Source organism: Culex quinquefasciatus, chromosome 2, assembly GCF_015732765.1.
Source record: "Culex quinquefasciatus strain JHB chromosome 2, VPISU_Cqui_1.0_pri_paternal, whole genome shotgun sequence".
NCBI classification, from domain to species: Eukaryota; Metazoa; Arthropoda; class Insecta; order Diptera; family Culicidae; genus Culex; species Culex quinquefasciatus.
In genome coordinates, this window is record NC_051862.1 from 81,708,349 (window position 1) to 81,769,296 (window position 60,948).

The following is a 60,948-nucleotide window of genomic DNA, read 5'->3' on the forward strand; positions in this document are numbered from 1 at the left end:
AATGTTGATTTTCGTAGAGTGTCTCATTGTTCCCCAGCTGTCTCATTGTTCCTGCCAAGTGGGTCTAAAATGAGACAGTTGAATAACTCTGGCTGTAGACGTCAGATCGATCTCATATTTTGGTCAATGTTAGAACACATTAAAAGAAAGATAATGCAACTAAAAGCTAATTAAAACATGCTGATGAAAAAATTAGAAAAATCGTTGAAAGTTGAAAACCAAAAGTGTCTCATTGATGACTACCCTACCCTACCCTAAATAGCATTAGGTATTGCTGAAATTCTCAAGTTATCGCAGTTTGAAAAAAGTCTCTCACCAATTTTCCAGTTTCAATGCGTGACGCGTCGATATACACAATTATGGGATATAATTACGTATTATTGACACAATGAAAAATAAAAAAAATTCTATTTGCGAGTCTTTGGTTCTGAGATCTTCAAACCGCAAAAAAAAAAAAGATTTTTTAAACATGGAGAGCTATAATTGGTTTAACCATTTCTGACATGGGGCAGCACATGACCGAGAGGTTAATGCTGCCGGAAATAAATTAATTAACAACAACATTTCTGCCTTGTTATTTTTTGAAAATGAGGTTTATGCGAAAATCGTAAAAAACGCATTTCTATTGAGCAACCTGAGGGTGACAAGCGGGAATTCCCGGGACGAATTTTCCGTGAAATTAGCCATTTTTGCCCTTCAATTAAATAAAAATCCAATGAGCAACTAATGTGGCTAAAATAACACAGCATCCGATTGTAAAATCGCATGCAAAAGCATGCATATCACCTCTGTGAGAAAAGACACTCAAAAAAAGTTGCAACTTACGGGATTCAAACCCAGAACCAACGGAGAGGGGACTGACGCCTTGGCCCGCTTGGCCATCAATCCGATGACATGTAGAATGACATTTCGGTCAAGTAGGTTATCTATACTGCTAGGCCACATTTTTTTTTATTTAATATTACAATAAATTTCATGAAAGAATGCAAAACATATTTTACACTCGGGGCTTTTGCACGCTGCTGGATTACATTTTTTTTGCTGTGATGTAGACTTCTCTTCTTCAAAGTTATTTCCCAATTTGGAGGCATGTAATTTTGCGATTCTCATAACTCATTTATTGTTCAAGGCCGCGGCAAATATTTTTCAAGGCTTATGTCGTCCTCAGCGTTTTCAAAACTGTTTTATTGGTCGAAAATCCTGTTTCATACGAGTTTTGAGGACGCTGTATCTTCTTTCAAGTAAGCACCATGCTCTTTTCGGAAAAGTTGTAGAGCACTGTCCAGAGCATCAGAATAGTTTTCCGAATTGAATCGCTTTGCGAAAAGTGAGGACTGAACCATTCGTTCCCAAACTTTGGGGTGTTGTTTAGGACCTCAATATAAACTTAAAAATTTCTGTGCTGGAAAATCGTTTTGCCTTCCTCACCTTACTGGGGAAAGGCTATAAAATCACTCGAAAAATGAACTTATTAATTTGGCCTCGTAGACCCACCTTAACGTATACATATCGACTCAGAATCATGTTCTGAGCAAATGTCTGTGTGGATGTGTGTAGGTGAGTGGACAAAAAAATTGTCACTCGATTATCTCAGGACTGGATTAACGGATTTTGACCGTATTAGTCTCATTCGATCCGTCTTGGGGTCCCATAGGTCTCTGTTTAAAATCAGCAAAGTTAGTTAAGTACTTCAATAGTTATGCTAAAAAACGATTTTGGCGTATGTCCGGAAGATTGTAAAAAGGGTGGTTTTTGCAAGAAAACCTATCATGTTATATATTTTCAGAAAGACCTTTACAATGAGCCCAAAACATTGAAAATCTGACAACCCTATCAAAAGTTATTAGCACTTAAGTGTTATTTATACAATTTTTGGAGGCCGGATTTCAGATATTGTGATAAAAACATTCTCTGCATCTTCCATGCGAACTATCGTTGAATAGGTTTTTTATCAGACCTTGCCGATGAGCCAGAAATAGTGAAGGACTGCGAACCCTATCAAAAGCAATGAGTAATAAAGTTGATTTGTTAAACATGTTAAGAGGGAATGTTGCTTTTTTTACTGAATGTATTGACTTTATGGATGTGAGGAAGGCACCAACCACCTAAAGGGATTAAGTAACGTTTTTTACTACGCCCTAATGTAATTTTTGGAATTTTTGGCTATGCCATTTTTTTGCCGCCTGCGATGCTGGTCAAACTCTTGTATTATGGTATTTTCAAATTTTCACTTATCTACAGTTTGTTTAGGTTAATCAACACATACAGCGATGCCTTTTTTGCCTCAATTTATGGTCATTATTTCAATGTAAAAAGAAAACATTAAAATATATGAAACAATTTAATGTCCATCTTAGACAACACCAAACGCCCCGAAACATCCGCTATGCTTAATTGCCCAGTTGCCTCAGATGCGAGCTCCAGGCGGACAACATTTGAAATTCATCCATTACGGATTATTAGCCATCTTGCAAATGTGTCGCCCATAACCATTAATTCCTGTGTGCTGTATGCTACCACCCTTTCGCTAGCTTGAATAACCAACCACCCACACACCATGCGTTATGCTCTAATGTGTGTTATGCTGCAATACTGGCCAGCCAGCAACGCTCCATTTTCCACTCAAATCCTTGCATTGTGTGTAGTTGCTGTTTGTGTGTGCACTTTGGGTTTGAATTTGCTCCAATAAATATGCTTATGCGAACCGGAACACACGTCGTTGCATGGTGCACTTGCTTCTCTATTTATGCGCACTTGAGACCTTTATACGGGATTCGTATACGTAACCATCACCACCATTATTGTGTTACAGTTGGAAAATTGCACAATTGTCTCCTCTCCTGAGTTTATTTACGTGAACAAGATTTACTCAAGTGAAACTGGTTCAGGTTTTAGACAGATCTTTTTTCCTTATTTTATTTAGTATATGGGATAATCTTCACAATTCGTAATCTTGTTATGTACGAAAGCTAATTACTTGATTCCATCCCCCACAATGCATTAATATTCCATGACATAATCGATTCTCTTCCAATTACCGTAAGAACATTGTTTTGCTTCCGTACTTGCACAAATTTATTCAATCGAGATCGGCAAACCAGCATTCATAACGCTAATACCCCCAACCTTTCGCTTTCAGGTTGAATGTCTTATGATTGAAGTCTCAAGATGGTATTATGCAAAAATCAACCCTCGATTTGTATAATACAAAAACCGAAAAAAGAAGAAAAGAAAGTAATGATATTCCTTCCCTTTGATGAATCCTGCCGTGCTGGTTGCGATGCGTTGCCTACGCGAAAGAAGTCCTCCCAGAACTTGACAACTCTCAGTTGATTGTTTTCCGTCTCAAGAGCACATCCTTCTTGCATCAATTGCTGCTGCTGCTAGTTCTACGGCCATGTTGTTGAGGAAATACTTGCTTTCTTCTTCGTCTTCTTGTTTCTTGGCAGACGTTTTATCGAAAAGTCAACCGATAGATCGTAAAAGTGCCACCCCTTTGCCAGACTTTAGGCGAAGAAAGCAGGTTCCTGTGTTTGTTCCTTGCCGACAGGGGCACATGGCCTGGCTGATTCTCGAGATTATTCAAGAAGTTTGCTCTTTAGTTCTTGCACTGATTCTTTCGACGAATAGGTCCTTTGTAACGGAGAAATTCTCAAGGAATGCAAACATCACAATTCTAAGGATTACAAGTTTAAAAAAAAGTAAATGTCTGGAGTTTTTTTTTTGAAAAGGACCAAAAAACCAAATTTTCAGTTTTTACTTTTTGGGTGTTTTTCAATACCCCTGACTCAAGGCGGTTCTAAAAACACCCAAAAAGCAAAAACTAGAAATTTGGTTTATTGGACCTTTTTTAAAAAAAAACTCCAGATGTAAACAGTTGTAGGGATAGGATAGATACACAGAAAAAAATATCATGGTAATTTTACATCTGGGAAGGGGTACATCTTTTATGTCAGAAAAAAGTGTAATTTTACCTCTGGAAATGTGTAATTTTACCACTTTTCTGGTGTAATGTCACTTTTTCAGTCTAAATTGAGGTAAAATAACATCATAAAAGAGGTAATATTCAACCTTCCAAAATTAAAGCTTCCAAATTTACATTATTTTTTTCTGTGTAGGTTAAAAACAACAATCATTTACACAGAAAAAAATAATGTAAATTTGGAAGCTGTAGTTTTGGAAGGTTGAAAATTACCTCTTTTATGATGTAATTTTACCTCAATTTAGACTGAAAAAGTGACATTACACCAGAAAAGTGGTAAAATTACACATTTCCAGAGGTAAAATTACACCTTTTTTCTGACATAAAAGATGTACCCCTTCCCAGATGTAATATTACCATGATTTTTTTTCTGTGTAGAATTAAGTGTTGTTGTTGTTGTTTTTGTTGTTGTATGTTCTCTGAGATTTCTGTCATTCGTTTTTTTTTGTATTTTTTAATCCGGCTGATACTTTTATGGTGCTTTCGGTATGCCCAAAGAAGCCATTTTGAATCATTAATTTGTACATATAAGTTTCCATACAAATCTGACAGCTGTCCATACAAAAAATCAACAATCTGTAACTTTTGAAGGATTTTTTTTGATCGCTTTGGTGTCTTTGACAAAGTTGTGCGTATTTATTAGGACGAAAACCCAAACAATCAATATTACGTCCTTTTGAAATGTCAGTCATGATTTAAACAATTGAAAATATTGTTTTCGGAATGATCGGAAAATTTCACGAATGTTCCATATCGGACCATTATTTGCTGATGTATCGACATTAGAAAATAGTGGGTTGTTTGAGTGAGACTTAGAAAACATAAATTTTTCTTTCTTTTAAGGGGTTACATACATGTAAAAAATCTCCAAATTTCAGATCACAGAAAATTTATTAAATCCACTCAAAAGATGATTTTCAATAATTCCTGAAAGTATCATGAAGATATATCATGATTTAAGCAAGAAACAGACGATTTATGTTTGATGTTTTGTCGTGCCCCAAGCGAACTGTCATACTTTCTGAGCGTTATTCTCGAAACACCGAGTTGATTTACGGGTGCCACGTACGACTCCTTCAATTTTTGAACATGTGAAAAAATACATGTTTTTCAATAATTTGCAGCCTGAAACGGTGAGGAGATAGAAATTTGGTGTCAAATGGACTTTTATGTAAAATTGGTCGATCGAATTGATGGCGTACTCAAACACCAAAACCCGATTTAATCCCACCTGGGGTGAGATAGAGCCTTTCTTACTAAAGAATATAACGATGGTACTTCTTTCAATTCATAACATTGACTTTGTTTAGAAGAAGAAGAAAGTCTTATGATGAAAGCAAAGTATTATAAATGATATGATTTCCAAAAGAAACAAAAACGCCATTTTCTCCAAAAGAATATTTTAAATCGTACATATTCTTAATCAAACAAGCGTTTATGACAAACGCGAGCATAGCAAGCTTCACATGCGCCAGTGACAACGCACACCGCGGTAGGCGCAAAGAAAACCCGAGGTATAAGTGAACCGCGTGTGCCGCACGGTGCAGGGAAGATAGCCATTCAGCTTCTACGAATGTGGCAGAGTCAGAGATAGCTATTTTTACAACCGCACTACTACACACTCAATCACGAGTACCTTAGGTAGAAAGCCATTGGCGTCGCCAGCATTGAAAACTTTGAAAACGATATAAACGATGAAAAGCTTAGAAAGCTCCTATTGGAATCAAATGAACCCTGTTAAATAAACTTACGAAATCACGAAAAAATTGAGTCTACTTTTAGGCGATTTTCGGAGCCCACGGAAAACAAATAAATTGTAGCCGGATGAATGTCCTATGTCACAAAAGTTTTTAAATAAACATTGGACAGTTATGCAAAAACAAACAGGGCAAAAGAAACCGAAAAGCTACGATATCTTACATGTTGTAGGAAACATCGGTAGACAAGCTACTACAAACGAGTATAAGTCGAGCCAGCAAATAAATGCGCCAGCATTCTCGCGCCAGCATTCGAAGCTCAACTTGACAACTTGTCGACTTGGCGACGAAGCGTCGGAAATCGATGCAGTGTGATTTTTTGACGATTTTTCCGATTAAAATTCATGCTGAATCGACATATTTACGAAGATGGAAAAGACGTCCTGGCTTAAAGTAAAACCTATACCTTTCTTTAGTAAGAAAGGCAAAAAGTAAATCGGTCTAAAATTGATCGGGATTGCCGATCGATGTCGAATTTGTTTCAGGTGCTCACTCATGGTTTGTACTATGAATGTAGCAAGAAATTTTGAATAAAATCAAAAATGAAAAATGTTGGCGAAGGTCACCAGGTGGGATTTTACCTTTTTTTAGGGATTTTTTTTCTTTTGGTAGGTTAATCAAACGGCTCTAACTCCAGAACCAGATTATGGATCTAGATGAAAATTTGAGAGGTTGTAGAGCTCGAAAATGCAATTTTGAGATAAATAAAAATATGAAAATGATAAAATTGACCATATTTTCATTTGAAAACTGTGTATTTTGTTGAAAAGTCTGGCCGCATCCGAAAACAGATGGATATTTCGAAATTTGCGAGGCAACTCGCCCAGGTTCAGCACACTAGCTTTCATCTGCATTTAGAAGAATCGAAATCGGATATATGGGAGCTGAGAACGGCGCGACACAAAATTTAGCAAAATTTTACCACATACGAACATCACTCGACCTCCACGGAATTTATTTTCTCAAAATTCGAGGGTGTGAGATAGACGAGTTCTGTCAAGGTGAATCGATAGAGCGTCGAAAATCGATGCAGTGTGATTTTTGACGATTTTTCCGATTAAAATTCATGCTGAATCGACATATTTACGAAGATGGAAATGACGTCCTGGCTTAAAGTAAACCTATACCTTTCTTTAGTAAGAAAGGCAAAAAGTAAATCGGTCTAAAAATTTATCGGGATTGCCGATCGATGTCGAATTTGTTTCAGGTGCTCACTCATGGTTTGTACTATGAATGTAGCAAGAAATTTTGAATAAAATCAGAAATGAAAAATGTTGGCGAAGGTCACCAGGTGGGCTTTTACCTTTTTTAGGATTTTTTTCTTTTGGTAGGTTAATCAAACGGCTCTAACTCCAGAACCAGATTATGGATCTGGATGAAAATTTGGGAGGTTGTAGAGCTCGAAAATGCAATTTTTGAGATAAATAAAAATATGAAAATGATAAAAATTGACCATATTTTCATTTGAAAACTGTGTATTTTGTTGAAAAGTCTGGCCGCATCCGAAAACAGATGGATATTTCGAAATTTGCGAGACAACTCGCCCAGGTTCAGCACACTAGCTTTCATCTGCATTTAGAAGAATCGAAATCGGATATATGGGAGCTGAGAACGGCGCGACACAAAATTTAGCAAAATTTTACCACATACGAACATCACTCGACCTCCACGGAATTTATTTTCTCAAAATTCGAGGGTGTGAGATAGACGAGTTCTGTCAAGGTGAATCGATAGAGCGTCGAAAATCGATGCAGTGTGATTTTTGACGATTTTTCCGATTAAAATTCATGCTGAATCGACATATTTACGAAGATGGAAATGACGTCCTGGCTTAAAGTAAAACCTATACCTTTCTTTAGTAAGAAAGGCAAAAAGTAAATCGGTCTAAAAATTGATCGGGATTGCCGATCGATGTCGAATTTGTTTCAGGTGCTCACTCATGGTTTGTACTATGAATGTAGCAAGAAATTTTGAATAAAATCAGAAATGAAAAATGTTGGCGAAGGTCACCAGGTGGGCTTTTACCTTTTTAGGATTTTTTTTTTGGTAGGTTAATCAAACGGCTCTAACTCCAGAACCAGATTATGGATCTAGATGAAAATTTGGGAGGTTGTAGTGCTCGAAAATGCAATTTTTGAGATAAATAAAAATATGAAAATGATAAAAATTGACCATATTTTCATTTGAAAACTGTGTATTTTGTTGAAAAGTCTGGCCGCATCCGAAAACAGATGGATATTTCGAAATTTGCGAGGCAACTCGCCCAGGTTCAGCACACTAGCTTTCATCTGCATTTAGAAGAATCGAAATCGGATATATGGGAGCTGAGAACGGCGCGACACAAAATTTAGCAAAATTTTACCACATACGAACATCACTCGACCTCCACGGAATTTATTTTCTCAAAATTCGAGGGTGTGAAATAGACGAGTTCTGTCAAGGTGAATCGATAGAGCGTCGAAAATCGATGCAGTGTGATTTTTTGACGATTTTTCCGATTAAAATTCATGCTGAATCGACATATTTACGAAGATGGAAATGACGTCCTGGCTTAAAGTAAAACCTATACCTTTCTTTAGTAAGAAAGGCAAAAAAGTGTATTTTATTGAAAATAAAAAATACACTGAACAAGATTAAAAAAATCCGCCATTTTCCGTTACTCAACGGTAAAATTTTATTAGTCAAGGCACGAAATCAAAAAAGGTGCTCATTTTTCGTGTCTAGAAGCAAATCGTGTAACAGGCCATTTTTTTATGGATCTAGACTAAATCGACCCTCCTGAATCCGAATCTGCCTGTTGATTTTCCCGATTCTCGGAACCGAGATATTCAAGATGGCGTCCAATATGACGGCTGAATGGAAAAATCACAATAAAAGGATTTTGTTCAATCAACTACTCAAATTTAACTAAATTGGGGTCGCTGAACTCGAATATGATCCCTAGAATACTCCAAAGTACTCGAATGTGCAATCAAGATGGCGGCCAATATGGCGAAGTTAGAATATTGAAATGTTTATACAGTAACAGGTTATCAACAGGTCAAATTTAACTAATTTGGGGTCGCTGAACTCGAATATGACCCTAGAATACTCCAAAGTACTCAGGAATATGCAATCCAAGATGGCGGCCAAAATGGCGAAGTTAGAATATTGAATTGTTTATACAGAAATGTAACAGGTTATCAACAGGTCAAATTTAACTAATTTGGGTCGCTGAACTCAAATATGATCCCTAGAATACTCTGAAGTACTCAGGAATGTGCAATACAAGATGGCCAATATGGCGAAGTTAGAATATTGGAAATGTTTATACAGAAATGTAACAGGTTATCAACAGGTCAAATTTAACTAATTTAGTCGCTGAACTCTAATATGACCCTCCAAGATGGCGGCCAATATGGCGAAGTTAGAATATTGAAATGTTTATACAGAAATGTAACAGGCTATCAACAGGTCAAATTTAACTAATTTGGGGTCGCTGAACTCAAATATGACCCCTAGAATACTCCAAAGTACTCAGGGAATGTGCAATCCAAGATGGCGGCCAATATGGCGAAGTTAGAATATTGGAAATGTTTATACAGAAATGTAACAGGCAATCAACAGGTTAAATTTAACTTGTTTGGGGTCATATTCGAGTTCAGTGACCCCAAATTAGTTAAATTTGACCTTTTGATTGCCTGTTACATTTCTGTTTAAACATTTCCAATATTCTAACTTCGCCATATTGGCCGCCATCTTGGATTGCATATTCCCTGAGTACTTTGGAGTATTCTAGGGGTCATATTCGAGTTCAGCGACCCCAAATTAGTTAAATTTGACCTGTTTATTGTCTGTTACATTTCTGTATAAACATTTCCAATATTCTAACTTCTTCATATTGGCCGCCATCTTGGATTGCACATTCCCTGAGTACTTTGGAGTATTCTAGGGGTCATATTCGAGTTCAGCGACCCCAAATTAGTTAAATTTTATCTGTTGATGGCCTGATCATTTCTTTATAAACATTTCCAATATTCTAACTTCGCCATATTGGCCGTCATCTTGGATTGCACATTCTCTGAGTACTTCGGAGTATTTTTGGGATCATATTTGAGTTTAGCGACACCAAATTAGTTAAATTTGACCTGTTGATTGCCTGTTACATTTCTGTATAAACATTTCCAATATTCTTACTTCGCCATATTGGCCGCCATCTTGTATTGCACATTCCCTGAATACTTTGGAGTATTCTAGGGATCATATTTGAGTTCAGCGACCCCAAATTAGTTAAATTTGACCTGTTGATAGCCTGTTACATTTCTGTATAAACATTTCCAATATTCTAACTTCGCCATATTGGCCGCCATCTTGGATTGCACATTCCCTGAGTACTTTGGAGTATTCTTGGGGTAATATTCGAGTTCAGCGACCCCAATTTAGTTAAATTTGAGTAGTTGATTGAACTTAAAAATCTTTTTATTGTGATTTTTCCATTCAGCCGCCATATTGGACGCCATCTTGAATATCTCGGTTTCCTTTGAGATTCGAGAAAATCAACAGGCAGATTCGGATTCAGGAGGGTCGATTTAGTCTAGATCCATAAAAAACTGGCCTGTTACACGATTTGCTTCTTGCATCGCTATTTTCGGGTTTTGTGCCTTGACTATATGGAACATATCATTTAGAGGGAAATTTTATTTTGTTTTATTTAAGGGAAATCTACATTAACCTTGGAGGGCCATTAATTCATTTGTATCAAATTTTTCTGCTCTACAATTTGTAGAACTTTGTGATACTCTGAAAAATAACCCTGCGAAGTTAGAAAAACACGAAATTTTAAAATGAAAAATGTTGTTCTTAATGAAAAAAATACCGATACGAAAACGCATGTACTAGTGTACGGAGCCACTTGCTGGGACGGATTGCCGATCGAGGCAAAGACAAAAACAACCCTATTTTCGTTTAAAATTTGTGTTAAACAACTAGTTTTAGCCTTCCACATCTAACTTGGATTTTTAGCTTTATTTGGAACCATTTGGTTGGTTTATTTATCTCCGTTTTCTATCTTGAAGTTACCTCCTAAACCTGATAAAAAGTTGTAAACTAACAGACTCTCGTCACAAATAAACAATCAATTACAGTTGAATAACGAAAAATGGCTGAGTTTGGAAAACTTTTTCAGTGTTATTTGTTTTTTTTTTATGGAAAATACTTTTTTTTTAATTTTGAGTATGCCATCAAATCGGGCGTCCAATTTTACATACATGTCCCTTTGACACAAAATTTCCATCTTCTCACCTTTTCAAGCTGCAAATTATTTAAAAAAAAACATGTATTTTTTTCGCATGTTCAAAAATTTAAGGAGTCGTGCCGCCCCTCCATCACGATATAACAAAAATGGACTTCAGATTCGTGATCAGCGACAAAAGTTACCCCTTAGCACAAAGGTAAATACAAACCTACTTTTCATCGGCACCCGCGGTGTAGGGGTAAGCGTGGTTGCCTCTCACCCAGTCGGCCTGGGTTCGATCCAAGACGGTCCCAGTGGCATTTTTCGAGATGAGATTTGTCTGATCAAGCCTTCCGTCGGACGGGGAAGTAAATGATGGCCCCGGTCTAATCTAAAGGGTTAGGTCGTTAGCTCAGACCAGGTGTAGGAGTCGTCTCCCAAAGGTCGTCAGTTCGAATCCCGGGGTAGATGGAAGCTAAGGTGTAAAAAGAGGTTTGAAATTGCCTCAACAATCAAGCCTTCGGACACCTAGTTTCGAGTAGAAATCTCGCAATCGAGAACGCCAATGCAATGCTGTAGAGTGAATAATTTGTTTTTTTTTTTTTTCATCATAAAAATCACCAAAATATAATAAACCTATATTTTTTTGTAATTTCACAGTAATTGTTTGGCAATTTGATGGTAAAACCAAAAATGCTCTCATCCAACACCTTGAACCGTCGGCAGTGACCAACTTTTATTTATAATGAATGAAGTATAACGCTTTCGAACCTTTTATTTAAACTAAATAATTGTGAAAAAGTATTTTTTAAATCAGTTCCGAACCGCTGGAGAATTTCTTCACATTGTTTTGGTGGGTTGGGCTTTTCAGGATGGTTTTATAAGCCAAAACAGTGTATGCTACAATAAGGGATGGAAACCCGGAGTCAAGATGAAGAAATATTCTAGATTTGTTGTTGCTCACACACACACACCCACAACCACATTTTAGTCGGAACTACTTGGCAGCAACGTTCCGAATCAACGTGCAGGAGCAGCGGAACGGAAGTGGAACCGAATGCTGATGTCATGTCATCCTACGACAGGACAAATATAAGTCTTCTTCCTATACGTTTGCTGGTACTTGTACCAAAGAGTGAGGGGGGGGGGGAGATGGAGGGTGGGGTTAACGAAGGAAACCCATTGCGAATATTCCAATCAAGTCTCGTTTCCACTAGTTATTATGCAGCCTGAATGATCAAACGCACAATCAGCTATGCAAATCGAAGTCTGGGGGGGGTGCTTTGGCAAAAGAAGCAGGAGGAAGTGCAGGAAATGTTCGTATAGGAGTTGTTTACTGCTTTTTCTAATTTGCTGTAATGCTCTGACCTAACGCACAAACAGAATATATCCGATTGAGGTGAACGAAGCAGATGCCATTCACGAGAGCTCGTTTGAGAAATTGCAATATTATGTTGTGCAAAAAGATGTTGTTTTCAAAAGGGGAGTGCTACTCTTTTGTAAAGTTTGGCATGTCAAGAAGAGATTACTGCTAGGATAATGTCCTAAACTAGGAATATTTACCCTGCAGTTGCATCTGCAAAGATGACAACAGTGTTGCGATTTTATTTCACACGTGGGAGGCGATAAAACTACCCTCTACATGATACAGGGCATTGCAGACTAATACGCAAATCTTACCGTTAAAAGACGGTAGTAGAATTCTCCTGCGAGTCCTTAGTATTCGTAACTGCGGACTTGGGTGTAATCTGTTTTGAAATTATATTGCTGAAATTGCCCCAGGCTGATGAGCCTAAGAGCGTAATGATTCAAATTTCTAGTTAATATTTACCAATTCGTCGCAGTCGTGCAAATTTGTCGCACGTGTATTTTTGACCAAATTGAGTTAAGAACGCCATTTTGTGCAGCTCACAATGCTTCACCTTTTGATCTTCACAGATCCCTAAAATTTGATTTCAATCTTGAGATAATGAATAAAAACCTAAAAACGTGCATTTTATCAATTTTCATATGAAAGAAGTTTCAATCTTGTCGTGCTATATTGACACACCTTGAACATAGCTAAGAGTTCGGAAACTGGCCAAAAGGATTTCAGGTTAGCACGAACCCATTTTTTTACTGTTTGATTTTTCTATGAAAGGTCATAGCAATTTTTTATTTCATATTTTTCAACAACGTCAAATAGATAAAAAGATGCGATATTCAAAGTACAAAATTAAAGCATAAAATAAACGTGAAAAACATCCACCCCTCGACTCGGGGCCAAACTTGTGACACAGTCTACCTCGAAGAATGGACAAGATAAACTGTTTCCAATTAAGAATTTAATTAGAAGATTCTAAACTTGGATATCAAGTTCAGGAAAACTTTAATTTCCAAACACAGACAAAGACACACACACATACATACCACAGACAATCTGGGGGAGCAAACACAATTGGAAAGTTAGTTTAAGTTGCCACTATTCTCCCCCTCTAGTGTTTTTGGATTTGTCGCACACCAAGTTTTAGCTGTTTATTCAAAAATAAACCAGTGACGGCACAGATTCTTGACGGTTAGTCTTTAGCTGAAAAGTTTCTTAAACGATTTTAAGATTCCAAAACAGCAACAAATTATTACAGACATCAAACCAAAGATCATCTCCCGTAAGCGGAAAGCGACAAAACACTCCACTTTTCGCCGCGTCAATCCAGTGAAAATATTAGATTTAAAAATCCGTGCTCTTCTCCATTCACCGGGGACTTTGTGCTTGTTATTTATTGATACTGAGACTGAGACTCACAAGAGAAACAAAAAACGAAGCACTAAACCACTTAGCAGACTACATGCTGTCGGTGCAACACACAACGTGTCGAGGTAAACCGACTCAAACATATTGAGCAAAAAATATCACTTCCTGTGTTCATCGTACAAACATCGAATCTTCTTCCTTACGGTGTGGAGGCCACACAGACGACTCGCTGCAGTTGCAGGAGTTGAACCGTAACACTCAGGTTTGTAAAATATGACATTCTATTTTATTTTACTGTTTTTTCAAATGTTGAACTTTTTCTAACTATTTTTATTTTATTTTTTCATTTTTTGATATGTTTTAGTGATGTAAAATGCCTGTCGAAAATATTGAAACCTGTACAAAAAATAAATCAAATCAAATGGAATTTGAAATCGAAAAGTACTTCATATTTTTTTGATAAAATGTACCGTTTTCAAATCAAAGCTAAATAAGTTTAGATATTAATTATCGATTTCATTTCGTTTTTTGCATTTAAAAAAAATGCTTGAAAGAAAAGCACCCCTTTAATATTACTATCAAAAACTGAGAAAATTCCCCTAAATTTTCTCTCTGGAACTTAGAAAATCGGGCAATTATTTTCTAAGATTGTGCTTCATAAATTTGAAAATCACAGGATATTTAGAAAAAAAAATCATTTCATCGATTCGAATTATTTGTGAGAAGAGCCTAATTGCCCGTTTTACAAAGTTTCAGAGAGGAAATTGAAGGAAATTTCTTTTCTGAGCTCTTTATCATTATTTTTTCAGGGGTGTTTTTATTTTTTTTTATTTATATTTTTACGTAGTATGCCAACTTTTCAAAAATTTCCAGGGTGTGCAAACAATCTTTGACCGAGTTATGAATTTTTTGAATCAATACTGATTTTTTCGAAAAATCGAAATATTGGTCGCAAAACATTTTTCAACAAAAGTTTTTGATGTAAAATCAAATTTTGAAATTTTGATAAAGTGCACCGTTTTCAAGTTAAGGACATTTTAAGGTAACTTTTTTCAAAATAGTCGCAGTTTTTCATTTTTTTAAATTAGTGCTCATGTTTGCCCACCTTTGAAAAAAATATTTTTGAAAAGCTGAGAAAATTCTCTATATTTTGCTTTTTTGAACTTTGTTGATACGACCCTTTTTTTGCTGAGATATTGCCATGCAAAGGTTTAAAAACATGAAATTGATGATTTCCAAATCACCGTTTTCTAATGTTGATATCTCAGCTAATGGTCCGATTTACAATGTAAAAATATGAAACATTCTTAAAATTTTCCGATCTTTTCGAAAAAATATCTTTATTTATTTAAACCAAGACTAACATTTTAAAACGGCGTTATATTGAATATTTAGCCCTTTTGAAATGTTAATCTTGATTTAAAATTTTTGAAGATATTGTTTTCGAAGAGATCGGAAAATTTCACGAATGTTTCATATTTTAACATTGTAAATCGGACCATTAGTTGCTGAGATATCGACGTTAGAAAATGGTGGGTTGTTTGGGTGAGACTTGGAAATCATCAATTTTCATGTTTTTAAACCTTGGCAATATCTCAGCAACTGAGGGTCGTATCAACAAAGTTCAAAAAAGCAAAATATAGAGAATTTTCTCGGCCTTTCAATTTTTTTTTTCAAAAGTGGGCACTTTATCAAAATTTCACTAGAGTACTTTTTGATTGCAAATTTGATTTAACATCAAAAAATGAAGTTGAAAAATTTATGCGACCAATATTTCGATTTTTTTATCAGTATTGATTAAAAAATTCATAACTCGGTCAAAGATTTTTTGCACAACCTGGAAATTTCTGAAAAGTTGGCATTTATTGTCCTCTAAAATATATCAAAAAATGAAAAAAAAATAAAAATAGTTTTTTTTTTGCAAATCAAGTTTTAGTGACAAAAAGTTAAATAAAAAATCACCAAACATTGTTTTACCGTGTATCTCTTTTTTTCAGTGTAGTCCATATCCATACCTACAACTTTGCCGAAGACACCAAATCGATCAGAAAATTCCTTCAAAAGGTACAGATTTTTTAATTTTCATATATCGTTTTTGTATGGACAGCTGCCAAATTTGTAGGGAAAATTATATTGACAAACTAATGATGCAAAATGGCTTCTTTGGGCATACCAAAGGCATAAAAAAAGTTTCAGTCGGATTTAAAAATACAAAAATTAAAATTCTAAAAAAAAGACCGATTTCGTAGAGAATTGCTCATTGATAAAATGCTGTCAAGAAAAATATAAATAAAAGTGGTGGAGAATGTCAACATCTTTCGTTCTTGGAAAATTCAGATGGCAGTGTTGTTAATTTTTCGAAAAAATCATAATTTTTGAAAGACGTGGAAGAAATAAAAAGATTTTTTTGACTTTGTTGTTAGATGTATGGTAAAAAAAACGTGTTTTAAGGGGATATTCAAATATTCAAAACATTTTGTATTTTTTTAAAGTTTATTTTTTGACATTTGGAAGCATCATTGCTAAGTTATCGTCACTTGACAAATGCGCTTTTTTGCATAAAAAACTTCATTTTTCCTGTTTGCTTTTCTTTTCGAGGCTCAACAACTGTTGCACTAGTCCAACCTTCAATGTATTTTAAGCAAATCTGTAGGAACATGCTTGATCTCTTCGAAAAAAGATTTGCAAAGATGGTCAATCTGGGCCATGGCTCTACAAGTAAAAAAAGTCACGTTTTTAACAACAAATTAATTTTAACTTGAACTGAGCACGGTTTTATATTTTATGTGAAATACTTTTAAAATTTAAATTTAATTTTACATCATAAAATAAATAAAAATCGACATTTTTGTCACGTTTTTCAAAAATTATCTATTTAAAAAATGGCAACACTGCCAAAAGAATTTGAACTATTTGACATATTGTCGAATCAGAGTTTTTAGAAAAATGTTTCAATTCATTTTTATGTAAAAATCAAAAATGGGTATTCTTTTAAAAGTATTTATTTTTTCTGAAAAGTCCAAACCAATATCAACTTTTCCTGAGACACAGGTAAAGATTTTTGAATATTTTAAAACTCTTTTTATATGGACAGCTGCCAAAATTTAATGGAGGCTTGTATGGACGATTCTGGGTTCGATTCCCATCTGCTGCAACCTTCCATCGGATGAGGAAGTAAAATGTCGGTCCCGGCCTTGGTTGTTAGGCCGTTAAGTCATTCCAGGTGTAGGAGTCGTCTCCATGCCATAAGTACAAACAACACACCAAACCAAGCCTACTCCGGTGGAATCGCTGGCGGCGGTTGGACTCGCAATCCAAAGGTCGTCAGTTCAAACACTGGGGTGGTTCCTTGGAGTAGAAAGAGGTTTGGGTGCTCTCCCCATTCAAGCCTTCGGACTCCTAGGTTCGAGCAGAAACTTGCAATAGAGACCACAAAAGACCCGGGGGTCGTTAATGTGGATGGTTTGATTTTTTTTGATGGACGAACTAATGTAGCAAAATGTAGGTATTCTTCGGGCATAGAAGAGATACGCACAAAGTTTCTTTCAAATAGAAAAAACGCGTAAAATGATCATATTCTTGCGAAAATTGTTCTATTAATAAGTTTAAGTTGACAGTGTTTCATAAGTGTCACCCAATTCTTCATTTTTCAACTGACGATATCTCGATCTCGACATTGTCAAAAAATGAAACTCTTGTAGTAAAAAACAATTTAACAGCTTTATTTCCTTCTTTAGTACCCAAAAGTCAACTAAACCAACCCAAATTGATCCGAATTCAGTTTTATTGAGATGTATTGAAGAAACTGAGTGTATAAACGGTTTAATACTAGAAAATATGTTGAATGTGTTCGAAATTTCAATTTGGTAAAATTTAGGATACTGCAAGTAGATTTTTGGTTCTCATCCTTCAAAATATTTTTCCAGCAAAATACCTCATTTTCAAACGTACTTCCACAGTCCTCATCTTCCACGTGATGAACATCGCCGTTTGGCAGCAGCAGTTGATATCGAACCGGGATGACGCGGCGCTGGTGGTGGTGAAAAACCAATCGAGGAACTGACTGCAGCTGCTAATGTGACATCAGACACAATTTCTCGAAGCCAAGAAAAGGGATGGAACTGAAATCGAACCCTGGGCCACGTCACAAAGAACAAGAGGGAGGACTTCGGTTTTCTGCTGATGCCACCAGAGCTCAGACACAGAAAAAAATGAAAGATATGAAGCGTCGTTGAGAACGATTGCAGACAGCCTGGACAGACGATGATTTTGTGCCGTCCAAGTTTAGCAGCAAGAGTAAATAGTCATTTCCAGGGTCCTGATGAAACGGCGGAGGGCAGACACTGGCTATTTGTCTGGAAAGAGGTTAGGTTAAGTTTGGGTTGAGGTTTGCTTTCTGGTTTTTTTTTTCTTTCCCACACAAGTGTCATTTGGGCCAAACTTACCTTCCGGGAAATCAATCAGGTCGAGGCGGGTTTTTCACCGTCTCTGTTCGATTTTGGGCAGTCTGTTTGAGTTTATAAAGGATGGCAAACGTTGGCCGGAAATGGCAGAAAAAATCAGAAGGCAATCAAAGGCTGATGGAGGGATTTGATAGGGGGTGTTGCAGTTTGTGTTAAAGTTGTTGGTTTTAAATTGGAACTGTTTTTTTGTGGAAACTAAAATTTAACGGAGATGATTTTAGAAATAATCGAATTAAGAGTCCTCATTCGATTCTAAACAAAAGTGCAACGTCATGCAAAATACTATGATGTAATTAAACTTTGTACTGACCAAATCAGGTTTCCCATGTTTGCAGAACAACATGATCAACGCCCAATAATCCTAACCAAATTGCTCAATCAAGTTCAAATTTATATAATGTACGATCCTGTACATCATGGCAACAAATGCATATTTGAGTGCAATATCTAAATCGTGATTTGCTGAAATAAGCCGGTTCACTTCAACATCATCATAATCATTATTATGCGGTTGAAGTTGAAGCCCCCCTTGAATTTCCCAACCCGCCCTCGGTTCCAGTGGCCCTCGTCTACGCAACTGACCAAGCCCTAATTACAATTGACCATAAACAAATGTTCATTTGTACGCCAGATTGCATCGCCTGGTCCTGGTTCTGGCGCACATGCACGGATGCAACACCTCGTATTAATTTAATAGAGAATGCATTATTTTCGCCCGTTCGCGCACGCATTGTCCGTGACTCGGAGTGTTCACCTCTTCACATTACATCCAGGCTTGTTCACACACTCACTTGCGTGTGCCCCTTTTGTGAGCAAAGCTCTCGTGAATCATTAGAATGAAAGCTGCTGGTGGTTGTTCAAAATTTGGTGAACAAAAGTTCTGGAGCTTGGGCTTTGTTCTGGATTTGAATTGTAGTGCAATGCTTAGTACGTTTCGATCCAATCATAATTTTTGGGTGCAGTGAATGTAATTAATCCTTTCTGAGAATTTATAACAAAGAAATAATCAGATTTTTTTCAATCATGCATTTCCTCAAAATTATGTTGCTGTAACATTGAACTGTAGCAATTGCAAGAAATACTTCAATCTATAAATTTCGTTAAACAATGCAAGTGAAGTTTTTTTAATCTCAAAAACAATTCTCAATTGCTGACATTTTAATTTTACACTTTAAAATTCTATTAATCTATTTGTGTAGTTAACCAGATTTTCGCAACATTTTCACGGTGTTTGAAAAATATCGGAAATGTGGTCATAAAATATCAAAACACTTATTTTAAAAGCTACAGTCATCCCTCATATTCGGAACAGTTTACAGATCTGCCAATGTTCAACAAATCATAGAAAATCGATAATTGAACATAATTATTTGCTTTTTCCTTCATGCTTTTCTTGCGATCTTTCGATTGATGTATAAGCAGGCTGTACATTTTTAAGTGTTATATCAAATTTTTAAAGAAAAACATCACCTCCGTGTACGCACGAGAGCAAGCAGCAGTGAAGTGCTCAGTGCTCCATCGTTTTTTCGATTTTTTTCGCCGTAGTTTACCGTGATTAGCCGCGTTTGCTCCTGCAGCATGCCAAAGGCCGGCCGTGGCCGTGGCAGTTCGAGTGCGGCCTCGAAAACCCCGCGAAGTTCGTCTACCGGCCGTGTGCAAAAAGGTAAACAAACCAACGCCGTGTCGGCCGCCATCGCGCAGGGAAGCGTAGGCGCTGAAGGCATCGACAAAAAGTTACTACATCCCGGATATGTCCCAAGATCACCAGTGCGAACCCGTTCCGGTACTTCCGGTGCCACAACCAGTGGCACATCAACATCCGCCAACATCCCCATCAGGAACGAGTTCCAGATGCTGAGCGACGACGAAGAAAATAACAACTCTGACGGTAGCAGCACTACCGACGACGACGACGACGATGATGGTCGTGCACGGAAAAAAGTGCCGACGTCAAAAAAGAACAACTCTCCAGCGGAACGTAGACCACCTCCAATTTTTGTTTTGGACACGTTGGCGGACGATGTTGACGAGTTGCTGGAAGGCCTCGGATATTGTCTGAAAATCGGTAAGTCGGCAGTGCAAGTGATCACACTGAACAGAAAAGATTTCGACCTGGTGCTTGAAGAACTGAAGCGTAGCAACTTCAACTTCTACACATACGACCCAGAGAAGCCCCCTGTTAAGGTCGTCTTGCAGGGTTACCAAGACCGTCCGATCGCCGACCTGAAGCGACACCTCTCGAACGCCGGAATAAAGCCACGGGAGATAAAAGTGCTCTCGCGAAAGACAACAGTCACAGGTACACACACCCTGTACCTGTTGTACTTCGAACGCGGCACCCTCAAGATCCAAGATCTGCGGCGGACTAAGACACTGGACGGTTTTTGGGTAAACTGGCGGTTTTACACCAAGAACCCGACGGACGTAGCGCAATGCCACCGTTGCCAGAAATTCGGTCACGGCTCGCGGAACTGCAACCTCCGGCCCCGCTGCGTAAAGTGCGGTAAGTCACACCTCTCGGAGGCGTGCGCACTGCCACGAAAGGCGGACTTGGGGGAAAATGCAGAACAAACTAAGCCGCGCGTAAAGTGCGCGAACTGTGACGGCAAACATACCGGTAACTACCGCGGATGCGTCGCGCGCAAGGCTTACCTCGAGGAGCAGGAAAAGAGGAAGAAGAAAGCAGCAGCAGGTGGTATTTTGCTCCACTATTAACTCGACGATCCAAAATGTCAGTGCGTCTTTCGATCATTATTTATCATTATTTTAATTCTTTCGATTCATTATTTAGGCTTTTCACCATAAAAAATAAAACCTTATTCGAAAAAAATATACACAATTTACCCGACGCCGTGCCTTCCGATCAACGATGATATAGGAAGGGCTTTGAAAATCACAAAACAATTTATTAAGATTACAATAGCACAAAAAAACACCAATTACTCAACAAAAATGACGCTCAAGACACAAATAATTCAGTAAGGCAAGAGCGTGGCCTCGCCGCCCGCAATCGACTGAAGTAGGAAACACAATTAACACCCTGTTGCTTTGGAACACAATTACTACGACAAACTCAACTGGCGGCGTGCCCTCCGATCAACGATGATGAAGGAAGGACTGATATTATCATTGCTAGCAAGAAATAGCACACATAAAAACACGACAAAAGGCACACACAAAAAAATCACTTTTCACTACGAATATTTTTTACGACCACGCGCTCCCTTTACAAATTATGCACTCATCTCATACGAACAGCGACACAAAAGCACACAAAAAAATTAACCTGAATAATCACGACTTCGCGTCCCCACTTCCAGCGCACCAATGATGCTATTATTCGTTTATCACAATCACTCTAAAAATAACCCTGCAAAGTTTAAAAAAACACGTAATTTTATAATGATTTTTTTTATTCAAAATGAAAAAATGACCCTTCTAGGTTATTGTAGATTCGAAAAAATGCATAAAAAAATTCCATTAAAATTACATGTTAAAAACTTTTCTACAGTTGAGTAACGGAAAATGGCAGAGTTTTCAAAACTTTTGTTGTGTTTTTTTTGATTAAAAAATACTTTTTACGGAATTTTGAGTACGCAATCAAGTCGGGCGTCCAATTTTACAAAGAAGTCCTTTTGACACCAAATTACCATCTCATCACCCTTTCAGGCTGCAAGTTATTGGAGAACTTGTCTTTTTCGCATGTTCAAAATAGAAGGGGTCGTACCGCCCCTCCGTCACTACATATCGAAAAACGGACCTCAGATTCGTGATCAGGGACAAAAGTTACCCCGTAGGGCAAGGTTTCAAGCAAATCGAAGAGGGGTCGGGGCAGCTACTGTGTGGGTTGGCGGAGAATGACCCATACAGATTTTGAAAGAAATACAAGCAGGAAAGCAGTATTTTCTGTGTATTGACCAAGTATTGTCAAATTTTCAGTTTTGTGCTTTCTTGTGACAACGATGACGACGTTTAGCTAAACACAACAAACCTGTAAGGTCTTCGACATTTTTTTTAGTAAAAAGTATAACAAAATACTTTTAACTTTAAAAAAAATAACAAAAGCCAGGATCCATTCGGATCTTTTGCACCCTTCGACAAAGTTGTAGGAAATCTCATACTTGGGCAATTTTGGGCGAGACCTACGCCACATACTGTCAAAATCCTGAAGCGATTTCCCCATATACCATAGGTATAAACTTTATCGATAATTATTTTAGTTTGTAAGGGATTTCTATTTTTATCTTATGAATTAGAATTTAAGATTAGTTGAAGAAAGTTTAAACATTTTTGTTCAAGATAACATTGTCAATGTATGAATGAATGAATATTAAACAAAACTCATCTCTTTCAAAATTACTGCTTACAAAACTTCATGTCACCATGAAAGGGCAAAAACCAAAAACTTTTCCCAGCCCATCAACTGTCGACTGTTGCTGATTAAGTAATCACCTTACGTCGCACCTTAATCCACACCCTCTCTTCATCCTCATAGGCGGCTCACAAAAACTGTGAAAAAGGAAACATTTTCTTCGCCTTAATTGATAAAACTTTTCCCCCAAGCAAGCATTCGTTTTCGTCGCGTTTTTCTCACACTCACGACCACACCGGCTGCAGAAAACAACGGGAGCAAAATTAAGCACGTTTTTTTGCACGAATTGTGTGCCACACGGATATTGTGATATCTCTTTTGCTTGAATTGTACGCGACAACTCTTTCACCAAGACAGGGAGAAGGATCTACGTGACAGAAAACCATAAAGTTTGTTGCGCGCCGACAGTAACTGTGCAAGATTATGTCACTGTTTTTTAAGAGTGCTTTTTGTGTTTTTTTGAAATTGTTTTACGGTGTGAAAAAATGGTTCAGAAATTTGCAGAAAGGTGAAACTCACAATTTTGTCGACTTAGATCTCTTCGTATACTTGGTTGAAATGGAACAACAAACTAATGTGGCCATTTTTCCCAATGGAGAAAGAAAAATCTTATGAAAAAAAAGTTGGCAAAACTTCTTTCACACAGAGGAAGCTTGTAGCGTGGCGATAAATCGCACGTGGAAAGTACCGCATGCTAATGACATGCAAATCGCACACTTTATTGCAAACTATATAGAGCAGTAAAGCGACGGCGACAACGTTTAGCCTAGAACTTGAAAATTGAGCATTTAGAGAGGAAAGAGTTGGTGTGGGGGAAGGCTCGTATTTTTCCTGAACTCCCGTGCGATGATAGTTTTGCGGGGGATTACCCATTTGCTGCTGATGCTGCTTGAAAACTGTTTTCTTCGGAAATGGAAAACATAAATTTAAGTTAACGACCAAACGACAACTGCGCGCGCGAGAATTGAGGGGACCAAACGAGTCAGTTTGACGCCACGTGTCTAATTCGTAGTTTTACCTGAAATTATCATAAATTATACGTAAAACTGAACTGTTCACAGAAAGCTCTTAGACCCACCTTCATGTATACGGTATACCTATCAAATCAGAATGCGCAAAGTAAGGACTAAACCACACAGAAAAAAATCATAGTAATATTACATCTGGGAAGGGGTACATCTTTTATGTCAGAAAAAAGGTGTAATTTTACCTCTGGAAATGTGTAATTTTACCACTTTTCTGGTGAAATGTCACTTTTTCAGTCTAAATTGAGGTAAAATTACATCTTAAAAGAGGTAATATTCAACCTTCAATAATTACAGCTTCCAAATTTACATTATTTTTTTCTGTGCGGGCCTGCCCAACGTACGGCCCGCGGGCCGGAACCGGCCCGTGAAGCCATTTCATCCGGCCCGCGACGGTCTTAAAAAAAAGTTCTATGACCGGCCCCTAAGGCTGTTCATATAAATAAATTGAGTGTCTAAATAACAGACTAAGTTTGAGATCAAAATTTTACACCAATAACAATAATTTAATTAGAAGCATTTTGTTTCCTTTTTGATTTGCTTTTGCTATAAAATGTTGCTAATTCAACGTATTATTCGGATTTTATCTTTGTATATTTTTTTAAATGTTTTTTTGTTTCATATTCAAATATTCTCTATGTTTGAATTTAATTCTCATGATTTCTTTATTGATAGTTTCAGCATCAATTATTAAACTAAAAAAATGTGCAAGAAAACAAAATTATCCATTTCGCAAAAAAGTTAAATATATGAAAACACATGGATTTAATTATCAGTTTTTACTGTGTTTACTGTTTGTATGTTTACTATACTTTTTTGAGGAACTTGATTATAATAGTTTTTTTATAAATCAGTAAGCAAAAAATAATTTAAAGATGTTTGAAGAATAACGAATTGGAAACTATTAAACATAAATTGCACACTTTTTAATTGTTTTGTGTGTTTAAAATAATTTAAAATATTTTGTATAATATTTGAGTAAAGGTCATAACAATGCAAATTGTGTTTTTTTTCGTAATGAAGATTTGAATCCAAATTTCGATTCATTAAATTTTATCATGCCTCGTTGATTTATTTTAATTGTTGCGTTAAGGAAATTATGCTTAAAAAAAGCTTGCCAATGAAATTTGAACTTTTTTAACTAAATGATATCAGGGTATTTGATTGGAATCGACAAACACAATTACAATACTATTTTAAACAAAATAAAATTAAAATAAATTTAATTAATTGAAATTTTCTTTTTTTCCCAATTTAAATTCACGATATATTAATCATATTTGCAACACAAGTGAATTTTTTTGTTTATTTCAATAGAACCTTATGAAAATAATTTTATAAAATGATTTACTTTTTCCAGTTTTATCAAACATAAGATCCGGCCCGCAGAGTCAAAAGGTTGGGCACCCCTGGACTAAACCAATCATTCCCAAACTTTGGGGAGTTGTTTAGGATTCCAAAAAGAACTGAAAAATTGGTCAACTTTATTTTTTTCCATACAACCAATCTTTTTTTAATGTATTTTAGACAATTTCGTCATTGAGGAAACAAAAAATGACAATATTCTAACAGTTTTGTCCATAAAAGCGTCCAATCAGTTGCATTTTTCAAAAGCTGTTTTATCTCAATCATTAAAATCCTGTTATGTTTCAATAAGAGTGATTTAAAAAATATTTGTGGCGTAAAATTGGGTCGTATAATTAAGTTTAGTTTGCTTATTTGATTACACACAACTATAATGTTTATTTTATTACACTTCGTACGACCACAAAGGTTTTAAAATGGATTCTTAAAAAATACTTCTCGGCCTTTTAAGGCAGAAATAATTATATTTGTCCAGAAGTTTAACCATCATGATACAATTTTGAATGCATTTACCTGCGTATTTATATTATTATTTTGCATGTTTGGGCTCGTTTGAAAACAGTCTTTTTTATAAAATTCATTGTACAGTACAACCTCAAGTTTTTTTTATTCGCTAGAATAAAAAAAATGACAATACAGTCTAAACTCGATTATCCGAAGCCTCGATTATCCGAAGTATCGACTATTCGAAGTTCGATTGCCCAAAAGTGTGTGACTTCGGATAATCGAATCACGAAAAAAAAATTTTATTTTCTTACTTTTAACATCAATCTCGAGTTCTGCGACCCCATTTTAGTCAAATTGGAATATTTAATTGCCTATTAAATTACAAAGTGCATTTTTTCAATATTTTATCACTGCCATTTTGGGCACCATCTTTAATTTCAAAATTCTCATTCGCTTTAGAGTAGTTTTGGGGTCATACTTATACTCTACATGAAAAAAAAATCAACGAAAAAAACATTATTTCGATCATCGGAATTTTCGATTTTCAAATTGAAATTTTGCCCTCGATTTTAATCAGAGTCGAGGGATATATATTTCTAAAAATATTTTTAACGGCCTAACACAAAAATAACGTGATCAGACATAGATTTTAAGTGTGTTTTTTACTGTTGTACATTAAATTTAACATTTGAAGCCTATTGAAATCAAAACAACGATAAATCGTAAGTGTTGTATAAAATAAAACGTTACTTAATCCACCATTAGGTGGTTGGTGCCTTCCTCACATTTTGAGTGTAATGCTAGGTAATATCTGAGATCCGGCCCATAAATAACACTTAAGTGCTTATAATTTTTGATAGGGTCGTCAGATCTCCAATCTACTGAACTCATTGAAAAGGTCTTTTGATTACCTATCCAACGACAGGTCGCATGATAGATCCGGACAACGTTTTCATCGAAATATATGAGATCCGGCCTCTAAAAAGTTCATAAATAACACTTAAGTGCTTATAACTTTTGATAGGGTTGTCAGAACTTCAATCTTTTGAACTCGTTGAAAAGGTCTTTCGAATACCATCCCACCACACACACAGACATTTGCTTAAAATTTGATTCTGAGTCGATATGTACACACTAAATCAGGAATTCGTTACTCGGTATTTTTTTTACTGAGATTGCTCAGTAAAAGTCATATTTTACTGAGCTATCAGTAGTTTTTGTCAAAATTACCATGCTACAGTAAAATAATTACTGAAGTTCAGCATAAATTACCAAACTACGGTATTTCATTCTGCTGATTAACTCAGTAAACTCATGTGTTCGGTTATTTTCAACAGCTCGGTAATTGAAGTACTGATTGCTCAGTAAATTTTGTTGAATTTTACTGGGAACTCAGTAAATATTACTGAGCTCTACTGTTGAAACTTAGCTGTCATTTAATGTGTTTTGCTGACGCTTAGAAAACGGTTAAAAATGATCGGTGTGATGAAAATTTGCTTAAATAGTTATAAAAACAACACATTTATGAAAAACTTTAGCTATTATTATAGAGGTAAGGTTATTTTCATTTTAAAACAAATTGATGTTCTGATTAAATATAAACTTTCTTTCAGGCAAGATAGAATGCAGAGATATTTTTCAGACGATATGATTCTGTTAAAAAGTAATGTTTATTAAGAATCTGGCTCCGGACCAACTTCAAAACTATTATTTTTGATCTCTGAAACATGCGTGCTTTTAAATTTGTGGAATGTTCGTTAATTTTATTATAAATAAATGTTTTTTGTTATTCTAACCTTCAAAAACAATATGAACAAAAAAAGGAAAAGGCATTACTGTAAGCTCGGTAATTGATCCGAAATTAAACTGAGTACCCGTTAAAATTTTACCGAGCTCCTCGGTACAGATTAACCGGAGCTGTCAAAATCAAGTTTACTGAGCACTCAGTGAATCTAATTTTTACCGGGTTGGCTACCGAGCGCTCGGCTGTTGAGATTTCGGTAAAAATTTTACCGAGTACGGTAAAAAATCTAAGTGTGTTTACATGAAGGTGGGTCTAGGAGGTCAAATTAAGAATTTCGTTTTTCGAGTGATTTTATAGCCTTTCCTCTGTAAGGTGAGGAAGGCAAAAAGAATGACAAAAAATCCTTATCCTCTACAGCCTAAACTCTTTTTATTTTTCCGTGTTTGTCCCACCAGCACGTCAAAACACATTGTTTTATTTTTTTTATGAAAACCGCCTACATATGTACTAAAGGTGGTTAGTTTAAAATGCTTTTCTTCGTAATGGCGCTTTCGTCCATAGTCAAATCATGAAAATTATTGGTTTTGCTTGTAAATTTCTGTTATAAAACAAGGCAAAAGGTTTGGAAACAAATAAAAATGCTGGTAGTAGCTGAAACAGTGATGTTAGTGATAAAATTGAGTTTTCGTAAGTGCATCTCCAGCGCTGGTGGCAAACATGTGTGCACCCGACGTCAACCCCATCGCGGCACCTGTCGCGGTAGCAATTTTGCTCTCAGTTCTTCGGGATTTCACTTTGCTACCCGGTATTCAGCCTCTTTGCTACCGCATCAAATGGAATTATGCACGGAAAAATTGAATCAAGCACGGAAAAAAATCAGAAAAATTTAAAAACAAATACAAAATTTAAAAAAAATTAAAAAATTAAAAAGATAAAAAAATATAAAAAAAATAAAAATTTCAAAAAAAATTAAAAAACATTAAAAATAAAAAAAAATAAAAAATAAAAAAACCAAAAACAAAAAAAAATTTAAAAAAAAAAACAAAATTCAAAAAAAAATAAAAAATTACAGTAAAAACAACTATTGAAACGTAAAAAAAAGGTTTTTTTTAAATAAGGCCGCTGCAAATAATTTTTCAATTTTATGTCCCTCGACTCTGACCAAAGTCGAGGGGAAGGGAGTTCAAACATGCTAAATATGATTATAAACCGCAGAAAAATGCATTTTAGCTGGTTTCCAGTTAATAAAACGTTAATTTTCATTAAAATTTTGAAGCTTTCGAAAAAATAATTTTTTGCCCCCTGATTATTCAGGCCGATTTTAAAGGGGAGGGGGCATAAACTTTGAGAAAAATATTTGCAACGGTCTTAGAACAAAAAAAAATAAAAAGAGTCTAGAAGTCTGCAACAAATTAAAACAGATAGAAAATCTATCAATTTGATTCAACTTTAAATTTTAGAGTTTTCGATTTTTTTGTATTTTAAAATATTGGTCCTTCTTTATTACCCGTCAGGTACCGACACATATTTTTCTTCTATGAACTTGAGAAAAAAAATTGGTACCTGCTTTGCTACACGCGGTGGGAGACTCGGGGGCAAACTCGGGAGAAAATTTGGTTGGAATCAAATCGGGTAGCAAATTGTTGAACTTTTGACATATTCGAAAAATGAAATTCTTTAAAGTTTTCAATAGGATTAAAAAGTTTTATATTTATAAAATGCCTAGAATGCTTTGATTCATGCCTAGAAATGCTAAACATTTGTTTAGCATTTCTAGGCATGAATCAAAGCATAATTATTGATTTTAAAGGTAAACGAGAGCAAAAAATAATAAAATACCCATGTTTGCATCCCGCGGTGGGCGTGTTTAGGTGGCAAATTTGCTACCCTAGCGGTGGGGATGACGGAGTGTTTTCAAGGTGGCAAATTTGATCTCGGTATTCATAAGACGGGTGCAAATTTGATTTGCACCCAAACGCTGCAGATGCCCTAAGGGAATGTTGAAAATACGCCATATTTATTAAGTTAAAAATGGCTGTATCTGTATTGCATGAAATTTACCTAGCACATATAACTCTAGCATAAGTTTCAAAAAATCTGAGATTTCACCTAAATTCTTTTTTTTAAACGTGCCCAATCGTGCTAAAATCAATGATAAATGCAGGAAATAGTATGTGTTTTCACTAGATTGCACTTCTAGAGTTTTTTTAAAGGTCATATAAGCTATTTTGTTTTGTATGTTTATGGTATAAACAAAACTGGGCATCGGCATACGAGAGAATAAAGAGCACGATTCGGTAGTAAAAGGGTACTGTATGCGGACTGAGAGGATAAATCCCGAAATTACCGAGAGTACTTTACTCATGGGTTCATCTTCAAAAAAAGTTAACCTATCAAAAAAAAAGTACCAGTACCGAGACTCGAACCCAAGACCTTCGGCATATTGAACCGTGCCTATGCCGTATGGGCCAACATGGTTCGGTGACTAAGTGGCGGTCATGTGTCCATATAAACCACTCAGTAGGATGAACTGTTCCAATGAACGAATGAACACGCAAGAGGACTATACTCTCGCAAAATAGCACTTTCCTCCCGTTTCTTTTCGTGACACTGAGGAAAAAGAATGTAAGATTTTCATAAGACTACATCTTATCTGCTGCCTGACTTGAGTAACCACTAGCCTCTCGCGATTTTCATAGACAATCTTATGACCGTCACTATAAATTCATATGGTTATAACTAAACTTTATTTATGTATTTGGTCCACTGTTGATAGACTATGGACTTCATAAGAAATTCTTATGGAACTCATCTGTAATTTTTCAATGGTTTTCGCGTATGATGCTAGTGTGAAATTTTTTGACATTTCAAGATGGCGAAAGGACGGATCGAGCAGACAATTTTAAACGCTCGCTACTCCAAATCGCCCCGTAGTTCGTTCCGGCAACTACTTCACAAAGCTGCCGCCGCCGCTATGAGTTTTACCGCGACCTCCAAGACACAGGTAAGTTCTGTGGCGGGTGTTTCGTGGGTTTTGGTTCGAAGTTGAATATTTTGTTTTGGTATTTTAGGTAATATCAATGGCCGTTGGTTACGCCGGCGGCCCTCCCCAGCATCCTCCAGAAGGATCCGGAGAATAGCATCGGTGAGGACAGTTCCGAGCAGCGGTCGAAGGTTTAAGTTTGATTGACGCGGTCATGCCGTAGGTGGTGGCCATCCGGCAGAACATGCCGAATCACCAGCAAAAGACGATTAAACCGGAGGCTGCGTAAACCAACGGGACGACGAGCAGCGGAAGGAAATGAAGTTATATTACGATAATTTAAAAATATATACGTTTAAAATAAAAAAAAATGTTTTCATTCAATTAAAAATAAGAAAAAATGGGTATAAAAAACAATGTTTATCAATATAATCTCCATGAGCATTGCCATATATTCTGTACACAATTCCATCTATGAATGTCATAAGATAACTCAATGGAAATCTTAATTGACGGCTTTGTCAAATTTCCCCTCCCAGCCATAAGAATATCTTATGACATCCGAATAAAATCCTGATGTCGAAAGGTCATAAGACGTTCTTATGGATTTTGCCAGTACTTTTTTCTGAGTGGAGGACTATCCCCTTGTTTTTTGACTGTGGGTGTAGAGCAATTCTCTACGAAATCGGTCTTTTTTTTAATTTTAATTTTTGTATTTTTTAATCCGACTGAAACTTTTTTGACTTTGATTGCCTTCGGTATGCACAAAGAAGCCATTTTGCATCATTAATTTGTCCATATAATTTTCCATGTAAATTTGGCAGCCGTCCATACAAAAACGATGTATGAAAATTCAAAAATCTGTATCTTTTGAAGGATTTTTTTAATCGATTTGGTGTCTTGAGCAAAGTTTTAGGTATGGATAAGGACTACACGAAAAAAAAAATTATTTAACTTTTTGTTACTAAAACTTGATTTGCAAAAAAACACTATTTTTATTTTTTTTTATTTTTTGATATTAAATATTACGCCATTTAAAATGTTAGTCTTGGTTTTAAAATTATTATATTATAAAGAAACTATTTTTTCGAAAAGATCGTAAAATTTCACGAATATTTCATATTTTAACATTGTTAATCGGATCATTATGTGCTGAGATATCGACATTAGAAAACGGTGGGTTGTTTGGGTGAGACTCAGAAAACATCAATTTTCCTGTTTTTAAACACTTTTGCCATGCATATCTCAGCAACTAAGGGTCGTATTAACAAAGTTCAAAATCGCAAAATATAGAGAATTTTCTCAGCTTTTCTTACTCCTTAAATCTTACGAATTTTACGCTGTCCGCGAAACTGTGATAATTCACTAACCCTACTTATAAAGTTACTGTTCATAATACGACAACCGTTTTTATCACTACAACGCTGAGTAGGTACTTAAAGCAATTGTCCAAGATTTAAGCGCAAAACCATTAAATCCGTTCGTGTATGTTTGTTGGTAATAAATAGTAATATGATTAAACGGTACACTCAGTTTCAAAATATATCACTACATTTGACTTGAATTGGGCTAAAAATAAAAATTAGCATTTAAACAGATATTTTTTAGAGATTTGGTTTCAATACCAGAAAACCAAATACCAGACTGCAATGCAAAACTGATCCCCTAAATAAAATACTAAGCTCCACAACGTACATTTCAATCCAGTCACTTGATAACGAACTGCTCCGTCCAAATTGGCCCCCGTGGGACCTGCCACACCAGCCGGCTCTGTGTAGTGTTTCGGTTTATTCCGGTTACGTCCACCGCAGACTGTTGGTCGCCGCCGACGTTTATAAAAGGCTCAACTCCTGACAACAGCAGTTCCAATCGATTCGCCAGTTCGCAACGACTTGAGCACGATTAGTGTGCAGTGCACTTGGGCTGTTTATGCTGAAAACAAATCCAGTACTGACCCTTTGGACGGTGGCTTCGCGAATGAATAGTAATTTCGCGAATGCAGTTCGCGCGCGGCCAATTAAACTGCCTCAATTAGACAATCGGTGAAACTGCATTTCGCGGAACAAACGTCCCGTTTGCGTTGCAGTACCGTAGCAGCAGTTGGGAAGATCGTTCAAACCGTTCTAGTACAAGTGTTTATGGAGTGTCGTATTAAGCTGATTCCAGAAATTCTTAAAACTGTGTAAAACTTGTAAAATATGAAAATTGGTTGACATCAAAATGAAGATCAGGCTACTCATCTCGGCGTTGATGTTGGCTTTGCTGAATTTTGCAAATGCCGGTGGTCCTCGGTGTGTGGCAAAATTTGACTACGGAATTGGCGTGGGGCTGCTCAAGGAAACGTTTACCAACCGGTTGTACTGTGCGTACTTGGGCATTCCTTATGCCCAGCCACCGCTGGGGGAGCTAAGGTTTGAAGTATGTTGGATATCAACAAAAAATAATACAAGCAAAAAAAGAAGAATAATTCACAAATTTCACTAGATTTTCATTTTAATTTGGTAAAACAAAATAGGTATGTGAATATTAAAAAATCTATATGTTGAGAATGGATTTTCTTATCGATTTGAGGTCTTTGTTAAAGTTGTAGGATATGATTAGGACTTTAATGAAAAAATAGGCATACGGAAAAAATAATATTTTTCTATTTAAAAGATGAAATCCCAAAATAAGTAATTTTTCATTTTCGAAATAAAAATAAAATATACTCTTTCACGCTGCGTTTAAGTTGTTGCGTTGTAAGGGAGGTGCAACATCTAGCATTTCTAGATTTTTTAAACTTATCATAAAAATAAATATAAATTTGCAATCGAAAATGAAACTACATTTTTTTTTGGTGAAGTACTCCATATTCAAGTTAAAGGCATTTTGAAGGCATTTTTAAAAATTATCTATATTTTTCAATTAAAAACAACTTTATAAAGGACAAGCATTCCTACAAAAAATGTTTTTTTAAAGCTGAAAAAGTTTTCTAACAACTTAACAAAAACTCAAAATACTTTTGAATTAAAACAAACATGTTTAAAATAATAATTCTTTTCATAAATTTTCCAACAAATTCAAAATATCAAGCAAAACAATATAAATGGGCCAAAGCCAAAGTGTAAACAAAGAGACTGTTCTGCTCGTTCCTAACGTAAACATCCACTAACATTAGCAGGACAGACTGTTTGATTACACTGCGGCTTTGTCCCATTTGCATTGTTTTGCTTGATATGTTTACATGGCAGCTGAGGGATTGTTTGCAACAGATTTGCTATCTCTTTCTAGCATAATTAATTTGCCAGGCGACTTTTAGCTGGTATTTTTTTACTGACCGCTCGATATGTTGCAAACATATTTTGGAGGGCTTTTAAAGCTCGAGCTCGATCATTGTTTGCACTGTGACCAAAATTTCGTCATTTTTGGGTTAATTATTTTTTTTTTTCAATGGAACTTGAAAGTCTTATTACACGCAGAAAAATAAGGCTTATTTGAATCAACAAAACGTTTTGTTGATTCGAAAATCAAGGTTTTTGTTGAATCAACGCTAAACGTCAAAGCAACTTTTTCAAAACAACAATAGATTTTTGTGGAATTGAGAAAATCAAGATTTGTTTCAACGCAAAATCGGCGTTGATTATATTCAACAAAAATTTTGTTGAATCAAACCAAACTGATTCTACAAAATATTTTTCTGCGTGTATAAAATCAGGGAAAGGCATTTTAAATCATTTTGAAGTGATATCAATTGCACTAAAATTACATTTATTTATTTTTTTTTGCTCCTTTATTTTTCGAACCTTTTTTAGGGAGGAGGGGGGCGGGAGACAAAAACTTCGAAAAATATTTGCAACAGCCTAAACAAAGAACACATAATTTAAGTAAAAACCATGGTGACCACTCACATTCCATTTTCAAGTTCCCGACTTTTCCAGAACCTAAAATAAAAGGCATTTCTTACCGGACAATGATTTCAAATCAAAGACAGTTTTAAAAAGTCAATCGAGAAATTAAAGAGAGAGAGATGTGAGCCGGTAAAATCGAGTGAAACTTTCGCAGCTGTCATGGTAAACTTCACAGCAGCTTGACAGAAACTTTAACTCCATGTTGCACTTTTAATTTCTCGATATTAACCATTGAACAACATTTCTAAATAAATTAAATAAATCAAACAAGAAACTCAACAAGACATATTTAAAAGTTACTTAAAAATAGAAGCAATGATTATTTTGATTCAGAAAGAAAACATAAATTATCGGTCTTTAAGAAATACCTCAAAACGTAACAATACATATAATTTCAACGATAATTTGAAAAAAAATGCTGGAAATAAAAAGGGATGGTAAAGAGGAAAAAATTATAAATTTTATACTTCATCTTGTATTTTTTTAAAATAACGCTTTTAACGTAGTTACAGTTATCATTTTAAAGAATTTCAAAATATCTAGTTTATCTTTTTCAATTTTTTTCCCCCTTTCTTATTTCGTAAATTTCGGTATTAAATTTAATCGATAAGTACTAATAACACTACTCGACAAAACAAAACTTGTGTCAAGGGATTGACGATATCTCATCGGTTCCTCAGAGAAAAGGCATCCCCGAATCCGATGCAATCGACAGAATTTGATTTTATGTCCACGCGGACTGACGAGAAGCTGGTAAATTTTTAACATAAAAAATCGAACAATTTAAAAAAACTTGCGTCTCCTCCCAACTATATGAGCCATCTACAAAAATATGGAGGCGCCTGGTGCATAGCCATTTCCTTTAAGCACAACGGAAACAACCAATACAAATGTATAAAAAAGTTGTCAAGTTCGGGGTCCACAGCTAGCATTTTTGTACGATTATAAAAATAAATATTAAAAGTTTAAAATTAAAATATTTGAAAACATTTTTTTAAATATATTTGTTTACTAAAATTTTATGTTTCTCAAAGGTCTATGGGTACTTCGGGATGTCCATGGTAATCCAAGGACTCCCTAGAGTTAAGATCTATGAGTCTACCGCCGTAACAAGCAAGAGGTCGTCGGATTTTGACCCCGGATTATGTGCGTATAGCATCAGTGGATATGGTAGACTACTATATGAATGTAATGGGATGTACATGGTCATCCAAGGACTCCTGGAGTTAAGATCTACGAGTCTACCGCCGTAACAAGCAAGAGGTCGTCGGATTTTGACCCCGGATCATGTGCGTATAGCACCAGTGGATATGGTAGACTACTATATGAATGTAATGGGATGTCCATGGTCATCCAAGGACTCCCTGGAGTTAAGATCTACGAGTCTACCGCCGTAACAAGCAAGAGGTCGTCGGATTTTGACCCCGGATCATGTGAGTATAGCATCAGTGGATATGGTAGACTACTATATGAATGTAATGGGATGTATATGGTCATCCAAGGACTCCCTGGAGTTAAGATCTACGAGTCTACCGCCGTAACAAGCAAGAGGTCGTCGGATTTTGACCCCGGATTATGTGCGTATAGCATCAGTGGATATGGTAGACTACTATATGAATGTAATGGGATGTACATGGTCATCCAAGGACTCCCTGGAGTTAAGATCTACGAGTCTACCGCCGTAACAAGCAAGAGGTCGTCGGATTTTGACCCCGGATCATGTGCGTATAGCACCAGTGGATATGGTAGACTACTATATGAATGTAATGGGATGTCCATGGTCATCCAAGGACTCCCTGGAGTTAAGATCTACGAGTCTACCGCCGTAACAAGCAAGAGGTCGTCGGATTTTGACCCCGGATCATGTGAGTATAGCATCAGTGGATATGGTAGACTACTATATGAATGTAATGGGATGTATATGGTCATCCAAGGACTCCCTGGAGTTAAGATCTACGAGTCTACCGCCGTAACAAGCAAGAGGTCGTCGGATTTTGACCCCGGATCATGTGAGTATAGCATCAGTGGATATGGTAGACTACTATATGAATGTAATGGGATGTATATGGTCATCCAAGGACTCCCTGGAGTTAAGATCTACGAGTCTACCGCCGTAACAAGCAAGAGGTCGTCGGATTTTGACCCCGGATTATGTGCGTATAGCATCAGTGGATATGGTAGACTACTATATGAATGTAATGGGATGTACATGGTCATCCAAGGACTCCCTGGAGTTAAGATCTACGAGTCTACCGCCGTAACAAGCAAGAGGTCGTCGGATTTTGACCCCGGATCATGTGAGTATAGCATCAGTGGATATGGTAGACTACTATATGAATGTAATGGGATGTATATGGTCATCCAAGGACTCCCTGGAGTTAAGATCTACGAGTCTACCGCCGTAACAAGCAAGAGGTCGTCGGATTTTGACCCCGGATCATGTGCGTATAGCACCAGTGGATATGGTAGACTACTATATGAATGTAATGGGATGTCCATGGTCATCCAAGGACTCCCTGGAGTTAAGATCTACGAGTCTACCGCCGTAACAAGCAAGAGGTCGTCGGATTTTGACCCCGGATCATGTGAGTATAGCATCAGTGGATATGGTAGACTACTATATGAATGTAATGGGATGTATATGGTCATCCAAGGACTCCCTGGAGTTAAGATCTACGAGTCTACCGCCGTAACAAGCAAGAGGTCGTCGGATTTTGACCCCGGATTATGTGCGTATAGCATCAGTGGATATGGTAGACTACTATATGAATGTAATGGGATGTACATGGTCATCCAAGGACTCCCTGGAGTTAAGATCTACGAGTCTACCGCCGTAACAAGCAAGAGGTCGTCGGATTTTGACCCCGGATCATGTGCGTATAGCACCAGTGGATATGGTAGACTACTATATGAATGTAATGGGATGTCCATGGTCATCCAAGGACTCCCTGGAGTTAAGATCTACGAGTCTACCGCCGTAACAAACAAGAGGTCATCGGCTTTTGACCCCGGATCATGTGCGTATAGCATCAGTGGATATGGTAGACTACTATATAAATGTGTTGGGCTCCTGGAGTTAAGATCTACGAGTCTACCGCCGTAACAAAAAAGAGGTCGCCGTTTGGCTAAAGTGGTAAGCAAGGACTTTTGTTCATCGTTCAAACTTAAATATTTCGATAACTTTACATCGATTGTAGATCTTAACTCCAGAGAGTCCTTGGATGACCTTGTACATCCCATTACATTCATATAGTAGTCTACCATATCCACTGATGCTATACGCACATGATCCGGCGTCAAAATCCGACGACCTCTTGCTTGTTACGGCGGTAGACTCGTAGATCTTAACTCCAGGGAGTCCTTGGATGACCATGGACATCCCATTACATTCATATAGTAGTCTACCATATCCACTGGTGCTATACGCACATGATCCGGGGTCAAAATCCGACGACCTCTTGCTTGTTACGGCGGTAGACTCGTAGATCTTAACTCCAGGGAGTCCTTGGATGACCATGGACATCCCATTACATTCATATAGTAGTCTACCATATCCACTGGTGCTATACGCACATGATCCGGGGTCAAAATCCGACGACCTCTTGCTTGTTACGGCGGTAGACTCGTAGATCTTAACTCCAGGGAGTCCTTGGATGACCATGTACATCCCATTACATTCATATAGTAGTCTATCATATCCACTGATGCTATACTCACATGATCCGGGGTCAAAATCCGACGACCTCTTGCTTGTTACGGCGGTAGACTCGTAGATCTTAACTCCAGGGAGTCCTTGGATGACCATGGACATCCCATTACATTCATATAGTAGTCTACCATATCCACTGATGCTATACGCACATAATCCGGGGTCAAAATCCGACGACCTCTTGCTTTACGGCGGTAGACTCGTAGATCTTAACTCCAGGGAGTCCTTGGATGACCATGGACATCCCATTACATTCATATAGTAGTCTACCATATCCACTGGTGCTATACGCACATGATCCGGGGTCAAAATCCGACGACCTCTTGCTTGTTACGGCGGTAGACTCGTAGATCTTAACTCCAGGGAGTCCTTGGATGACCATGGACATCCCATTACATTCATATAGTAGTCTACCATATCCACTGGTGCTATACGCACATGATCCGGGGTCAAAATCCGACGACCTCTTGCTTGTTACGGCGGTAGACTCGTAGATCTTAACTCCAGGGAGTCCTTGGATGACCATGGACATCCCATTACATTCATATAGTAGTCTACCATATCCACTGATGCTATACGCACATAATCCGGGGTCAAAATCCGACGACCTCTTGCTTGTTACGGCGGTAGACTCGTAGATCTTAACTCCAGGGAGTCCTTGGATGACCATGTACATCCCATTACATTCATATAGTAGTCTACCATATCCACTGATGCTATACGCACATAATCCGGGGTCAAAATCCGACGACCTCTTGCTTGTTACGGCGGTAGACTCATAGATCTTAACTCTAGGGAGTCCTTGGATTTCCATGGACATCCCGAAGTACCCATAGACCTTTGAGAAACATAAAATTTTAGTAAACAAATATATTTAAAAAAAATGTTTTTCAAATATTTTAATTTTAAACTTTTAATATTTATTTTTATAATCGTACAAAAAATGCTAGCTGTGGACCCCCGAACTTGACAACTTTTTTATACATTTGTATTGGTTGTTTCCGTTGTGCTTAAAGGAAATGGCTATGCACCAGGCGCCTCCATATTTTTGTAGATGGCTCATATAGTTGGGAGGAGACGCAAGTTTTTTTAAATTGTTCGATTTTTTATGTTAAAAAATTTACCAGCTTCTCGTCAGTCCGCGTGGACATAAAATCAAATTCTGTCGATTGCATCGGATTCGGGGATGCCTTTTCTCTGAGGAACCGATGAGATATCGTCAATCCCTTGACACAAGTTTTGTTTTGTCGAGTAGTGTAATCGATTTATCAGAATGTCAGTATTTCAATGTTTTGATGATTTTATCAAAAATCCAGTATTTTTTCAAATCCATGTTATACCATTCAATGTTTGAAGATACAAATTGTTTAAACATATTTGTAATACCCTTAAAAAATATCTTGAATTTAATTTTTGAAAACTTCATTAGTTTAACTGATTTTGCTGACCTACAAAAATGAAAAAAATGTCTGCGCAGGCTCAACTCGAGGGGAAGCTTAAGGTTTGGGGTCCCCAGAATCACGTGCATTTTGATTTTTTTTTTAAATAGTTCGTCTGGGCCGAATGGTTTTTCTCTCAAAGACATACTTATGGGAAATTTGACGAGCTTTCAGGTAAAACTATTTACTAGACTGAAAAATCAAGTTTGTCATAAAGAAATTGCCGAAAAACTAAAAAAATCCTATTTTTTCAACATTTTTTATTTTTAAAACCGCTGTATATTCACAAGGATTAGAAAGAGGACAATGGTCAATATGGAACCTTCATTGTAAAATTGTCTGGGTAATCGATTCCCATTATCGGTTTTTCAAAATTTTGACGTTAAGACCACTTTTCAAAAAAACAGTTTAAGTAGTTTAAATATTTTTTGTATTTTTTTAGGAGGGACATAGCATCCGGGACCGTGGTGTAGGGGTAAGCGTGATTGCCTCTCACCCAGTCGGCCTGGGTTCGATCCCAGACGGTCCCGGTGGCATTTTTCGAGACGAGATTTGTCTGATCACGCCTTCCGTCGGAAGGGAAGTAAATGTTGGTCCCGGACTAACCTAAAAAAGGTTAGGTCGTTAGCTCAGTCCAGGTGTAGGAGTCGTCTCCCTGGGTCCTGCCTCGGTGGAGTCGCTGGTAGGCAGTTGGACTAACAATCCAAAGGTCGTCAGTTCGAATCCCGGGGTGGATGGAAGCTAAGGTGTAAAAAGAGGTTTGCAATTGCCTCAACAATCAAGCCTTCGAACACCTAGTTTCGAGTAGGAATCTCGCAATCGAGAACGCCAAGGCAATGCTGTAGAGCGAATAATTTGATTTTTGTTTTTGATAGCATCCTGCATTTTTCGTGAGTCTTTTTTTAACATCTTAGCCTATTTCCTCAAAAATTTTGAACGAAAAAAATCGTGACATCACCTTAAAATATACCTTTTAAATTTGAAAATTTAAAAATCTCATAGAAGTGGCGTGTATTTTTATTTCAGTGTATTTTTGTAGAAAGACCGTCCAATTTCCTACATGTTTGTCTTGCACTTCTTTTTGATACGATGCAATGGCTTCGAGATACAGAAATTTTTAAATTACAAAATTCAAAAATATTTAAATAACTTACGCCCTTCTCAATTGTTATTTCCGAGTACAATTGGTTCCATATACACAAAAATGGCTTATATAGACCTAGGATAACATGTCTACAAAGTTTCATTGAAATCGGAGAGGGTGGGGTACAAAAGAACCAGAAATATTCCCGATTTGATGAGGAATTGCTCCTTATCATAATCGTTTAAATTAAGATCTATTTTCAAATTCATTTTCCATAGGGGTGACATTGGGTCTGAGGGGTGAGATTGGGTCATACAAAAAACGCTGAAATTTGTATGACCCAATCTCACCCCTAATGATGGTATTTTGGGTTTATATTATTTACGAACCAATTTTTTAAGCATGTTTGCTTGATTTCCCGATTTCCAGAATTAAGTGGCCACCCTGAAAAACGCTTCTAAAAAATAATTTAAATTATTGAAATCCCACGCAATGTATAAATCATTGAATTGCACAACCCATTCCACCAGGATCCCGTCCCTTTCGTCTTCGACGGATCGGCCACGTTCGACCGGGTGGCCGAGCCGTGCGTTCAGGACCTGAACGGTCGCATCGTTGGCAGCGAGGACTGCCTCGGCCTTAACGTGTACACCACGTACGTCCGCGTCAGCAAGCGGCCCCGCCCCATAATGCCGGTGCTGGTGTGGATCCACGGCGGAAGCTTCACCGAGGGCTCGTCCGAAACCGACATCTACGGGCCGGAGTTTCTGCTGGACGAGGTGAGGATTCCTACTAGCATGAACCACCCTAACCATGAGAAATTGCTCTAATTCTCGGTGTGTTCCATAATTGCAGGATGTTATCGTGGTTACATTCAATTATCGGCTGGCCTCGTTCGGTTTTCTGGGCGTCGATGATTTAGACATTTCGCCGAATCTGGGCTTGCGGGACCAAACGGATGCCCTTCGGTGGGTCAGTCGTAACATTAGACGATTCGGCGGTGATCCGAGGCGAGTCACGTTGGTTGGGTGGAGTGCGGGTTCGGCGGCAGCCACGTACCACCTCTACTCGGAGGCATCGAAGGGATTGTTCCAGCGGGTAATAGCCATGAGTGGAACGATGAGTCAACCGTGGGCGTACAATTTCAAGGCGGAGTGGTGCAGCAATCAGTATCTCAAGCAAATTGACGCCACAACCAAGGAAGAGCTGAAAGCGCGCCCGGCGAAATTTATGGTCCCGATTGACGGGCTTAAATTTTACTACTTCACAGTCAGCTACGTGTGCTACATGCCGAGCGGAGATCCGATTTATGCTCCCCGAAATGCGTACGAGCTGGCCAGGACGATGGCCCCGGTCAGCGACGTCCCGCTGCTTGTCGGAAGCACCGCGGTTGAGCACCAGAATCTATTCAATCAGCGTCGATTTGATATGGCTCAATCCAATTATCCAAATGACAACGCCACCACGTACGAACGGCTCGTGGACTATCTGGAACGACGCCGGGGTGGGAACCGGACTGCGGCGACCTTCTACCGAAAGCTGGCGAGCTTTGCTGACTTCAGTTACGGCCTGCAGTTCTTTGTGGAGCATGCCTCGCGCCACTTTCGCGCTCCCATCTATCGGTACCAGTTTGCGTTTGATGGCCCGTTCGGGTATGCCAAAAACGTCTACTACAGGTCATCGATTGCACATCGGATGCCCGGCGCCATGCACGGCGATGACCTCGGGTACCTGTTCACGCCGCACAACTACCGGAGCCTCATTACGGAAGGTGAGTGGGGGTCAAGCTTAATCACTACTTTGTTAATAAAACTCGAGTCGCTACAGGCTTCCTATTTTACCCTAATGTGTCAAATTTTTTCCGCCAACTTTGACAGGCCGTCTCAACAACTCGCTCATCCAAAGATCGGTGAAAACGCAACGCCGCATGGTCCGGCTGTGGACCAACTTTATCAAAACCGGGTAAGTCCCCTCTCAACCCCCGCGTCCCAGAAACGGGAGCAGGCCATTAATCAATCATTCATATTTCACACCACGTTCCACGGAATTGCTTTTCACACCTTCGCGGCCAAGCGAATCTGCATATAAATCGTATTTGGTTAAGGGATTTCTTCTTTTTTTTTTACGGGGAAGGGTGGTTGCTGTTTGCTCCCTCTAACTTCAATCTGCATAGCAAATAGAATCTCACCCCGTTGAAAATGCCGCGCGTTAAGGGGCAATCATCCGAGGGCCAGGACCAACGCCGGCCCCAAACTCGGTATAATCAATCACGCGCGAAATTCAATCAATTGACTCTCCGGAACCACTTTGGCTCGCGAGCAGGAATAATCTAAACAGGTTGAGTACACACAAGGAAGTCAATGGCGACGGCGACAGACGGAATCTGCGTTTTGTGTGCATTTCACGGTTGATTGAACAAATCAACCGGTTGTCAGAAATTTTACAGTCCAAATTTGGGGTAAATCGTCAAGAAAAGGTGGTATTTTTGTACTTTTGTATTTTTGTATTTTTGTATTTTTGTATTTTTATATTTTTGTATTTTTGTATTTTGTGTTTCTGTATTTCTGTATTTTTGTATTCTTGTTTTTTTTTTTTATTTTTGTATTTTTGTATTTTTGCATTTTTGTATTTTTGTATTTTTGTATTTTTGTATTTTTGTATTTTTGTATTTTTGTAATTTTGTATTTTTGTATTTTTGGATTTTTGTATTTTTTATATTTTATTTGAATTTGCATTTGAAAAATTAGCATTTAGGTTCAAATACATTGCCAAATTTGTAATTTGGCAGGTGAGAAAAGGGAAAAAATATCCAAACCAGCAACACCAACAAACAATCTTTTCAATCGAAGAAAAAAACATTAGATTGCTCACAATTCCATGCACTCACTGTGAAAATTCCATTGTCATGCTATCATTGCCGATTTACCAATCGCGGTTTATTATTCGACAATACTGAAGAGCTATGAAATCCTCAAGCACGTTCTTCGCCCTCATCACACAATAGAACTCATTTCAAGAAATGCCGTACTTTTACAGCCAATTTCATGCATATTATAATACAGATGAAAAAAGAAGAAAAGAAACACGAAATCCAAATACACCCAGCTCGTCGCATCCACCGCTCAATCCACCACTTGAAGAAGATATCTTCCCCGTCCCATCCGGCCCTGACGATGTTGCCAAAGCACTTCGATCACAAACCATTACCCAAATTTACCATTCACTTTTTGGTTTCTTTATTCGCCCTCCTTGAGTCGGATTTTTATTCACACATCCCACTCCTTTTTTTCAAAATGACAAACGCTTTCGATCGCATACGCTGCTTCCGGTTCCGCTTTGACAGTAAAACTTTGCTGGTTTGATGTTCTAGATACGCCAGTTTGAACAAGAGCAATCATTTTCCGACCATCGAGGTTTCACTGTACCTCGTGATTTATTGAATGCAAATATTTCATCGCCCTCATTTGATTCCAACCTCCCGCCGAGATTTGATTGTGTTTCCTTTGTATTCAAACTGCTTTTTTTGCTTTTTGATTTTTTTTTTTCAGAAATCCAACGCCCAACAATGGCCGAATCAATCAGACAATATGGCACCCTTACAACGACCGGACCAACCCCCAGCAGGCCCGCAAGTACCTCAACATCGACCGGCGGCTCCGGCTGGTGCGGGACAAGGTTCCGGCCAATTACTACTTCCGGCTGTGGCGGACCGTTTTCGACTGTCTGTACTACTTCGAGTGTGACTTTTTGTACGACGGGGAAGTTGGAGGGGGTAACGGTGACCGAAACTAGAATAAGATATTAAAGTTAAGTAGTTTATTTGTGCCCTTTAAGCGAGTAATTAACATTTTCAGTATCTTTAAGGTGAAACGGGACGCCAGTTCTTTTAAAACTTCTGTTCAACTGAAATCAATTTCTTAAATCGACAGATTGCTTGCAGAACTTCGTACGTTACGGCAAACGATTGATACTGTCAGAGAAAGTGATCTACTTTCTGCCATTTCAATTACCGACGTCACATTCAACACCCTTTCACTTACAAATCTAAAAAGTACTACTATAATTCCGACATAACAACAGACATGATGGTTGATTTCAGCATGAATACTTCAAAATACACAATTTTCCGACCAATTAGTATTACATCTTTCGACTTGCTGTGAATCATGAATATTCGAGATTTTTGCTTCGAAACGTCCGCATCATTTTCAAAAGCTTATCCTGTTAAGTTTTACGATGTGTTGGTTATGGTATTCTCATTGATATCCTTTACAGTTGCCAATACGCTGAACCATGAAGACGCCTTTGTTTACTCATCACAACTACAGTTTGCAACGGCTTAAGCGGTTCTTTGCGTGCGCCGAAAATTTGATGATGTTTGTCGTTTGATCTTAGTGTCTTCCTCCCGCGACTAGTTATGAATACAAGGAGGCATGAATGGAAATTCACTCCTGATCTCCTTCTCGAACTCGTTGTACAATTGCATTAGTAATCAAATACAGTACATTTTAGCGGAACCCAATCGGTTTGAACTCAGTGCTGCTTATGAGGTGAGCCTTATCTGCAAGTGAGACGCTTATGTCCAAAGTGATCACGAGCCATATTGCCATTGTTGCTACTTCTACACCCTCCGATTTTGGCACGATTTACACTGAGTTTGAATTCTTGCTCGAGCTGATCGCTTATTCTGCGTATTTGAGTCTGCACCAAAGGATGGGACTAAGCTGGTGATTTCTGTTTTTTTTTTTCTTGGCTTTTGCGTTGGACGGCTTTGGTTGTTCATCAGGACACATTTGCAGGAGATGAGCTTGACCTCTTTTCTCGGCGGCCATTCAAATCATCAGCTCTACTAGATTCAAACGAGAATGAAAGAAATGGGGACCCACACGAAGATCGGCACCGGGTAGACACAATGGAATTCGCCACCTCACCGTCAACAAGTGCGTACATGGCATCAACTTGAGCATCTACTGCTTTGTAGAAGACTTTGAACAGTCTCTTGGCGAGCGTGTCCTTCTCCTTCGCCCATCGAAGGGACTTGGACCGGCAGAATACTTTGGACCCTACCTGCTTTTCCGCTTCCGGTGTTCCATTCGTTGCGAACGACGAATCTACGGAGGACTATATTATTTCAAAATTACAGATCGGGAATTTCTCAACAAGTGATTCTGCAACACAATGCTATTCATAATTTATTACGCCAAGAATGTCAAACACGAAGCAAAACTTTACTGTCACAATCTCAAATCGAATACATATCAATCAATTCCCCTCGCGCTACACCAGCCTACTGCGCCTGCGGCTGCACAAAGCGATTCTTCCCGAAGGGGCGCCGGTTGTAAAACTTGCCCTTGGCCTCCCCTCCCCCTGCCTTTCCCGACAGCTCCTCCATCTCCTGCTTGACCTTCAGCTTGTGCTTCTTGCCGTACCAGTGCTGCGAAAACAGCTTCTCGTCCGCCATGATCGAGTTGCACGACTTGCAGTAGTACTTGCCCGACGGCATCCGGTACAGCGACCAATCGTTCTGCTGCGGCGGCTTGTTCAGCGTTTCCAGGATGCTTTCGGTGGCGGCTGAGCCCTTCCGGGGCACCATGCGACCGACCATTTTTAGCTTCTTGAGATGTTTGGACCCTTTCAGGTGGGTTTCCATTACGGCTTTCGACGTAACGCCAATCTGGCAAACGAGACAAAACACGCCGGAAGCGTCAACGCAGTCGGCACTTTCCTTGCGCAGAATTTCCGCATCAACTGAAGTGGTTTGCACGGTTGGCGGAGGAGTCTGGAAGACGGCGGGGGCGGCGCCGTAACCTGGAGCGATCTGCGGTGGAGGGTAAGACGGAGCGGCCACCACAGCCGGTGGAGCTTGATAGAGAGGGGTAGCCGGCGGAGGAACACCTCCGTACATCGGAGTGGCCGGCGGTTGACCGTAGACCGGAGTCGGTGGCATGGTGTAGACCGGGGTTGCCGGGATTTCCATCGTGGTCGGGGCGGTTGAAGTTCCCATCAGTTCCTTCGGCGGCGACGGAGGCGGCTCCAGCTTTGCCTTCTTGGCCTCCCGAGCGTTGAAGTGGGCCTTGTTCTTGAATGACGAACCAATGCCGAAGCGATCATCGTCGATGACTTCGTTGGAACTGGAGTGAAGAAATGAATATAAAAAGAAACATTTGATTTATAAGAGTTCCTTCTAGTGATATGTAGTTGTCTCAAACAGCACAGTTGATTTGTGTTCAGCTGTTACAAGTTTCAAAATATCACAGAGACCCGAAACCAAGGTTGCTAATCGTAAACTCGTTATCACTAAGACGATAACGATAAAATCATCATCATTTTAACGTTAGCAACCCCGGCCTAAATCAACCGCTGTTGCTGTCTACATATCAAAAATAATTTCAAATCTCTCGAGATGACGTTCGACCGCGTCCTGGCAACCAGTATCAAAAACCCCCGGCGCTCCATTTACCAGTCCAGTCGACGTCGGACGCTTCAACGAGTCACCCTTTTCCAGACGATGAGAAGAGCTCGCTCCACACTGAAATGTTAGGACAGGAAACAAAGGTGTGTCAAAAAAAAGATGTGTCGCACTTCAAGCCGCTTAGTGCGAAGCCATTAACCGGCACCGGATCACCGTCATTTTGTTTGTGTCCACACAGCTTCGATCGAGCTTCCGGCTTCCGGTGAGGATCGAACAGCTCGCGTTAAACAAAAATCTACCGGGTCATGATGGCGAGAGCGCACCGTCGCCACACGTGGTTTCAGGCTTCTGCAGGGCCGGATTACGAGAGGGGGCGGACACACCTGGATTGACAGCCGGTACATTTTGTGGGGCAGGACCGGTTTTGATGGTCCATTTTGTCCTTCGAGCGTACTTACCAACGAAAACCATCAGAACCTGTTGGGCTGCACAAAGTGTATCGCTGAACCCAGGAGTGTGCCCCGGTTTTCGGAGGGTTCAATCAAAATTGTATTACGAAGATTCGATATGTTGGGACGTTATTGTTATTTCAACGGCATGACGTTTCTCGTTATTTCAACTTTTCAATTTTGACTAATACTTTTCTGTGAAAGACATTGACAGAAAAGTTTCAATCAAAATTGAAAAAGAATCAAAATGTTTAAATCTACACAATTTGTCTATAGTAATCCGAGCATAATATTTACTTTTTTGACAGTAGTGGCGGTGTCGGAGTCGAGATCGAGTGGAAGAAATGACAGTTCTCCCGTAAGGAATACATTGTAGAATAGATTGTTTGTAAAAACTGCTAGAATGGAAGTGTTTCATTCATTTGACTACGGCAAAACCACACCACCACTACTGTCAAAAAGGTAAATATTATGCTCGGATTACTAGACGAATATTGAATATATTGTTTTTCTCAAAACATCCTTGCGCGGAGAAACGGAATTACACTTTTGGCAATTCGATTTTACATCGCTTAGGGGAACAGCATCTAATTCCAGCGTGCCTCTAATGTTGGCAGGTCAGAACTTTGACATTCAATTAAAGCTAATTAAAAGCGTTTTCAACTGAACTCGAGTGATAAATAGCTCAATAAGAAGTGAGCAAGCAAGTTTCTACCAAAAGTTTTGCAAAATTAGTTGTTTAAATAGTGAAAATAAGCAAATTGGATGGAGTTAGGAGCGAGTGCTTAACCTGCCAAACATACGAGAATTACCCCTACTAGTTTCAACCCACGAACTAAAAATCTGTATTTCCTGGACAAACCCGTCTCAGTTCTAGTTCAATTCCTGAAAAAAAAAGAACAGAACTAGGAGACACGGAACAGATTCCAAGCGGAGATGGCATAATTCTGACATTTCCGGTCAGAAGAGACAAGATTCGGTGTCCCCAATCTAGGTTTTGTCCAACTGAATATGGCATGATTCTAACCAATGCTTGAAAAGGGATCTATCGCTGAATGTGACTGCTCTATATTTGAAAGAACTTTTCTGTCAGCGATCATTTCCGAAAACGAAATTTGATCGCTGACACACAGCGCCTCATGTTCGCCATTGCTTGACGACGGTCGGTTCTCTAAGCGATTGTATTTCTAGAGGGAAGTCAGGGAAGTGACAAACATCGTCCGAAGATCCGTACCGTCGCGGAACCCGCTGCAGGAAGGTTTCGAAAGGTATCGCTTGAACATTTCTTTCGTCCGGGCTCCGACTTGTTCTTGTCCCCTTTCCTTTCGAGCTGCGTACTAGCCCTAAAGTAGGCATCTCGACGGACCAAACTCAGTTTTCCAGCATAAATGCGCTTCCCGGACACAGACGTACAATTCAAGTACAGTCATCCCACATATTCGGAACACCCACAAATTCGGAACACTTTTGTAGTAATTTGTGAATAGGATGCAAAATGCAACTTTTTTGTCGATCTTACTATTTTTATGTATTTCGTGTTTGTACACGAAGGGTTTTTAGGTTAAAATTTGTACCCGCCAGTAAAAACAAATGGTACGCTAGTGTGCGTGAGATCGGGCTTAGATAGCTCTATAGAAGCAAGCGTTGACTATTGAACCAATACTTTATTAACCTCCACGAGATGTGACAATGTAGATCGACAGATATTAGACAAACACTAGATGTTTTTAACATTCTTTCAATGTGATGTTATGTAAGAATTTTCCCTTCTTTTGTTAATCAGTTGACTTTTGTGACCAAATTCTACCAAATTTTACCATAAAGCAGAATGATTATTTTCAAAGAAGGGAATTTTCCCTTCTTTTGTCAATTCCACTAAATTTTAACGAAAAAAAAAAGAACTCTGAACTATACAGAAGAATGTTTATTTTTAAAGAAGGGAAAACCTCTAGAAAACAAAAAGCTTTCATAAGATCAAAGTATAAAGTGTATTTTCTTGAGGTTTTCCCTTCTTTAAAAATACACGATCTTTCATCAATGTGATGGGATTACGCGTAAGAGATTTCCCTTCATGTGTTTATCAGTTAACTATTGGACTAAATTCTACCAAATTTTACTATAAATAAAATAATTATTCTCAAAGAAGGGAAAACCCGAGGGAAAACCTCCAAAAAAGCTCTTCAGAAAATCAAGTAGAACGTGTACTTTCTTGAGGTTTTCTCTACTTTAAAAATATACATTCTGCTTAATAATAAAATTTGGTAGAATTCAGTCACAAAAGTCAACTGATTAACACAAGAAGGGAAATCTCTTACACGAAATCCCATCACATTGATGAAAGATCGTTCATTTTCAAAGAAGGGAAAACCTCAAGAAAACACAAGCTGAAAGCTTTTATTTTCTAGAAGTTTTCCCTTCTTTTAAAATAAACATTCTTCTGTATAGTTCAGAGTTCTTTTTTTTTCGTTAAAATTTAGTAGAATTAACAAAAGAAGGGAAAATTCCTATATAAAGTCCCATTACTTTGATGAAAGATCGTGTATTTTAAAGAAGGGAAAATCTCAAGAAAGTACGCATTATACATTGATTTTCTGATTTTTGTTTTACTTTCTTGAGGTTTTCCCTTTTTTGAAAATAAACATTCTGTCTTATAATAAAATTTGGTAGAATTTAGTCACAAAAGTCCACTGATTAACAAAGGGAAAATTCTTATATAACATAACAGTGAAAGAATATTTAAAAAACGTAGTGTTTGTCTTATATCCATCATTTTTTTTTTTTTTTTTTGCTGAAATTCGGTAAAGTTTCACTGAATTTTCATCTACTGAAATTTCAGTAAACGATACAGCAATTAAGATTTTACTGAATTCTCAGTTAACTGAAATTTGCCACTTTGCCAGATGATTTACTGAAGTTTCAGTAAAATGGTTGTCAAAACAACTGAAATTTAGGCACTTGCAAGAAATGTCAAATTATTTTGCTGAAAATTCAGTTATTTTCTTTTGCAGTTTGACAGATCATTTGCTGAAGATTCAGCAATCGTTGCTGATATTTCAGTTATCAAAATTTGATTTTGCTTGTCATTGAAAATGTTTCCAGTACTGTTATTTATACATTTATTTCATCAATCGCCCAAACCTAAAAAACAGGCGGTTAGCATCGAGGCATTGGTTATTAACATTTTTTTTTACATTGGTTTCTAAAGATCACAATACAAAATAAAAAAAAAAAACTCAACATGTTTGATTGAAAAAGGATTTTCTCTCGGCAGCATCCAAACAATAAGTCATAAGTAACATTTCAGTTTGACAGATATGCAGGTACTGATTTTTCAGCAATGTTTTTGTTCATTACCGAATTTTTTTATCATTCATGTATTTATCATTCATATTGTTGTCAAAATATCAAGTTCCTTAAATGTGACTAGGTCAAACCAACGGGGTACAAACCTAATAATTCTTAACCACAAGTAAGCGAGTAGGCAAGATTCCATTCATTGTCAAATCAGGTAACTAAAAAAACTTTTTTTTTCCGGGAATTGTCCATTCCGGAAAACGTCCATTCCGGATAATGTCCATTCCGGAAAACGTCCATTCCGGGAAATGTCCATTCCGGAAAACGTCCATTCCGGGAAATGGAATTCCGGAAATTGTCATAGAATCAGTTGTGGAACACCTGAATTTAACTGATATTTTTACAAAAAAAAGTTATCGGACCATTCATAAAACATTACAAAGCATAAGTTTTATTGGTTTCAGAGTGTGAAGTCATTATTTTGTAAAAAATAAGTACTCCTGGAGCGAAAAAAAAATTGTTTACATCTTAAGAAAAAAGTGTTCCGAATTTGTGGATTTCAAGGGTCAATGTTTTTCTTCAAAAACTTGATATAAAACGTAAAAATATACAGCCGGTCTATACATCAATCGCAAGAAAAGCTTTCACATGAAGGTAAAAGCAAATCATTATGTTCAATTATCGATTTTCCGTGATTTGTTGAACATTGGCCGATCTGTAAACTGTTCCGAATATGAGGGATGGCTGTATCTACACTGAAATAAAAAAAATAGTACCAAATTCCTTTATTCTAGGAATTTTGCCTCTTTTCCTTATTTAGTAATCGGGTTTTTTGGATTACTTAATAAGGAAAGGAGTCAAATTTCCTAGAATTTAGGAATTTAGTACTTTTTTTCAGAGTAGACTTACATTTAGACATTTAGTGATTATTTTGGATAACGTTACTAACTAATACATCGCGGTTTTCTACATTGTTCTCTAAGATCCAGGATGATTTTTATCTGCTTTCAGGAAATGTTTTACTGTGTTTGTAATACTGCTGGCAAAAAGTACTGAGAAAGTTTTCTTTATTTTCGATACATAAACCTTCTTTTTTCTACAGAAACCTATTTTTCAAGTTGGTTTACTTTCTCCAAATCGAATCATCAAATCCCCCGGACCTCAACTCGGCCTAACGGAAAAAGCAGTAACTGTAGTGGCTTCCTTTACCACACTCCGTCGGAAGATGATATTGCAATGTTTTTGATGTTAGTTTGTCCCGCAATGTGTTAAAGTCTAAGTTTTTATCAGTGTTGAGACGATTGTTTTAGTTGGTAGTTTTAATATTAGGTTCATTTGGGCAAAAAGTGCCTGTTGAGAAATAAAAAATAAATAAACTCCTAAGTTAGACGAGTGTTGTATTGCCTCCACGCGGAGGAGACATGACGTATAAAGCGAGGTAACTGGTATATTGTTGTTTTGTGAATAGTACGAACCGTTAGACTAAGCTTATTTATCAAGAAAGCAGTTTTTAAGGCCACTCCGAATCTAAGTTTACTGATGACCAGCGATAATTATGGTAAGCTCATATAAATAAAGTTCACAACAGCTAATCGAGTGAAGATTTTGGCGCTACTGCAAAAAAAAAACGGAAACAAGAGTATCACCTGTGCTCTTTGAAAAGCAATACGGTCCAAAGGGAATGGTTTTCCATAGAAGTTTAATATTTCCTGAACCTGTTACGGATCGGCAAGTTTAACCAACTACTTCAGAGCATAATGGATTCTATTAGATGGCTTGTTATTAGATACTTGACATTCACGTCGGTGTTTGAGAAGCACGATTTTAGTTGAAGTCAATGCATTTTGAAAACAATTTTAAACATTGCCTCTTTTTCAATGAATTCAATTAAGTGTAACTGTTAGTCTAAAACAAAAACAATTTCGAATCAAATGATAAAAACAAATGTTGTCATTTAGATTTTCTAGCAAATAAAAGTTACGAAAACATCTAAATTAAAAGATCATTGCGGTCGAATTCCGTGCTAGTTGTTGCTATCTCTTCAACCACACTTCGTCAGATGAAGTTGTTCCACGGTATGAAGCCACAATCGAAGACCTTTCGGAATACACAAACTTATGAAACATCACCGTTGCCGTAATTTCCTCGTTCCACCACTTTGCATTTTGCCGTCGAACCAAAGCTTTTCCTGTCCGACGAGTCCAGGCGAGGACATCTTCAAATACGCAGCATTACCGATTCGTGGCTTTAGTTGCTGGGTTTCGAAAATGTTGATAAAAGCTGTGAGTCGCTCAAATTGCCCAAATTCAATATCCTCGAAAAATTGGTTTGGTTTGTGTCACTGCTGTGGTTGGTGATCGAACTAAAAAGCTTTGAAAAAACATTGATCGAAGCTTGCGAATATCAAAGCCGTTTGCATACTCACCAGGCGTAATTGTTTGAAAATCAAAAGCTTTTTAGCGAGCACACAAACCAGCTTTGCGTAACAAAACAAATACACAAATCAAACCAGATGTAATAATTTTCTTTTCAGAATTAGAACATGAATAACGAATCTATCGACCACAATTTTGATTTCATCGGAACTTTGCAGCTACTGGAATTTTCCCCCAAACAGTCGTCCCAGACTTTTCGTCTCAAATCCCTCAAAACAAAAATTCAAATCACTTACGTCCGCGTCCACGTGCCCGTCTCCTTGTTGAAGTAGCCCCGGCCGGCCGGGTTCTTTTTGCCGCGCACCACCATCTGGTGCCGCTTGCCGGTGTAATGCTGGTTGGCGTGCTGAATCGACGTCAGCGGCAGGTCGCACGCCTCGCAGCGCAACGAGTTGGGGCCCACGGGCTCGATATCGACCACTTTGCGCTTGGCCCGCACCGGCATCGGCGTTCCGGTCGTTTCGCACCACTCCTTGAGCCACTGGATGATCTTGCGCTCGTGCACCTTCGACTGGTAGTGCACGTTGGCGGAGATGTGCGAGTTCATCTTACTCATGCAGAGATTACACTCGAGGTCCTTGAAGAGCGCCTTTAGCGCCGCCGGAAACAGCTGCTCGTCGTCCGGGTTGGCGTAGTAAGTGGTCGTGGTGTAAACCTTGGTTTTCTTCTCGAACGACTCCGAGCGACGCTTGAGCTGCGACCGGTCGCGGAAGTGGTCCTTGGCCTTCTTGTAGAACGGATCTACGTTGGCCAACGGAGTGGAGTAGGTTGGTGGAACGGGCATGACCGGCGGAGGCTGGTACGGAGCAGGAACCGGATAGCCAACCGGAGCGGGGCCAGCCGCCGTCGTGACCGTAGGTTGTCCGCCCGTCGCGTAGTACTCCTGGTAGTACTTTTGCTGCTCGTACTGCTCCAACTGCTTCTGGTAGCCCTGGTGCGCCTCCAAATACTGGTTATAGGCCGCCGCCTGTTCCTCCGGATTGGTCAGCGTTGCTTGCTTCATCATATAATGCTCGTACGCGGCCTGTTGCTGCTGGTAAAGGTAGTACGCATTCTGGTAGGTGCGCCACTGCTCGACGGCGTTGGCCGCAGAAGCTGCCAGCGCGGCGTCCGCCTCAGATTCGTGTGCCGGCTTGGAGGGTTCCGTCGGGGGATCCATTGATGAACTGTTGAAATCAGAACAAATTCAGCTTATTTCACACCTAAATGATAACCTACACCTCAACCCACCTGTTAATCGTCCTTGGATTACGAAATAATTATGTAATTTACATAAAAATCCACCAAATAAATAAATCAATCCACTTCGGTGATCGCAAACAGGCTTGGAAATCTGACAACTGAAAAGAATTTTCACAAACAGCAAAGTGTCTGTAATCGTGAAGGTGTGCATGATACAGTTTGCCAAAGGTGTGTCATCATGAAATTTAAAGAAAATCGAAAATAAATGAATGTTATTCATTAAACTACTTAAAGAAACATTACCAAACAAAATATTTCTTTAATATGTATGACCTAATTTTAATATCTTAACAAAACAATCGAGAAATTAAAAGTGCAACATGGAGTTAAACTTTCTGTCAAATTGCTGTGAAGTTTACCATGACAGCTGCGAAAGTTTCACTCCATGTTACCGGCTCACATCTCTCTTTTTAATTTCTCGATAAACCAAAATTTTCAAAGTCTGACGTCATTGCTTCTTACTAACACACTCAAGCTCGAATGACAGCAGAACATTTTTGTTTTCGTCGTTATGTAAACAAAGACTGCTCGCATCTCTATTGTACACGCTGAAACGAAAAGGTTTGTTTTGGCAAAACACGCATGACAAAACATACTAAATTTCTAATTTGTTTACTACACGCAAAACGGACATTAGGTATAAATTCCTAATTTTTAGGTATAATCGAACCTGACTGCAATAAGTTATTTTATTACTAATCGGCTATTAGTAATAAAATTACTAATAGCGTTTTAGTACGAGAATTCCTATATTTTAGGTATAATTGTAGAACCAAAATACCTTAATTTTAGGTATTTTCTGGAAAAGTGAGGGGACCAAAATTACTTATATTTAGGTAAAATCCAAGATGGCGGACCATGGTTATTCCTTATTTCTAGGTATAAATACCTAAATTTGAGGTATTTTCTGGAAAAGTGAGGGATCCAAAATTACTGATATTCAGGTATAATCCAAGATGGCGGACCATTATTATTCCTAATTTTTAGGAATAAATACCTAAATTTGAGGTATTTTCAGATAAAAGTGAGGGATCCAAAATTACTAATATTTAGGTATAATCCAAGATGGCGGACCATGATTATTCCTTATTTCTAGGTATATATACCTAAATTTGAGTTATTTTCTGGAAAAGTGAGGGATCCAAAATTACTGATATTTAGGTATAATCCAAGATAGCGGACCATTATTATTCCTAATTTCTAGGTATAAATACCTAAATTTGAGGTATTTTCTGGAAAAGTGAGAGATCCAAAATTACTGATATTCAGGTATAATCCAAGATGGCGGACCATTATTATTCCTAATTTCTAGGTATAAATACCTAAATTTGAGGTATTTTCTGGAAAAGTGAGGGATCCAAAATTACTGATATTTAGGTATAATCCAAGATGGCGGACCATGATTATTCCTTATTTCTAGGTATAAATACCTAAATTTGAGGTATTTTCTGGAAAATTGAGGGATCCTTAATTACTGATATTCAGGTATAATCCAAGATGGCGGACCATTATTATTCCTAATTTTTAGGAATAAATACCTAAATTTGAGGTATTTTCAGAAAAAGTGAGGGATCCAAAATTACTAATATTTAGGAATAATCCAAGATGGCGGACCATGGTTAGTCCTTATTGCTAGGTATAAATACCTAAATTTGAGGTATTTTCTGGAAAAGTGAGGGATCCTAAATTACTGATATTCAGGTATAATCAAAGATGGCGGACCATGATTATTCCAAATTTTTAGGTATAAAAATCTAAATTTGAGGTATTTTCTGGAAAAGTGAGGGATCCAAAATTACTGATAATCAGGTATAATCAAAGATGGCGGACCATTTATTCCTTATTTCTAGGCATAAATACCTAAATTTGAGGTATTTTCTATAAACGTGAGGGATCGAAAATTACTTATACTTAAGAATAATCAAAGATCAAATTAGGTATTATCCAAGAGATATGCAGGCAGAAGAAAACAATGGTTTATATGATATTAATATTTTTATTTATATCAAACACAATTATTTCATAAATGTTCTCACCTAAAAATGAAAATTAAAATTTAAATTATATTTTATTTTTTCAATGCATCTATATTTTTAATATTAAATTTATCTTTTTTATAAATATTTTGGTTTTTTTATGCTTTAATTTTTTAATAGTTAAATATTTCAGTATTTTAATATTTCAATAGTTAAATATTTAAAAATTTTAATATTTTAATATTTTAATATTAATATTTTAATATTTTAATATTTTAATATTTTAATATTTTAATATTTTAATATTTTAATATTTTAATATTTTAATATTTTAATATTTTAATATTTTAATATTTTAATATTTTAATATTTTAATATTTTAATATTTTAATATTTTAATATTTTAATATTTTAATATTTGAGTGCGCTGACCACGGGGACGAGTTGTCTTGTTTTTGCATGCTCATTCTAATTTCTTTTGTGTCGCTGTTGGTGTGCTTGGGTGAGTGGTTATTATAATTAAATAATGGCATCATTAGTGCGCTGACCACGGGGACGCATTGTCTTGTTTTTGCATGCTCATTTTCATTTCTTTTGTGTCGCTGTTTGTGTGCTTGGGTGAGTGGTTGTTATAATTAAATAATGGCATCATTAGTGCGCTGACCACGGGGACGAGTTGTCTTGTTTTTGCATGCTCATTCTAATTTCTTTTGTGTCGCTGTTGGTGTGCTTGGGTGAGTGGTTATTATAATTAAATAATGGCATCATTAGTGCGCTGACCACGGGGACGCGCTGTCTTGTTTTTGCATGCTCATTTTCATTTCTTTTGTGTCGCTGTTGGTGTGCTTGGGTGCGTGGTTGTTATAATTAAATAATGGCATCATTAGTGCGCTGACCACGGGGACGCATTGTCTTGTTTTTGCATGCTCATTTTCATTTCTTTTGTGTCGCTGTTGGTGTGCTTGGGTGCGTGGTTGTTATAATTAAATAATGGCATCATTAGTGCGCTGACCACGGGGACGCGCTGTCTTGTTTTTGCATGCTCATTTTCATTTCTTTTGTGTCGCTGTTGGTGTGCTTGGGTGCGTGGTTGTTATAATTAAATAATGGCATCATTAGTGCGCTGACCACGGGGACGCATTGTCTTGTTTTTGCATGCTCATTTTCATTTCTTTTGTGTCGCTGTTGGTGTGCTTGGGTGCGTGGTTGTTATAATTAAATAATGGCATCATTAGTGCGCTGACCACGGGGACGCGCTGTCTTGTTTTTGCATGCTCATTTTCATTTCTTTTGTGTCGCTGTTGGTGTGCTTGGGTGCGTGGTTGTTATAATTAAATAATGGCATCATTAGTGCGCTGACCACGGGGACGCATTGTCTTGTTTTTGCATGCTCATTTTCATTTCTTTTGTGTCGCTGTTTGTGTGCTTGGGTGAGTGGTTGTTATAATTAAATAATGGCATCATTAGTGCGCTGACCACGGGGACGAGTTGTCTTGTTTTTGCATGCTCATTCTAATTTCTTTTGTGTCGCTGTTGGTGTGCTTGGGTGAGTGGTTATTATAATTAAATAATGGCATCATTAGTGCGCTGACCACGGGGACGCATTGTCTTGTTTTTGCATGCTCATTTTCATTTCTTTTGTGTCGCTGTTTGTGTGCTTGGGTGAGTGGTTGTTATAATTAAATAATGGCATCATTAGTGCGCTGACCACGGGGACGAGTTGTCTTGTTTTTGCATGCTCATTCTAATTTCTTTTGTGTCGCTGTTGGTGTGCTTGGGTGAGTGGTTATTATAATTAAATAATGGCATCATTAGTGCGCTGACCACGGGGACGCGCTGTCTTGTTTTTGCATGCTCATTTTCATTTCTTTTGTGTCGCTGTTGGTGTGCTTGGGTGCGTGGTTGTTATAATTAAATAATGGCATCATTAGTGCGCTGACCACGGGGACGCATTGTCTTGTTTTTGCATGCTCATTTTCATTTCTTTTGTGTCGCTGTTGGTGTGCTTGGGTGCGTGGTTGTTATAATTAAATAATGGCATCATTAGTGCGCTGACCACGGGGACGCATTGTCTTGTTTTTGCATGCTCATTTTCATTTCTTTTGTGTCGCTGTTTGTATGCTTGGGTGCTTGGTTATTATATACAGGTGAAGGGATTTTATTAAATGATCATTATATTGCATTATTATATTTATTTGATTATATAACCACACTATATTTTACACTTAACACATCATACAAAACACATATGAAACTGTAAACAGGAGCGTTTGGTACGGTACGTCCACGCATCCTTCCTCCCTGTAGATTCTGTGAAATGTGATCCGTTCTCAGAATCCTCTCTGCGGTAAACACAACGTAGTAGGGCTGGCCGCTTTAATTTTTGCAATACATTTTCGGGTGTTCTCGGATGTACTGCAATTATTAATAATGACAAGAAAAGTGCTTGGGGCGTAATCTAATCACAAGACTTTCCAGCATGCTTTCATCGGACTGGCTGCGTTTGTGTTAGATTAGATTAGATTAGATTAGATTAGATTTAATATTTTAATATTTTAATATTTTAATATTTTAATATTTTAATATTTTAATATTTTAATATTTTAATATTTTAATATTTTAATATTTTAATATTTTAATATTTTAATATTTTAACATTTTAATATTTTAATATTTTAATATTTTAATATTTTAATATTTTAATATTTTAATATTTTAATATTTTAATATTTTAATATTTTAATATTTTAATATTTTAATATTTTAATATTTGAATATTTGAATATTTGAATATTTGAATATTTGAATATTTGAATATTTGAATATTTGAATATTTGAATATTTGAATATTTGAATATTTGAATATTTGAATATTTGAATATTTGAATATTTGAATATTTGAATATTTGAATATTTGAATATTTGAATATTTGAATATTTGAATATTCTAATATTTTAATATTTCAATATTTCAATATTTCAATATTTCAATATTTCAATATTTCAATATTTCAATATTTGAATATTTGAATATTTGAATATTTGAATATTTGAATATTTGAATATTTGAATATTTGAATATTTGAATATTTGAATATTTGAATATTTGAATATTTTAATATTTTAATATTTTAATATTTTAATATTTTAATATTTTAATATTTTAATATTTTAATATTTTAATATTTTAATATTTTAATATTTTAATATTTTAATGTTTTTATATTTTAATATTTTAATATTTTAATATTTTAATATTTTAATATTTTAATATTTTAATATTTTAATATTTTAATATTTTAGTATTTTAAAATTTTAATATTTTTATATTTTGGTATTTTAATATTTTATTATTTTATATTTTATTATTTTAAAATTGTAAAATTTTGATATTTTAATATTTGAATATTTGAATATTTGAATATTTTAATATTTTAGTATTTTAATATTTTAATTTTTTAATATTTTAATATTTGAACTCTCTCTCCCTATCTCTCTCTTCTCTCCCCCTATCTCTCTCTCTTCTCTCCCCCTATCGCTCTCTCTCTTTTCTCCCCCCTCTCTCTTTTCTCTCTCCCTCTCTCTCTCCTGCTTTCTTCCTCTTCATCTCCCACTTTCTCTCTCTCCCTCTCCCACTTTCTCTCTCTTCTCTCTCTCTCTCTCTCTCTCTCTCTCGCTCGCTCTCTCTTACACCTTCTCTCTACCTTTCCCACTTTCTCTCTCCCTCTCCCCCTGTCTCTCCCTTTCCCACTTTCTTTCTCCCTCTCTCCCCCTCTCTATCCCACTTTCTCTCTTCACTCTCTCTTTCTCTCCCTCTACCCTCAATCTCCCACTCTCAGTCTCTCACACACACGAGCACGCACACACACACGCACAGGCGAACACCCGCAACGCCCAACCAAATCACAAAAACTCCAACTGGATACAATTTTTCATTCGCCTCCAGCATCTTTCCCGCAGGGTCGCACAACCCCTCCGGTTGGGTCCGTTTTTACTTACATCCCCTTTCGAGCACTTCTGCAAACATCCGTCCTCCAGAGCACGAGAGGGAAGAGGCGGCCTTTTTAATCGCGCCGGGAGTTTGCCGGGAGTTGAAAGTTCCGTCCTCCTCCTCCTCTTCCTCAAGCACACGAGCCACACTTACTAAAATATAGAATCTCCGGGTTCCGTTTACCTTGGCACGCAAAATCAACTCCCGGCCGGTTCCCGGTACAAAACTTACCTTGCCACTTGCCACAATTCCGAAATTAACAGCAGCACCACGGAACACGAACTCACAACCGCGAAATTATTTTGACATTGACATTTCCAAACGCGAAACACAATTCTTGAACTAAAAAATTACTAAAATTTAGGAATTTTAAAGAAGTACTTCAGTGTTCTAAAAAAATACTAAATTTTAGGAAGAAAAAAATACTAATTTTTAGGTATTATTTGACAAGCTAGAACATAAGTTCAAAAAATACTAAAAATTAGGAATTTATACCTAATGTCCGTTTTGCGTGTACACTATAACTGAAATTCGCACTTTTTCATACGAGTTTCAGTTCGAATGCGATTACACAAAAAAGTGTAATCGTAGTCGAACTGAAAAAAATCGTACGAAAAAGTGCGCACACTCAGCAAGGGGCGATTTTCAATTACAGTGTAAACAACGGGATCCTAAAAACCTATCGCACACAAAAAAATATCACGGTAATGACAAAAGTAACTTACTTTTGAATTAAAAAGTGGTTGAAATTTGAGAAATTTAAAGTTTTTTTCTTGTTTTGAAAATGAAAACATTTACTGCTACAGTAAACGACTATGCTACTCTGCTACAGTAAACTCAACACTACTAATTGCTAACTGATTTAAAAGTTTTAACTTTTAATTCGACTGTATAATTTCTTCATTTTGTCGTTCTCCGTGTAACCGTGTACGCTAAGTTCAATAGAGTA

At 37.4% G+C, this 60,948-nt stretch overlaps 2 protein-coding genes across 2 annotated transcripts; one reads left to right on the forward strand and one right to left on the reverse strand.

Annotated features, from left to right (window-relative positions):
- Positions 1-31,955: 31,955 nt before the first annotated feature.
- On the forward strand, positions 31,956-44,337 carry LOC6043518 (esterase B1). The gene is made up of 5 exons (XM_038252754.1): positions 31,956-32,499; positions 40,731-40,979; positions 41,056-41,971; positions 42,078-42,162; positions 43,749-44,337. The coding sequence occupies exons 1-5, from the start codon at positions 32,302-32,304 to the stop codon at positions 43,990-43,992; spliced, it is 1,692 nt and encodes a 563-aa protein (XP_038108682.1). The 5' UTR covers positions 31,956-32,301; the 3' UTR covers positions 43,993-44,337.
- Positions 44,338-45,379: 1,042 nt separating this feature from the next.
- LOC6043515 lies at positions 45,380-54,141 on the reverse strand. The gene is made up of 3 exons (XM_001859437.2): positions 54,021-54,141; positions 53,027-53,956; positions 45,380-46,331 (listed from the first exon to the last, which is right to left on the reverse strand). Exons 2-3 carry the CDS (start codon positions 53,947-53,949, stop codon positions 45,488-45,490), a joined length of 1,767 nt encoding a protein of 588 aa, XP_001859475.2. The 5' UTR covers positions 53,950-53,956; positions 54,021-54,141; the 3' UTR covers positions 45,380-45,487.
- Between the last annotated feature and the right edge of the window lie 6,807 nt (positions 54,142-60,948).

Coding starts and splice junctions, on each gene's coding strand:
- LOC6043518 (XM_038252754.1), top strand. CDS start 32,302: ATGAAGATCAGGCTACTCATCTCGGCGTTGATGTTGGCTTTGCTGAAT. Junction 32,500..40,730: donor TGGGGGAGCTAAGGTTTGAA/GTATGTTGGATA, acceptor CCATTCCACCAG/GATCCCGTCCCTTTCGTCTT. Junction 42,163..43,748: donor ACCAACTTTATCAAAACCGG/GTAAGTCCCCTC, acceptor TTTTTTTTTCAG/AAATCCAACGCCCAACAATG.
- LOC6043515 (XM_001859437.2), bottom strand. CDS start 53,949: ATGGATCCCCCGACGGAACCCTCCAAGCCGGCACACGAATCTGAGGCG. Junction 46,332..53,026: donor ACGGGCACGTGGACGCGGAC/GTAAGTGATTTG, acceptor TCTTCACTCCAG/TTCCAACGAAGTCATCGACG.